Raw genomic sequence first — 72089 nt, 5'->3', positions numbered from 1 at the left:
TAGGATTACATGTTGAGGGCACAAGCCAAGAAAGCAGCCCACTTGCATTACATTTCACATGTACTAAAACACACTAGCTTACCATATGTTGCTGTGAAGCCTAGCTGCTGTTGCAATGTTCTTTGAAGATATCGTCAGCATCCCGTGGTTGCAAATCTAGTTGTTGTAGTTTATTCTACACCATCTATTTAGGTAAAATTAATTTTAATCGCATGCACTGGTCTGAATTGATCATCAATGGTTCATCTAAACTAATGGAAGAAGGGTGTGTGCATACACGACAATACTCCCTCTGATTCTTTTTACTTTGCGCATAACTTTTTCTTAGTTTTCTCGTATTAGTCTGCGCGTTGCCGATTCCTAGCGCCGGTTTCCTTTTGTGCCCCGCCCCATCCGCCTCTGCCCTAATTAATTGGCAAATTAGTCTAGAAAAATTAAACCAGTGCCCTCCTTGGTATGCGGGTCAAGAGTTATGCGCAGAGTAAATAGAATCGGAGGGAGTATATCTGCTTCCCTCTATTTTTATGCTTGTTCGAGGTGCCAGCCCCAAAAGAACAAATAATTTGCTTGATGGGGTTGGCAGATCCATAATTAATAGAAGCATCAAATTAGTCATGCAACTTGGGAAGATCAAGAACACACAAACAAGTAATGAACAGAGGCTCGGAGAAGTGATGTAATAGCTAGCATCAGAAAATGTAGGGTAAAACGAACAAAAAGCAGCGGAACCACATGCTAGTTTGCTGATGTGTAATTAAGCATAGAGAACATTAAGCAGTCTGATGGAACCAACAGGTGGCATCAAAATAAAACTAAAGCATATTAACTATATGTGCACTGGTATGTAATTTAGCACATGTAACATGTTCACTGCCAGAAGTATGGCCCTACATGTGCAAGCGGAATAACGCGTCTCATGAAAAACTAAATGATGCCCTGAAGAAATTCAAAGGTGTGGTGCTTATGCTAGGAAAGTGAACGTAGGCGCCGGCCGTTGGATAATAGTACCTGATTCTCAGTGGCATATGGGTATCGTTGTCATACTTGATAGCTAAGGATCGTCGATGGTGCTCGTGTTGCGGTTGAGTTTGGGCCGGCTGTCGCCGTCGTTGAAGCGGCTCCGGTGCTATGGTTGCGGCGCCTATCGACATAGAAGAAAGCTCATCTGTGGTAAGTGAACAGTTGCACGATAAAGAGAAAAACCGAAGGAGTACAAATCAAAATAACCTGATGAGGTTGCGGCGTCGGTAAATCAGGGCCGGTGGAGTTGAATATGGCGTCCATGGAGCGGGTCCGATGCAGTGGACGAAGGCTTCGGCGGGCGCGTTGTACAGTGCTTTCGGTGAGGCGGATCTGTTGCGGCGGACGCGGGCTTGTATGAAGGGCCAGCGAAGGGGCGGACGAGGGAGTCAGTGAAGGGCCTACGATGTGGTGGACGAGGGCGCCGGTTAAGCAGATCCGGTGCGGTGGACCATGATGGCGGTCAAGGAGATCTAGAGCGGTGGACAAGCCAGTCACTGAAGCGGCTCCGGTGAAGTGGTGAGTTGGCAGTTGGGGGTTCCAAGGTGCGGAAGGTAGATCCGGTGGGGTGTGAGGTCCACCGCTGCGGCGGAGGACTAGATTCGGCGGCTTGCCCTGGTTTGGGGGGGGGGTCGGGGAGGGGAAGGGGAGGGGCTCTGGGGAAGAATGTTGGGGGAAAAGAGGGGAAAACAATGGAGTTACCAAAGCAGCCCTTTTCCGTTCATGTGGCAGGGGTAAAACAGGAATATCGCAGGGCTAAACTTTCGGGCGCGTGATATTTCGATGTGAGCGGGAAGTTTGAAAGCTTTTGGCGCCTAAAATTATAAGTATTCTGCTCTCGTACGGCCGACTATGATATCATGACCGACAATTTGTTTGTTTTGCACGCAAAAAAATGTGCAAGTTTTGAAAATCAATGTCTCCAACTCGAAACTTAGATTGTCCATTCAATTCAAATATGGATCATTGAGCTACTACAAGCAAATACCATCATATGGTCCAATTCAAATGAAATTCCAAATGTGTTTATCCTAAATATGATGACAAAAGCAAAAATGTGTATGTTTATGAATAAAGTGGATGATTATAAAGTTTGAACATGCCCGTATGCGTATATCTCTAGGTTTGATATATGAATTTGAAATCACGAAATCCCGGCTTAAAAAATGTACCTCCGTTTAAATGAATTACAAAAGCTAATGATGGAGTCGAATTCCAAAATTCCAATCTTAGGTTTGTAATTCTGGTACATCAAGGTATATCACGCATGTTCAAAAGTATCGTTATCTCATAGTACAAACTGTGAAACAAATTGTTCAACCATGAGTGCACAATATCTCAATTACGCTAATGTCCCTCAAATATAGACACATCACTCTTTATCTGAAGTCACCCCCCACCACACACACACACACACAGAGAGAGAGAAGTCGTTCTCTCCCCCAAACACCAACACACGAGCACATTAACACCCCTCTCTCTTGTAAAGTCCGAACCCCAACATAGGTCTCTATCACTTTGTCTCTCGGGCATGCACACATCTCTTCCCTCACTCTCTAGGTCTCCCGCTATCTCTCTTACCCAAGCACACGCACTATGTAGAGTGTATATTTCCCATACACACAAAACGTCGCCCCCAAACGTCTATCTCCCTAGTTATGTGGTTCTCGCGCACTCACCTCACACACCACCCCCACTGCAAACAAGCACACTTTGTCTCCTTGTGCACCACTCTCCTCTTTCTATCTCTCGCACATGCGGACCCGCCCCAGCTCCTTCCCTGTATACATATATGTTGTGACTCTTTGCATAGCTCCCTAATGTATAATATTTCTCGATTTCACACATTGTTCTCTACACCATCTATTCTAGCTCTCTCATGAAGTACCTATCACACACACGATGACTCGCTTCCCTTGCGTCTCCGTTCATAGGCCAATTTCGGACAACAACAACATTGTCTCCCTATCTATACGCCATTTATGGACACAAACGACCCCTCTCGCCCCCTCTCTTCCTCTCTCTCTCTCTCTCTCTCTCTCTCTCTCTCTCTCTCCAGCGCTAGCTCTCTCTTTCTCTTGCTCTCACACCCCTCTCCCCACACACACTCGATGTCTCTTCCAAATAGTCTGCTCCCCCTGCTCGCACCCGTGCTATCTCACTACTACACATGTCACACCATCCCCCCTTCCCTTATACTAGGTTTACATCATCAGTGGTCTCTCTACTCCACATACACTCTCTCCCTCTCACACACAAACACGTGCACAAACACACACAGACACGCACAAACACCCATTTACCTGGATCCTCATCTCTCCTCATGTCTGCATGTGTATCTCACAGACTCACTCTCTAATTATGTATATGTGTCTCCACATTACACAACACGAAGCCCCATGTACATGCCTTTCTCTATCCTCCACACACATAGACACAAAGAATCTGTTATCATTTCCTCAGTCTCTAACATATCACACACGCTCTCTCTCTCTCTCTCTCTCTCTCGCAAACACGCTCAACAAGGGTTTCCCCGTGAATAACTTACCGTCTATTCATGAACAGTCGTGGCAGTACGGCGAACACGAGACGTGAAAAAGAATAAATCTACACATGCTCAGACCACCTAGTATGACTACTAGGACTAGAGCAAGCCAAAAAGCGCGCCGCCGTCACCCCCTCCTTGTCGGCGACGGGAAAATCTTCGTTTTACAGAGTCGAGAAGTCATTGTGCTAAGGGCCCACATGCCGAGGCATTGAATAGAATGTAGATGCTAGTTTACGGAAGCAAGTATCGATAATACGTTTGTATCTCCATACTTATATTTATTCTCTTATAAAAAAACCGAGTTGGTGATGATGGTACGTGTGCCATCTTGCAATATAGACCGTCCGATCTATATCTGATGGATGGAAATTAAACTAAAAGATACCCGCACCCCTCTCCACATTTGCAGACAGGGCCTTCCCTCGTTCATCCTTATCTCCAACAATCCTCATTGTTGAACAATTAATAAAGGAAGCCTCTCGAACAAACTAGCCTGGTGGCCGCTGCCGGCGTCGTCAATCCCCATGCCTCCGCTCCGTTCGACCACCAACCACCATCACACCCCACTCCTCTTCACCTTATCTCATATTTCTCGAGATATCATTAGTTTTTACACATGGGATTACTCCCGCAAGGGTCAATCACAACAAGTGTTTTATAAAAAAATGCATCTTGATGTTCCGTGCAATGCACGGATCTTGCTAGTACTCCTACACAAGACTAAGTTGGTGATGCTAGTGTGTCTGCCATCCGTTGTTTCTGACCATTGGATCTACATCTAACGATTGTGAGGTAAGTTGTTGCCTTTTCTCACCAACATCCCACTTGTCTACCAATTTGCAGAAAAACCCATAATTAGTATCTTAAAACCAACCACATCCATCCTGACCTCACCAAAACAGCCCAAGGAATATATTCTAATTGAAACATAATATATCTCTAGTGACATATGTATATCAAAATTAGAGTGTTTTGTACCAAGTTTGTGAATAAGTATTATTCTAATTATGATTCGTTGCAACGGATATGAACATTGCTAGTATTTCCAACCATGCATTTTTTTCCTAGTATTCCATAGTTTCGAGTTTTCCATCAAGATATTAGTCACTCATGGTTGATATTTACTTTCAATCATGTACACATATGCACTATGTAACTATCCTTGCTTATTGGCTTCCAAAGCTTAACTTTCACTCCTACTTACAATATGTAGAGTATTTAACAAAAAACTACCACTTTCAACCAGCCCTAGGAGGAATCTATTGTACAAAAAATAGCAAAAACATACCCAAAATTTCTTAATCCACGCCAAAAACTACCTAGTACTCCTACCGATTAGGTTCGTTTAAACCCATTTATGACAGGGTTGACCCACATGTCCCTGCTGACGAGGCAGCTTAAACCAACACATTTTGTTTGACCGTTGACACGAGGGACCCACATCTGACCTTCTATCCTGTTATTCCCCCTCAAATCATTATTTTTCCTGAACATTACTTCAAACAGTACTGATGCGTGTTCGTCGGTGGCGCCGGTGATGAGCGAGTTGGCCGCCGCTCCGCCGGACGGGCCGGACGCCGCGCTGGCCTCCGCACGGGTTGGCAGGCTAGCCCGAGCATGACTCATGAGCAAGCAAGCCACCGCGCTGGCCGTCGCTCGAGCCAGATGGCTGGCCTTAGCGCGGCGCACGCGAGCAAGCCGCCGCGCTGCCTTGCCAATCTAGCTAGCAAACCTTGCAGACAAGCAGCTGGACGGAGCTATCTTGGCTAGCTAGCGGCCGTGAGCGCCGGACGGAGCTGGCATCCGGGCAGACGCAACATGGGCTCCGCACCGCCGGCGGTTTTGACCTCGCCTTCTGCCGGCGGCGTAGCTGCGTCCCATGGCCGACGATGACTAGGTGGACGGGCCGGAGGTAGGAGGTCACTCGAGGATTTTTGTTGGTAAGAGCATGTACAATGGTTGATAAGATAGTCTTATCTTAAGTCTGCCACGTATGCAAGTGGTAGTAGTTTCTTGGCATTTTAGTGGTTTCTTGCATTATTAGAGCTAGTACAATAGAGCTGAGTCAGATGGCTATAAGAAATAAACTACTACTACATGTTGGCTATAAGATGGGCTGTAGATGACATGGCACTGGCTTATAGCCAGCAGCTGGCTATACTATTAACATGCTCTTAGGGGTTTCTTGTAAGGAACAATGTACGTACTACTAGCGACAAAAGGCGATTCTAGGTTGCGTTGTACTCCAACGAGTACTACTAGTGGTCGCGGGAGTGTATACCTCGTTTTGTGGGCTCGATCCTGGCCGAACGCGCGGCGGCCTTTTTTTTTAAATAGTACTACTACACTTCGCTGCGAGCCAATATTTTACACGGGTAGTTTGAGTTTTGAAGTCAAACGGACGTGCGGCCCCACAATCTGGGTGCACTGGACAGCCTAGCCACGTGAACGGGTTTTCCTTCCCAGCATCCCGTGGCTCGCGTGCTCGCCCTAGCCGCACCTCGCTTGCAGCTTCCAGCTAGTAGCATATTTAAACTAGCGCCTCCCAATTAAGCCCGAGGAGCCGGAAAAGCCTGGCGGGGCATTGGGAACTGTGCAATATGGCTCTGTACGTAAAGTGCTCTACTACTACTCTATAGCTTGTGGCGTTGCATGCATGGACTTCACTCCATTATCGGCTCTACTATAAAAGAAATTCCTCTTGCCGTGTTTTTTTTGAAACGGAGGCAAAAGCTTTGCTTCATCTCATTCATAAAGAAGGAACTACTAACAAAGTTCGACAAGATCCATTACACCTCCACAAATGGAAGCGAAAAGCCTAGTCTCGCTGTATCAAATAACTCAAATGTTCTGCCCCCACAGTAACCGTCGCTGATAAACAGGCTGCTAGTGTGTGCGTGAGAGGAGCGGCTGAGTAGGCCAGCTACGTGAGAGGAGCGGCTGAATAGAGCACCGAGAGTACCCACTAGGCCACTATGCAGGTGTACTTCCCCTGCATTGATAGTACAGCGATGGTTCTAGAGAACAGTAGTACCCTCCACTTCCAACTGTAGCTCCTTGGCCCTGAGATTCAAGAGTTCAAAACTGGTGCACTAGACTAGACTAGACTAGAAGTATAGTACATCGCACTACTAGTTGAGAAAAGTAGTACTAGTACTGCTACAGTACGAGTACGTACTCCTCCGTCACATAATGTAAGACGTTTTTTGACACTAGTTGGCGTGTACAAAAAATGGCAAAAACATACCCAAAATTTCTTAATCCACGCCAAAAACTACTACCTAGTGCCAAAAATTTCTTACTAGTGCTATTATTTATAGTATAATGTAATCCCATAACGTTCCATAATCCATTTCTTTCAAAAAAATCACTTCTGGAGAGAAGATTGCTATGTCCACGCGTGCTTCTCATAGGCCAGCGCCACCGCATGCAGTCATGTGAGAGAGAGGGAGACATCCATGCAGCATGCAGAGAGAGGAGAACGCGGGCGAACATCCAATGGGCTGCACGGGGCATTTATAGCTGCTAACTCCTCCCATCCATGCGCCAGGGGTATTTCCGTCCAGAAAGCATGCAGCGAGCCCCTTCCTTGGTATCCGGGTCTGCTCTTATGCGCAGAGTAAAAAGAATCGGAGGGAGTACTAGTAGTAAATAATAGCCTCACCCCTTTGCTGAGGAATGATCTATAGTTGGAAGGGACGAGGCCCTGCGGTTACTACGCTCTTATCTCCTCCTCGCCAGTTCCCCTCCCCCCGAGGAGAAGGCAGTTCGTCGCTGCTCCCATGGATTCGCCAGGCGGTTCTCCTCCTCGTCGGGGCTGGGAGACCTTGGACGACGATCCTGTGGGAGAAATCGCACGCCGCTCCGACGTCCTCACCGCCGCAAGACTCAGTGCTTCCTGCACCAACTTTTTCAAGACGCTGCTTAAACATGCCATGGTTGTTGGTCTTTCATGCATCCTCGAGGAGAAGGTTCTTCTATGGGACAATCCTTCGAATAGTCCACCGCTCCCTGGCCATGGTTGCACGTTGACGCCGCTAGAGTTGCCGACATTGAGAGGTAGTCGGATTTTGTCCGATGGGCAGGTCAGTAATGGAGTTTGATCATGTAGTACATAGTTATTCCATTTCCATCCCATAATTTCTCCGCTACCCACCGTCTTATATATAGGTCTGGTTCGGTGCCAACGAAGATTGGATTGCATACCTCCGGCCGGATACCACCATCATTTTGCACAACATCCACAGCAGTGCGGCCGTTCCGGTAGACCCCTTCTCCACCATTGGAATCGGCCTTCCGGACTGGCTGGGCAAGAATACGTATGATGATGCCTACATGAGATTGAAGAAGATAGCAATTGTGGACCCGCCGACAAAGCGACGCGGCTACGACGATTACTATCTCATCGCGGTGTTTGACATAAGGATTGCCATCAATGCAGGAGGCAGTAACGGCAGAGGCTGGCGCATGTTGGCGGCGGCAGATTTGTACCCCTACATGTTCGAAGACGCCGTGCGCCATCTAGGCTGCATCTTCGCGGTGACAAGCCAGGGGACTTGTTTCATCTGGTTGACATCCTACGGTACGGGAGATTACAAACGGAATGCACAAACCATCATTTGCATCCCTAACGGTACTCCATTATTTTGCAGGGACCAGTCATCCCCCGATCAAAATAAGATCGCCGATCCTGGATGTGCATTTGCATCTCTGATTCGGTCTAACCTGGAACCTTGTAGCTGACTTTGGCATATTGGGATCAACTATCTTAGCAGTCGTTACCCATGGTACCACTGATGTGCAACATGGTCACATAATCTACCACGATCGGACCGTCACCATCTACCCAAGTATTCCATTTTTTAACCCTCTCGCCTTCTCTTTCATTGTTGTACTAGTAGTATACTTTGTAGTACTAGTAGGAGTACTTTTTACCTTGGAGGACGCATATAGCTAGCTAGGCCCTTGAAGACTTGAACCCACTAGCTGCCACCATTTTTGTTTTTCCATGTCTTACTATCTCATCCATGTAGCCAAGAGTGGCTATATATAATAAGCCGGTTATTTTACTTCCTCTATACCGGAGTAGTACTATTTGCTGCACAGTATTACTGACCGCAAAATTTGAGCACAACATTATTATGCATGGACCTTGACTATGTACGTCACCACGTGTCCAGATCTGGGATGCTGCGTGTACCAGATGAACGGCGCCGAGTTCGACCCCCGTGATGCTACGTGGGTGCCGAGGAACACTCTTGGAGAGTACTCGCTTTTCATCGGGGACAGCTACCCCATTGTGAAGCGGATGCCACCTTCCGTGCACGAAACGGAAGGCCTGCCGTTCATGAAGCATGGTTGTGTCTTCAGTGCGCACCGCCGGATGAACGATATGCTGGGACACGCTATCCCTGATTTATGCCGCTTCAGCTTGGATGAGTCTCCATCGTGTGGAACCGGACTAGAAAGCTGCGACAATGATTCCCTTTGCCCACCACTATGGATCGTGCCATCCATGAAGAACACCTGGGACTGGAACCTGGAGGAGGACATGTAGCCCATCTATAACGTGTAAGTGGAGTACGGTAATTGTGAACGGTAGCGCTGTGAATATATGTAGACTAGTTGTGCACAAATTTATCACATGAGTTGGAGATGAACTTGTGTGGCATACTGGCATTTGTCCTTTAGAATCTATTACTAGTAAATTTGTTATGTGTACGTCCAACTTGTGTGGTTGTTGCACGGGCTCCAACACGCTCTTTAAGAAAAAAAAGGTGGCACAGCTTTGGATATACGTGACGTGGCGGCATCATACAGTAGCATCGTTCTCTATAGTTGTACTAGTACACTCCTACTAGGACGACAACTCCTATAAAACCTTGCGCTTGGCTCTTTGGCCCTGTTTGGATCATGGGGTTAGAGCTAGTTTGGGTTAGTTGGAGGCTAAAATAACCCAAAAGTATCCAAATAGGGAGGGTTAGAGTGGGTTAGTTTCATCTAACCCAACTATCCCGGTGGAGAGGTGCTTATTTGGGTTACAGTGGGTTAGAAAATAACTCTAACTCTAACTGTGTTAGAGTATCCAAACAGGGCCTTTGCCTCTTCGGGAGGTTCAACAGTTCGTACTCGTGTGAACCTTGCACTTGGCTCTTCGCCTCTTCGGAAGGTCCAACAATGATGATACTATAGTACAATATGCTTCTGGAAATCTGACACCGATTGAACTGCTGCGCGCCCACCGCGAGGGCGAGGGCGAGGGAGAGGGAGAGGGAGAGGGCGCTGTAGTCAAAACCCTCTCCTTGTCCTGCGAACCACCGCGCGCGTGGGCGAGGGAGAGGCGTAGTAAGCAAGCTTCTCCTCGTTCGGCGAGTTGACGGGACACATCAAAGCAGTACTAGTACTAGTAGTAGTAGTCCATACTGCGTCCTTTCCGATTAATATGGCTTAATTTGAAACGAGAAAAATACACTGGCGGTCAATGTATGTTACAGTACGCTCTTTACGGTCATTATATATAGTTTTGCGGCGATTATGCGATCACTAGCTCATCGTAGAGCACCGTATTGCACCCTACTGACTGGCCACATAGTCGATGTGGCACTTTGTTGACTGGTTAAATTGTCACTTGGTTTCTGGATCCCACCTGTCAGTTGGCGGAGCAAAGAAATCAGTTAAATAAAACTTTACGCAGGCGTGACACGAGTCCAACCCTTGCGCGCGAACCGCCCTGGCTGTGTATGTGAGTGCATGCATGTGTCCTCCCTCGGTCTTCCAACAAATAGTGTACTACATGATGTAAATCTACACTTCCAATGTGTTTAGCCTTTAATCTAAATCGATATTGATTGAATAATGCACCAACTTGTGCTGTAGGTATAGGCTACATGTCTATCCTTAATTACAGCATGCAACGGCCTTCATTTAATCTTGTTATCTCAATGGTCGCATGCACACATAAGTCTGCTACTTTTGGGTGTTAATTATGCCCTGGTCAATGTGTAAATCTCTAAATGTACAGTCTTTCACGGACGTAGGGAGTAGGTTGAGCACTTGAGCGTGAGCGTGTGTGTTGCGTCGTGTGCTGTGTGCCACATGGGTGCGTGAGTGTTGCGTGCGTCCATGTGTACGTGTGAGTGTTGCATGTTGCATGCATGCATGGGGCTTACTCCCTCCCATTGACATGTCCATTTGGCTATAGATTTCAACAAGTGACTAGGTACGGAGCAAAATGAGTGAAGTGAGCGTAGATGCATAGGGATACTGTAGAAAGGAAGTCCTCGCGGTCCATTTATTCCCCATCTCGGTCAGAGAGAACTATTCAACTAGTCTTCACAGTGAAGTGACAATACACACTGCTGCAGATGGGACACATAATTAATAAGCTGAACCAGCGTGTTGGTGTTACTAAATCAGTCGGTTATGTCTGGTAGTCTCAAGTCATTGAAAGCATGCACAGCCCACATATCTTATTGGTTGATATGCCACAAAACAAAAAACGAGAAGGGAGTTAATGTACGGTGCCTAAGTGTTTTGGGATTATTTGGTTTTCGTAAGGTGAATTACACACCTAGACGGAGGGAGTAGTAGAATTGAGATTGAATGCACTTTCTTCCCCGTCTTCCACTATTCTTCCTCCTCTCTTCCCCATCGTCGGCGGCACACCATTTACCCCCGCTCACTGCTCGCCCGCCCGCGCCATCTTCCTTGGTAGCTCACGCGTACCATATCCCCCCGCTCACTGCTTGGCCACACGAGGAGAAGCTTCTTCGCTCGCCCGCCCGAATCCACTTCCCCGCCGGCTCGCAGGCACCGAAAACCCCAATGGCAGAACCGACTGATACGCAGAGCCGCGATTGGAATTCCCTCCCCGATGTTCTCTTGGAGCAGATCTGTAGCCGTATGGACCTACTCAGCACCGTCCGTCTGGCCTCATGCTCGGTGTCTTTGTACCGTCTACTCGTCTGCAACCGGCCGGCTCTTTTTAAGACACCCTGCTTGCTGATGCCCGATCCTCGCAGGTGGCCCAGACACCAACTTGACGATCCTACGGAGGTTGCTGTGGTGCCCCTCGACATGCTACCACTACCCGTCCACATGTCCTTCATGCGCGGCCACTACTGGGCGGGCATGAAGGCCAACTGGATCGTCCTCATCCACCACACCGGTAGTCCGTGGCGTCTCATGGATATCTACACCCAGCGAGAGATCACCCTTCCATCGTTGGATACCGCCGCCATCGAGCCTCGCGGCCCACCGGACACTCCTGCCTACTACGCACGAGACGCGTCAAGCTTTTGGCTCGACCTCTATTTGCAGAAAGTTGTAATCTCCGAAGTGCCCACACCATCAGAAGACTACATGGACTACAAGCTCATTGCCTTGTTCAACAAGGGATTAGTCTATCTGGAATCCGGTCGCCATACAAGGTTATGGCTCATCATCAATCCTGTTGAGGAAACATTTCTGTCTGATGCTATAGTGCACGATGGCATTGTTTACGCGGTCGACGCACAGATTGGCTACCTATATTGGTGGAATCTATCGTCGTGTAATTGTTCTATCTCATCTCATCTTTACCTTATGAATACGACTGCCTATTCATTTGTTACAAATTTAGAATGCATAGCATGTCTATAACCACATCATTGCTATATGTTCCTCACATTTCCTAGATTTTTATGACCACACATGTTATTGTTAGAGTTGATATGAGAACAATTGGCATCTAATGATTGTTAGAATACATATTATGAGCATAACATCATGATTGCTATATGTTACTCTTGTTTACAAGATTTTTATAACAACACATGTTATTGCTTAGAGTTGATATGAGAACAGTAGTAGTAAGTGCTATGGTAGAATATGAGTAGGCGATGTCATTGTTGTTTTCCTCTCATTGTTACATGATGTTTGAACCATGACATATTGCTACAATATGAAAGCCATTGGCTTATTTTTTTAACTTGGGGTATGATTATGACCACGGCATTGCAATTCTCTGTCTATGATATGTGTCACTATTATAATAATCTTAATTCCACACATACTCTGAACATGATTGTTTATTTTTGTCCTTTTGGTCTCCAATCTGAATTGTTACAGCAGACGCAAATGCGCTGGCCTTCATGATTCCAGGACCTGGAATCATACCAGCCGATGGGTGGTGGTTTATCACTTGTTCAGCTGACGGTGGTCATTTGATGCTCATTCGCATGTACCAAATTGACCAAACCATTACATCAAACCACATGCAGTACAATGCGTGGGGCGTTCGTGACATTGATGGCTATGGCTGCTTCGTGTTCGAGAAAGATCCCAGCTCCGTTGGGCCAGGCGTATTCAACTGGAGGCGAGTTTACAGCCTCGACAACCACTCCTTGTTCCTCGGGCTCAATTATCCGATCATCCAACCAATCATCGATCATATCACCGGCGATGATTACTGTGCTATGCAACTTCCATTCACGAGGGGGGGGGCTGTGTTTACACATCATACCATGGGTTTCATGAATCACCATATCCAGAGATTCGTCGACACAGCTTGTTGCTAGATAATCTTCAGTGTGTGAAAGGCATCAAGCTTCCATGCGATGGATGGATTTTGCAAACCCGACATGCGGCGATGTGGTTCATGCCAATAGCAAATATGCACAACTTGATTCATGCTGATATCTAGACTGAGCCATGTATTCTCCTGCTGTAGCACGACCCTCTTTTGTTGGATATTATGTACTGTTGTTAGTTTGAAGCACTCCTCTGGTTTGAAGGATAGATACCTTCCTGGGATCAAGTGCATCCTAACTCACCTGCGTAGGATGTACTGATAATGATGATGGAGATGCTGTGCAGAAGCCATATATATACATACATATATATATATCAGTTAGGCTTCAAGTGCGTACTTGTTAGTTAAACCTATGTATAAATTGTGACACTAAATACGACTAGTAAGTAGTACAGTAGCTGTACTAGTATACGTCGGTCAAATTATTCATCATGTCCACACATTGAATTGACGTGACAACACGCTGCGCGTGAGGTGACACAAGAATCCCGGCGGCGTGTTCGGGTATTCTGGACTTCAGATTTGGAGTACCACTTATCTGTCGAAATCTTTCATCATTCACTTAAAACAGTCGATTGATCATACATTGAGTACCATATAACTGGAATTACCGATGCAAGTCGAAGAAGGATTGGCCCGTGCTGCCGGCTGGTGACAAGTTCGATCCCACGGATCAGGAGCTGATCGAGCACCTTGAGGCCAAAGTGAGTGCTGACAGCGCGATATTTCAGTCTCTCATCGATTTGTTCATACCAACCATCGACAGCGACCACGGCATATGTTACACCCAACCTGAGAAACTTCCAGGTAAGACACCGATCGGCCGTCTACTTGCACAAACATATTCCTTCATTTATAGCTCTATTTTTCTTTTTAGACGCAGACCTGGTGAAGCAATTACAATTTGACAGTTAATAAAAAGTGAAACAAGTGACTGCAACATGCCAAAGATGTTACGAAAATGCCAACTAGGTACACTAAAACTTGTATTCCACAATACTGCAGGTATCACACTGAGTGATCTAAGGAAGCATTTCTTCCAGCGCAATTCCAGGGTGTTCAAAAGGGGCACGTGGACGCGTCGCAAGATACAGTCGGAGTGCGGCATGCACGCGATGTGGCACAAGACCGGCAATACCTTGCCGGTGATGGTCAACGGCCGGCAGACGGGCAGCAAAAAAGGTTCTGGTGCTGCACACCAACAAGAACTTCGACCAGCAGAGGACCAACTAGGTGATGCACCAGTACCACCTCGGGGACCTGGAGCAAGAGAAGGAGCGGGAGCTGGTCCTCTGCAAGATTTTCTACCAGACGAACACTAGGGCCAGGAGTAAAAAGATTATAAGTTAGTTTGGTATTGGTAGTTGTACTAGCTTGTCGTCCGCAAGTTGGTATTGTTGTTAACGATCTTTTGGTATGAACTTGCATTTGCTTCCAACCATCATGCGAGGGTCGATGTGGATATAAAGCTGAATCATTTGTTTCGAAACGAATTTTCAGGCACCTGATTTTTATTTGATGGGTAGCATAAGCACCCGTCGTTTGAATTCCTAGTTCTTCAATTTTTCTGAAACATGTGCATGCACTTATTATCACGATAAAAAACAATATCCGTGCTGCATCCCAGTTATCAGTGTGTACTTGCAGAATTCTCTCGTTTATTGAGCACGTATATTGTTTTTTCGGGTTGAGCAAGTTTCAACTGGGCTGTAGATTGCCCAGGGTTGTTTTGTTTTTAACAGGCCCAGCCCATGACGACAACGGGGCACAAAGATCCAGCAGGTATCTACTGGCCTCTGGCCCGCCAGCGTTAATTATATTTTGTCTTACAACATCCGCAGGCAGTTTTTTTACTGAATCAAACACACAGCCCAATTCTATTTTCCTCTTGAAACGCATGTCCTACATCCGTTTTGTAATCTCTACCTATAGTTTTACTAGTTCATATACGCATATCATTATATTGAAAACACAGAAAATTCCCTTTTCATATTTACATCCTTATTTTTGTTGTTTTTTCCCACCCAGCGCTGATTTTTTACCACTGGTTTTCCCTTAAACCAACTAAATTGTCCCATGTCTTATTTGGTTACAAAAACAAAACGATTTTTTTGGCAAATCAATAAGTTCTTAAAAAATGTTTATCATTTCGGGATTACAACAGTTCGGACTCCACTGAAATATGCAAAATAAGGTTGGACTTTTTAACCGTGGTCCTGGGCAGAAAATGGGCTGTAATAAATTACTTAAGAATTAGCAAATGGGCTGCAAATTATAAAAAATAGCAAATGGGCTTTATGTTGTCTGCCACATATTTGGAGGCTGACTTGTGGGCCTACTAAGTTCATGCGTACACAAGGTTTCTCAAAAAAGAAACTTAGTCAACAATCGACTCTACCAGCGTCAGACCGTTAGATGTCAATCTAACGGCAATCGTGCTTCTTCAGTCTCTGATCTTCCTGCCTCAACCGCCCAAACCAGCGCCGTCGGAACCACCTGCTCCCGCCTCCCGTGGCCGGCAGTGCTGCCGGGAAGGCCTCACGGCCCCATCATACTCGCATCCCTGGCCTGTCTATCCCTCTACTCACCCACACCTCCTGTTATTTTCCGGCGACGGCAGCCAAACCAGTCAACCCTCGTACTCTCCACCGCGTGGGCAGCCACTGCCGTGTCTTCCCCGGCTCCATGTCGTTCCCTTCGTAGGCCTCGCCGTCGTCCACCGCCCTGGTGCTCTCGGCGCGGCGTGGTCAACGATGTCCATCCAACGGCCGTAGTGCTTCTTCAACCTCTGGTCTTCTTGCCCTAGCCGCCCAAAGCAGCGCCGGTCGTGTCGCAGGCTCCTGCCTCCCGTGGCCGGCTGTGCTGCCGCGGAGACCTCACCGTCCCCATACTACTCCCACCGCTGGCCAGGCCATCCCTCCACTCATCCACTCCCCCTGTTATTTTGCGGCGACGACAGCCTCACACCGCAGCCGAACTAGTGAACCCTCGTACTCCTCTACGCGTGGGCATCCACTGTCGCGTCTTCCCCGGCTCCACGTCGTCCCCTTCCTAGGCCTTGCCGTGGTGCTCTCGGTGCGGCGTGGTCAATGTGGTCAACGACCAACTTCCATCAGAAGAGTACTGTGCATGGAGAGGCTGACAGCTGGGTCCACGGCAGCCGCAAGGAAGTGCCTCCTTATTATGCGCAAAATAATTATTCCTCCACCTGACAGCAGGGACCCACCGGACGGGCCACCAGTATTTTGCGAAAAAAACATTTCCCCCCTGACTGTTGGGACCCACCAGACGGGCCACCATATTTCACGAAAAAAACGTTTGCCCCTGACTGCTGGGACCCACCGGACGGACCATCGTATTTCGCGAAAAAAACGTCCCCCCCCCCCCCGCTGTCAGCTCAGACCCACCGGAAGTGCCTCCTTATTACGCACAGAAAAATGTATACTCCCCCAGCTAGCTGGGACCCAACCTGGTGGGAGGCTGACTTGAGGGCCTACTAAGTTGACGAGGATGGAGGGCTTTGCCAACTTAGTCAATATGAACGATTCTAGCTCAAGTGACCGTATGATGTCCATCCAACGGCCGTAGTGCTTCTTCAACCTCTGGTCTTCTTGCTCCAGCCGCCCAAAGCTGCGCCGGTCGTGCCGCGTGCTCCTGCCTCTCGTGGCCGGCTGTGATGCCGCGGAGGCCTCACCACCCCCTACTACTCCCACCGCTGGCCCATGCTATCCCTCTACTCACCCACACCCCCCGTTATTCTACGGCGACGGCAGCCTCACGCCGCAGCCGAACCAGTGAACCCTCGTACTCCTCTCCGCATGGGCATCCACTTCCGCGTCTTCCCCGGCTCCGCGTCGTCCCCTACCTAAGCCTCGTCGTCGTCCACCGCCTTGGTGCTCTCGACGCGGCATGGTCAATGTGGTCAATGACCGACTTCCATCGGAAGAGTACTATACGTGGAGAGGCTGACAGCTGGGTCCACGGCCACAGCCTAGTTTTTTTGTGATTTTCCAAGTAAGTCGCTTTGTCAGGCCTATTGGGCTGTAAATCTTTCAAGACGAGGAGAGCTTCATTTGGCTGGCCGAGAAAATAGCCCATCGGTAATGAGAAATGGGCTGCACATTTTTAAAACACATCAAACCGACAATTAGTTTAAAATATCTTTTTTTTCATTTCGAAATTCTAAATTACATTAATTTTTATGCGTGGAGAATTTGTTGGATTTTATATTGATATACATTTATTTTTAAAATCAGTTTGAATGTGAGTCGAAATTTCGGTATTAAAAACAGTTCGGACCACACCGAAATATGCAAAATTTGGTTAATTTTTTAACCGTGGCCACAATATGGGCTGTAATGCTAACAAAAAGAATATGGGCTCCAAAAAAAACCTTAAGAATTAGCAAATGTGCTGTAAATTATTAGAAATAATGGCAGATGGGTTGTATGCTGTTTTCCACAGATTTGAGGCTTTCCTAAAAAAAGGTTGACGCACAAGCAGTGACTGTTGGATGTCCATCGAACGGCCGTCATGCTTCTTCAATCTCTGCTCTTCCTGCTCCAGCCGCACAAACAAGCGCCGGCGGGACTGCCTGCTCCCTCCTCCCCGCGGCCGGCTGTGCTGCCGCGCAGGCCTCACCTCCCCACCGTACTCCCATCGCTGGCCTAGCCATCCTTCTACTGACCCACACCTGCTTTTATTCTCCGGCGATGGCAGACGAACCAGTAAACCCTCGTACAGTCGTACTTCCCTCCGCGTGGGAAACAACTGCCGAGTCTTCCCTGCCTCCGTGTCGTTCCCTTCCTAGGCCCCATCGTCGTCCACCGCCCTGGTGCTCTCGGCGCGGCCTGGTCAACGTGGTCAACGACCGACATGCATCTGAAGTGGACTGTACGTGGAGAGGCCGACAGATGGGTCCACAGCCGCACGCAAGGAAATGCCTCCTTATTACGCGCAAAATAATGATTCCTCCACCTAACATCAGGGACCCACCGAAAGGGCCTCTGTATTTCACGAAAAAAACGTTACTGCCACTGACAGCTCGGATCCACTAGCTATATCTTCGCACGCAAGGAAGTGCCTCCTTATTACGCTAAAAAAAATAAATACCCCCCTGCTAGCTGGGACCCACCTTGGTGGGAGGCTGACTTGTGGGCCTACTAAGTTGACGGGGATGGAGGGCTTTGTCAACTTAGTCAATATGCACGATTCTAGCTCCAGTGACCGTACCATGTCCATCCAACGGCCGTAGTGCTTCTTCAACCTCTGGTCTTCTTGCTCCAGCCGCCCAAACCAGCGCTGGTCGTGCCTCGTGCTCCTGCCTCCCATGGCCGGCTGCGATGTGGCGGAGGCCTCACCGCCCCCTACTACTCCCACCGCTAGCCAGGCCATCCCTCTACTCACCCACACCCCCTGTTATTCTGCGGCGATGGTAGCCTCACACCGCAGCGAAACCAGTGAACCCTCGTACTCCTCTACGCACGGGCATCCACTGTCGCGTCTTCCCCGGCTCCGCGTCGTCCCCTTCCTAGGCCTCGCCGTCGTCCACCGCCCTGGTGCTCTCGGCGCGGCATGGTCAACGTGATCAAGGAACGGCTTCCATCGGACGTGGACTGTACGTGGAGAGGCTGACAGCTGGGTCCACGGGCGCAGCAAGGAAGTGCCTCCTTATTACGTGCAAAATAATTATTCCTCCACCTGACAACGGGGACCCACCGGACGGGCCACCGTATTTCTCCCCCCTGACTGCTGGGACCCACCAGCTACATCTTCGCACGCAAGGAAGTGCTTGACAGTCGGGACCCACCTGGTCGAAGCGTACGTAGCGTTGTCATTCTGGTCGCGAACGTGTACGTACATATATATTGGTCGATGTAGAGGCGCGCACGTGTTGTAGTAGAGGCGCGCACGTAGCATGTACATGTACGTACAGCGGCCAGGGTGCAAGAAAGAAAATACGGCCACGTATGTGTACATACGGGCGGGGTCTCGAACGCCTACTCGCGCATACGTACGGCCAGGGCTCGTGTACATGGCTGGGTCGGAACGGAGAAACAGCGTCGTCGTCGTGTTCATGGGGAGGCAACAGAATGCATCGTGTTCATGGGGAGGCAACAAAATGTGTCGTGTTCATCGGGAGGGCTTGGACGGAACAGGCGAAACGAGGCCTGGCGTACCACAGAACGGAGGAAACAGCCTTGTGTTCGACCGGCCACATTCGAAACGGGATCCTGTTCATCGGGAGGGGTCTGGCGTACCGCAAAATGGAGGAAACGGGCCTCCTACGGTCGAAACGGGGGTCCTGTTGATCGGTAGGGGTGTGGCGTACCGCAAAACGGAGGAAACGGACTTGTGTTGGAGTGCTACGGTCGAAACGGGGGTCCTGTTCATTGGGAGGGGTGTGGCGTACCGCAAAACGGGACTCCACGAGATACTGTTCATCTCCACTGTCGACCTCCTCCAGCCTCCACGGGCTCCTGTTCATCCAGCCTCCACGGGCTCCTGTTCATCCAGCCTCCACGGGCTCCTGTTCATCCAGCCTCCACGGGCTCCTGTTCATCCAGCCTCCACCGCGCGCTACTCCACCGGCTACTGTTCAACCACCCCTCCACCGTCTACTGTTCATCCAGCCCTCCACACCACGGGGTCCTGTTCAACCACCCCTCCACGGGCACCCCTCCACCGTCTACTGTTCATCCATCCCTCCACACCACGGGGTCCTGTTCATCCACCCCTCCATGGGTACCCCTCCATCGTCTACTGTTCATCCAGCCCTCCACCACACCACGGGGTCCTGTTCATCTAGAGGCAACGCCACCGCTCACTGTTCATCCAAATACCCCGCAACGCTCACTGTTCATCCCATTGATCGGCTTCAGTTAACAGTAGTAGCGAATGAATCGCTCGATCGGGTTCAGTTAACAGCCATCGATCGATCGCTCGGGTTCAGTAATGCGTAGCCTGCAGTGCAATCACTCGGGTTCAGTTTGAGCCCAACGCCTCGCTCAGGTTCAGTTAGAGCCAACGCCTCGCACACACGCATGTACGTGTACGAGAGAAACGCGCATCGCTCGGCCCCCGACCTCCCACCGTAACCGGCAAGTCCCCGAAATTTTCCTCCCCCTCGCTTCTACCACGGTTTTTTCCATCATGGACGGCCCAACGAATGTCATGCAGCTGCGTCTCCGGCCCGCCCAGGACGAAAAGCCCATTTTCTGTCATGATTTTTTGTCATAGAAGTAGGAGCCCACCACATCTATGATGATACTGGGTTTTGTCACAATTATCGTCATAGAAGTGTCATATGTATGACAGAAAAAAATTTCGTTCGGCCCAAAATGTCACGGATGTGTCTTTTTTTGTAGTGTAGGTGACTTGGGTGTTACCTCCTACTGGATTGATACCTTGGTTCTCAAAAACTGACGGAAATTCTTACGCTACTATGCTGCATCACCCTTTCCTCTTCAAGGGAAAACCAACGCATGCTCAAGAGGTAGCAAGAAGGATTTCTGGTGCCGTTGCCGGTGAGGTTGCATCAAGTCAAGACATACCAAGTACCCATCACAAACTCTTATCCCTCGCATTACATTATTTGCCATTTGCCTCTCGTTTTCCTCACCCCCACTTCACCCTTTCCGTTTTACTCGCCCTCTTTTTCCGCTCGCCTCTTTTTGTTCGCCTCTTTTTGTTTGCCCTCTTGCTTGCTTGTGTGTTGGTTTGTTTGTCGCGATGGCTCAAGATAATACTAAATTGTGTGACTTTTCCAATACCAACAATAATTATTTTATTAGCACTCCGATTGCTCCTCTTACCAATGCTGAATCTTGTGAAATTAATACTGCTTTGCTGAATCTTGTCATGAAAGATCCATTTTCTGGCCTTCCTTGTGAAGATGCCGCTACCCATCTAAACAACGTTTTGATTTGTGTGATATGCAAAAGAAGAAAGATGTGGATAATGATATTGTTAAATTGAAGCTATTCCCGTTTTCGCTTAGAGATCATGCTAAAACTTGGTTTTCCTCTTTGCCTAAAAATAGCATTGATTCATGGAATAAGTGCAAAGATGCTTTTATCTCTAAGTATTTTCCTCCCGCTAAGATCATCTCTCTTAGAAACGATATTATGAATTTTAAGCAACTTGATCATGAGCATGTTGCACAAGCCTGGGAGAGGATGAAATTAATGATATGTAATTGCCCTACACGTGGTTTGAATTTATGGATGATCATACAAATTTTTTATGCTGGATTGAATTTTGCTTCTAGAAATCTTTTAGATTCGGCCGTGGGAGGCACTTTGTAGCGATCCGACCTCAAACGGTCAAATCTCTGTGTATAAGTGTCATCCCTGGATCGGTAATGCTGACACACACAGTACTTGAAGGATTTATAACAGAGTGGCAATCACACACTTATTACATCGAATGTCTAAAAAGAGAATTTATTACAATAAATATGGCTTAAGGCCATCTAATTAAGATAACAGCGGAAGGCTTGGAAGATAAAGTGAGTCCATCAACTCCAACGGCATAGCGGAGTGCACGACAATGACCTAGCGCACCTTACTCTTCATCTAAAAAGTCTGCAACATGATATGTTGCATCCCGAAACGGGTCAGCACATGGAATATGCTGCCAAGATAACACAGTAGAGCAAATGAACAAGTAAAGGCTATCACTACATGCATATATGGCTAGTGGAGGCTCTATGGTTATAATGTTTTTGCGAAAAGCCAAATTTTTCCTACAACAAAGGAATATATTTTATTTAACTATCATGGTAGTTGATAGACATTGATAATGGTAAGCCCATCTTAGTCCCAATTAAACAGTAATTAATAACCCAACAAATTAATATAGAGTGATGAGATCGACATGATAATCCAAGAACCAGATACTCAAGATGTCCATAACCTGGGACACGGCTAACCATGATTAGTTTGTACACTCTGCAGAGGTTTGCGCACTTTTCCCCACAAGACTCGATCTCCTCCGTTGGATTTCTCGCACTACATGGTGTTTGAGAAACAGATGACCGAGACACAGTCTTTCACAAAAATAAACTCTTTACTCTAGGTGGACAATTAAACCTACTTTCCCCTACATCTGCTAGCCCACCACTGAAAGAGGTCATGCAACATACTCAACTATGCTAGAGCCCATAATATCTTGTGGCTGCACACGGAAGTTTCTAGCATGAATAATCCTATGATCCCTTTGAGCCTGGGTGGCGGACCAAAGTACATCACTGGTATATCCCCAGGTTCCCGCAACCAATCCACCCAGATGTGTATTTAAGTAGCCACCTTAAGTTAACCATTAATAATAATCTCACATCTGTCATGGATACTCTCAAACCCAATCCACGTCTACGAGCATAGCATGGCAATATAAGCATCACGTAGAAGTAACTCCCAAGGTTTGATAATAAAAGGGTAGTAGGTTCTACCTCATCATCTACTTCCCAAACCCACATGTTAAGATATCCTACTCATGCAATTTTTGAGGATTGTTGCTAATGCATAAAACTGGGTAATGAAGGGGTATGATCAATGTGTTACTTGCCTTGCTGATGATCCGCAAAACCTAGAGACTCGTAGTAGCATGCTTTGAACTCCGGGAATTCTATCGCAAACAAACAGTGGCATACATTAGCACTCAAGCATAGATGCAAGGGTAAAACTCAAATAAGAATATCCAAACTAAAAGTTCAACTGAAGAGGTTCGATTTGCAAAAAGAATCGGTCAAAACGGAGCTACGGAACTGAAACTACGATCAAAATAACTTCGTATTCAAATCTGCTTGAAACCAAATTTTAATTTGTCAAAACCATGTTCAAGTTGATTAACTGGAAAGAGGGCTTCCAGGCGAAGATTTTGGCGTTGGTTTCACTAGATTTGGACAAACGGTTGAAAATTTGCGAGGGTTTGAAGATCAGGGGCTAATCTGTGGTAAAAATAATAGCACATAGGTCCATGGCGGAAAATAAAACAAAAAGAAAAATCTATCGGACGGACATCCGCTAACAGAGGCAAACGAATGAAAAGTGTTCGTTAAAATGGTCTAACGAACGAACGTTCGCGGAATAAGCTAAACCGTGAAAAACCGAGAAAACTGAACCGATATAAATAAACAAAACGAACCTAGGGTTTAAAATAAAACCGAACGTTTTTTTACCTAAACCAAAAAAACCGGGGCGGCGAGGTCAACGGCGGCGGCTCGGGTCCTGCGTGACGGAGCGGCGGGGCGAGGTGACGACGCCGCGCTAGCGGCGGCGGGGCTGCGGCAGCGGCGCGGGGCGGCGGGCTGCGGCGCCGAGCTGCGCAGGCGGCGGCGGTGTGTGGCGCAGGCTGCGGGGCGGCTCGGGGTGGCGAGAGGGGCCCAGGGCGGCGGCTTATAAAGCCCCCCCGGTGGTCTCCTACTTGTGAGAGGGGGCAGAGGCGGCGGCGGCGACCCGTACTCCAGCCGTAGTCCGGTGCAGACACGAAGCGCGGCGGCGGCGGCCGAACGGGCCGGCTGGGCTGCGGCCCAGTGCAGTCCGGGAATTTTTTTAAACAATTCCGCCGAAAGGAAAAATCCTAAATAAATATAAAAAATCTAAAGATGCCAAACACAATTTTCACCATCTAAATAAAATATTTAGAACATAGTGAACATTTTCTTGGCCTAAAATGCAATTTCGAAAAATGCATATTTTTCTAATTCAAATAAAATAGCAATAAAAATCCATATAAAATAATTATTTGATTTTAATATTTTTCCTCCAATATTTATTTTATTTTGGAGAAGTCATTATTTCCACTCTTTATTTTGATATCGAAAATATTTTGGAGAGAAAAATAATTAAAACCAAATTGATCCTCTTTTCAATATTTGAGAAAAATTCAAATATGAAAATAAATGAAATCCTCAACTATCTCCGTGGGTCCTTGAGTTGCTTAGAATTTTTAGGATCAAAACCAAAATGCAAACAAAATATGATATGCAAATGATGACCTATATATAACATTCCAAATTGAAAATTTGGGATGTTACAAACCTACCCCCCTTAAGGTGAATCTCGCCCTCGAGATTCGGGTTGGCTAGAAAATAGGTGTGGGTGGTCTTTCCATAGATCATCCTCTCGTTCCCAGGTGGCTTCATCCTCGGTATGGTGGCTCCAATGAACTTTGCAAAACTTGATAACCTTGCTGCGGGTGACTCTGCTGGCATACTCGAGAATCTTGATAGGTTTCTCCTCGTATGTCAAATCGCTATCCAACTGTATGGCTTCCAGGGGCACTGTATATCTCAGAGGAATATCGGCCATCTCAGCATGGCACTTCTTTAGCTAAGAAACGTGAAACACATCGTGAACTCCTGACAGTCCTTCGGGTAACTCCAACTTGTAGGCCACTTCTCCCATATGCTCCAAAACTCGGTATGGTCCTACAAATCTCGGGGCTAACTTTCCCTTAACTACAAAACGTTTAACTCCGCGCAGAGGTGACACTCGAAGATATGCTCTATCTCCGATTTCATAGACTACCTCCTTGCATTTTGAGTCTGCATAACTCTTCTTCCAGGACTGGGCTACCTTCAGTCTATCTCGAATCAACTTAACCTTCTCTTTGGACTCTTTAATCAAGTCTGGTCCAAACGACTGACGGTCTCTAACTTCATCCCACATCAACGGTGTCCTGCACCTCCTTCCATACAAAGCTTCGAACAGGGCCATCTTCAAACCGGCTTGATAACTGTTGTTATAGGAGAACTCCGTGTAGGGCAAATTATCATCCCAACTAGACCCATAGTCTGGCGCACAAAAAATCTGATTGACTCTCTCGGTCTGTCCATCTGTCTGCGAATGAAAAGCTGTACTGAACTCTAGCCTGGTACTCAAAGTCTGTGCAGCTGATTCCAAAACTTTGAAGTAAACTGGGTCCCTCTATCTGATACGATGGTCCTCGGAACTCCATGCAGACATACGATCCTGGTCATATATATCTTGGCCAACTTCGCACTTGTATAAGTGGTTTTCACTAGGATAAAGTGAGCCACTTTGGTCAAACGATCCACTACTACCCAGATAGAATCGTATCCCGATCGGGTCCTGGGCAACCCGGCGATGAAATCCATGCCAAGCTTATCCCACTTCCATTTGGGTATCGGCATAGGCTGCAGTAATCCTACTGGCTTCTGATGTTCTGCCTTCACTCTCTGACATACATCACATACAACTACATACTCGGCAATATCTTTCTTCATACCAGTCCACCAGAAACTTTTCTTCAAATCCAAATACATCTTGGTGTTTCCGAGGTGTATCGAGTATGGCGAGTCATGAGCTTCTTGAAGTATTAACTTCCCGATCTCTGCATTATTGGGTACATAAACACGATCCTCAAACCATAAGGCGTCGTAAACATCCTCATGAAACCCTTTGGCTTTTCCTTTTCTCATCCTCTCCTTTATCTCAGAAAATCCTTCTGAGCTTCTTGAATCTTTCCCAATAATGTTGAATGAACTTCCAATGCCGCAACAAAACCTCTAGGGACTATCTCCAAACGTAGCTCCCTGAGATCTTCGGCCAACTCCTTTGGTAATCCTCCGCTTACGAGGGTATTGGCGTAACTCTTCCGGCTCAAAGCGTCTGCTATGACATTGGCCATGCCTGGATGATAGTGCAACTTCATATCATAATCTTTTATAAGCTCCAACCATCTCCTTTGCCTAATATTCAACTCCTTCTACGTGAAAATGTACTTCAAAACTCTTATGATCCGTGTACACATCACAACGTTTTCCAATAAGAAAATGTCTCCAGGTCTTGAGTGCATGAACTACAGCTGCTAACTCCAAATCATTCGTGGCATAATTCAACTCATGCGGTTGAAGCTGACATGAGGCATATGAAACAACTCTTCCATCCTGCATAAGTACACCTCCAAGTCCTAAGCGAGAAGCGTCGCAATACACTTGGAAATCTTTGCGTATATCCGGCAGAATCAACACTGGGGCTGTAACCAAACGTTTCTTCAACTCCTAAAAACTTGCCTTACATTCTTCTGTCCATTTGAACTTGGTGTCCTTCTTCAACAACTCTGCCATGGGCTTCGCAATCTTAGAAAAATTCTCAATGAATCTCCGGTAATACCCTCCAAGTCTAAGAAAACTGCGGATCTCTCCTACCGAGGTGGGTGCTAGCCAATTTGTGACAGACTGAACCTTGGTAGGATCTTCTGCTATACCTTCTCCTGATATAACATGTCCAAGAAATCCAACTTCCTTCAACCAAAACTCACATTTGCTGAACTTGTCATACAACTGATGTTCCCTGAGCTTCTCGAGAACTAGACGCAAATGCTCCTTGTGCCCCTCTTCATTTTTCGAGTATACCAAGATATCATCAATGAACACCATGACAAACTTATCCAAGAACTCCATGAACACCTTATTCATCATACTCATGAAATAGGAAGGGGCATTAGTCAATCCAAATGACATAACCGTGTACTCGTATAACCCGTACCTTGTGGTGAAGGCTGTCTTAGGTATATCCTGTTCTCGGATATTCAACTGGTGGTATCCTGATCGTAGGTCGATCTTGGAGAATACTTTAGCTCCTTGCAGCTGGTCAAACAAGTCATTGATCATCGGCAGTGGGTACTTGTTCTTGATCGTCACTTCATTCAATGTGTGATAATCAACAACCATTCTCAGTGATCCATCCTTCTTCTCAACCAAGAGCACTGGTGCTCCCCATGGTGACGAACTTCGTTGAATGTAACCCTTCTCCAATAGCTCCTTAATATGTTTCTCAATCTCCTCTAGATCATTTGCGGGCATCCGATATGGTCTCTTCGATATCGGTCCGGTGCCTGGCAACAGCTCTATCAAAAACTCAATGTCTCGATCCGGCGGCATGCCTGGTAACTCCTGTGGAAATACATCCGGATAATCCTTCACTACAGGCACTTCCTCCTGAACAACTCCTGAGAGGGAATTTACTTGGGTCCTCCTAGGCGCATGCCTAGATACATACTTAATCCTTTTTCCCTCCGGGGTGGTGAGCAGAATTGACTTACTGGCGCAATCGATGTTTCCTCCATACATCGATAGCCAATCCATTCCTGGTATCACTTCCAATCCTTGTGACTCAAAAATTATTAAGTCTGAGGGGAAAACATGTCTACCTATGGTCAATGGCATCTGAAAACATCCTTGGCTTGCCATATACTCAGCTCCTGGCGAGCTTACTAACATAGGTGTCCTCAGAACTTTGGTGGGCAATTTATACTTATCCACGAACCCCCTTGAAATGTATGAATGCGATGCACTAGTATCAAAAAGAAGGATTGCAGTAAATGACTTAACCAAAAACTTACCTATAATTGCATCTGGCTGCTCTTCAACCTCCTCCACGTTAATGTGGTTCACTTGTCCCCTGTTGAAAGGGTTGGGCTTCTTCCCAGAGCTTCCATTGCCATTTCCATTCTTTGCTTCAGGGCACTCATTGGCATAGTGTCCAGTCTTCCAGCACTTGAAATAAGTAATTTGACTTTGATCCTTCTTGGTGGGTGTGGCTGGGTTAGAGCGGTTCTGGTTGCTGCCTGCTCCATTTCCATTTCCATTCTTGGGGCCACTATGGTTATGCGAACTTCCTCCATTGTGCGTGTGGCCTCCATGGTTATGGGTATATCCTCCCGAGTTCGGGGTAAAACGAGGTTTCTACTGAGCTCCTGAATTGTACTTCCCTTTTCCATACTTCCTTTTGCGGCTCTCAATCTGCCGCTGCTTCCCTTCAATCATAAGAGCCTTTTCTACCAACTCCTGGTAGTTCTTAAATGTTGCCACCATTAACTACATACTCATCTCATCATTCAGCCCTTCCATAAAATTCTGCTGCTTCGCGACATCTATGGCCACATCATTTGGGGCATAGCGGCCTAACTTACTAAACTCATCCACGTACTGCCCCACAGTACGGTTTCCCTGGCGTAAGTTGCGAAACTCACGCTTCTTCATGCTCAAGCTCCAGTTGAGACATGTGCAGTGCGGAATGCTTGCTGAAACTGCTCCCAATTGACATTGGGTATGGGGAAAGTGGCTGTGTAATTCTCCCACCATGAGGTTGCAGGTCCATCCAATTGATGTGCGGCAAAACGCACCTTCTCAGCATCTGTGCAACCTGCGGTGGTCAACTCCCTTCCTATCATGTGTAGCCAGTCATCAGCAACTATCGGCTCGGTGCTACTGGAAAGCACCGGCGGCTGCAACCTCAGAAAACGGGCTAAGTTGTCAACTAGAGGTGGTGGAGGTGGGTTGTTGTTGTTGCCTTGGTTCTGGACTAACAACTGCATCAAGGCATTCTGCTGTTGAATCATCTGAGTGAGCTCCGGTGGGAAGACAAATCCGGGGTCATGTCTCGGAGGCATCTGATGGGTTTAGAGGGGAGAGATTCGAATAGAAATGAGGTATAGTGAGAAAACACTACCCATATGCACATGAGACAAACACATTCGTATCACACCAAATCAATTCAAGCAAGGGCATACAATCGATCTATTTATCGTTACAGTAATCGGACTACTACTACTATATACATGGGGGAAATACTACTAATAATATGGTGGTCGACTAGAAATTTCGATTGGTGGAAGACTCCATGATATCCGCTCCAGCTTTGTCTTCATAATCATCATCACTACTGTCGGGGTCGGAGTCGGTGTCGTCGATGATGATGTAGTCTTTAGAACGGATGTCATCAGGGTGGTCGTCATCTCCTCCTAGCGCAGGGTCTCCCATGAACACTCCTAGCTCCTTGTCATGTCATCATTCCTCTCCACTAGTATTGTGATTTCCTCCTCATATCCGTCGCGTGTAGACTTGAGTTCCTCTTCAAGCTCCATGTTCCTGGGCATCAACTTCTTCAGATCTATCATGCTTCCGCACATTTGGTTCTCCTGGCGATGAATGTGCTGGTTTAACTCCTGGATGAAGGCTGCAATGGACCAGTCCTTCCTGATACTGATCATTTCCCATTGCTCATCTCGGCGCCCACATATCTGGTAGATGGTGTCCTTAAGTTCCTTGTGATAAACTTCGCTGATGCATCCTATGGCGATGTGGGCTGCCATGCTCTTTCCTAGACTCCAGGTTGGTGCATCAAAGGAAAATTCTATGGGCTCAGTAACTGGCGTGAATGTCCTTCCTGGAACTTGAAATCGAATCATCCAATGCTCCTCTTCTGGTAAAGTGGCGGTGTAGGTCCGGGTGGAGCTTGGTATTCCGATGTTCAGGTACCTAGTGACTTCCTTCAAGTGTCTCCCAAAAGGTGTGTCTTCATCCAGTTGTGCAAACTTGTTCCTTGAGTTCACCATCCTATAGAGTAGAAAATGGAGAGGAGTCAGAAATGAGTAGAGAAGGGTGACCTATGGCTCATCTTAGTGGTCGTGTCCTACAGTCAACGTGTGCTCTAATACCATCCTGTAGCGATCCAACCTCAAACGGTCAAATCTTTGTGTATAAGTGTCATCCCTGGATCGGTAATGCTGACACACACAGTACTTAAAGGATTTATAACAGAGTGGCAATCACACACTTATTACATTGAATGCCTCAAAAGAGAACTTATTACAATAAATATGGCTTAAGGCCATCAAATTAAGATAACAGCGGAAGGCTTGGAAGATAAAGTGAGTCCATCAACTCCAACGGCATAGCTGAATGCATGAAAACGACCTAACGCACCTTACTCTTCGTCTACATAGTCTGCAACATGATATGTTGCAGCCCGAAACGGATCAGCACATGGAATATGCTGGCAATATAACACAATAGAGCAAATGAACAAGTAAAGGCTATCACTACGTGCATATATGGCTGATGGAGGCTCTATGGTTATAATGTTTTGGCGAAAAGCCAATTTTTCCCTAAAACAAATGAATATATTTTATTTAACTATCATGGTGGTTGATAAACATTGAGAATGGTAACCCCATCTTAGTCCCAATTAAACAGTAACTAATAACCCAACAAATTAATTTAGAGTGATGAGATCAACATGATAATCCAAGAACCAGATACTCAAGATGTCCATAACCGGGGACACGGCTAACCATGATTAGTTTGTACACTCTACAGAGGTTTGCGCACTTTTCCCCACAAGACTCGACCTTCTCCGTTGGATTTCTCACACTACATGGTCTTTTAGAAATGGATGACCGAGACACAGTCTTTCAGAAACATTAACTCTTTACTCTGGGTGGACAGTTACACCTACTTTCCCCTACATCTACTAGCCAACCACTGAAAGAGGTCATGCAACATACTCAACTATGCTAGAGCCCATAATAGCTTGTGGCCGCACACGGAAGTTTCTAGCATGAATAATCTTATGATCCCTTTGAGCCTGGGTGGCGAACCAAAGGATAACACTGGTATATCCCCAGGTTCCCGCAACCAATCCACCCAGATGTGTATTTAAGTAGCCACCTTAAGTTAACCATTAATAATAATCTCACATCTGTCATGGATACTCTCAAACCCAATCCACGTCTACGAGCATAGCATGGCAATATAAGCATCACATAGAAGTAACTCCCAAGGTTTGATAATAAAAGGGAAATAGGTTCTACCTCATTATCTACTTCCCAAACCCACATGTTAAGAGATCCTACTTATGCAATGTTTGAGGATTGTAGCTAATGCATAAAAACTGGGTAATAAAGGGGTATGATCAATGTGTTACTTGCCTTGCTGATGATCCGCAAAACCTAGAGACTCGTAGTAGCATGCTTCGCACTTCGGGAATTATATCGCAAACAAACAATGGCATACATAAGCACTCAAGCATAGATGCAAGGGTAAAACTCAAATAAGAATATCCAAACTTAAAATTCAACTGAAGAGGTTCGATTTGCAAAAAGAATCGGTCAAAACGGAGCTACGGAACTGAAACTACGATCAAAAGAACTTTGAATTCAAATCTGCTTTAAACCAAATTTTAGTTTATCAAAACCATGTTAAAGTTGATTAACTGGAAAGAGGGCTTCGAGACAAAAAATTTGGCGTTCGTTTCACTGGATTTGGACAAACGGTTGAAAAGTTGCGAGGGTTTGAAGATCAGGGGCTAATCTGCGATAAAAATAATCATGGATAGGTCCCTGGCAGAAAATAAGACAAAAAGAAAAATCTATCGGACAAACGTCGGCTAACAGAGGCAAACAAACGAAAAGTGTTCGTTAAAATGGTCTAACGAATGAACGTTCACGGAATAAGCTAAACCGAGAAAAACCAAGAAAACTGAACCGATCTAAATAAAAAAATGAACCTAGGTTTTAAAATAAAACCGAATGTTTTTTTACCTAAAACAGAAAAAACCGGGGCGGCGAGGTGAACGGCGGCGGCGGCGAGGTGGGGCGACGGGGCGAGGCGACGGCAGGGCCGCGGCAGCGGTGCAGGCGGCGGGGCGGCTCGGGGTGGTGAGAGGGGCCCGGGGCCGCGGCTTATAAAACCCCCCACCCCCCTGTGGTCTCTGACTTGGGAGAGGGGGCAGAGGCGGTGGCGACGACCCGGACACCAGCTGGAGTCCGGCGCGGACACGAAGCGCGGCGGCGGCCGAATGGGCCGGCTGGGCTGCGGCCCAAGACGGTCTGGGAAAGTTTTTTTTAAAACAATTCCGCCGAAAGGAAAAATCCTAAAAAAAATAAAAAAAATATAAAAATGCCAAAAACAATTTTCACCATCTAAATAAAATATTTAGAACATAGTGAACATTTTATTGGCCTAAAAATGCAATTTTGTAAAATGCATATTTTTCTAATTCGAATAAAATAGCCATAAAAATCCAAATAAAATAATTATTTTATTTTAATATTTTTCCTCCAATATTTCCTTTATTTTGGAGAAGTCATATTATGTCTACTCTTTATTTTGGTATCGAAAATATTTTGGAGAGAAAAATAATTAAAACCAAATTGATCCTCTTTTCAATATTTGAGAAAAATTCAAATATGAAAATAAATGAAATCCCCAACTCTCTCCATGGGTCCTTGAGTTGCTTAGAATTTCTAGTATCAAAACTTAAATGCAAACAAAATATGATATGCAAATGATGACCTATGTATAACATTCCTAATTGAAAATTTGGGATGTTACACACTTTTATGTAAATCAATTTAGGAGAAGCTACTAAACTCCTAGACAATATTATGGTTAATTATTCTCAATGGCACACCGAAAGATCTACTAGTAAAAAGGTCCATGCTATAGAAGAAATTAATGTTTTGAGTGGAAAGATGGATTAACTTATGAATTTGTTTGCTAATAAGAATGTTTCTTCTCATCCTAATGATACGTCTTTGTCTACTTTGATTGAGAATAATAATGAATCTATGGATGTGAATTTTCTTGGTAGGAACAATTTTGGTAACAACGCGTATAGAGGAAACTTTAATCCTAGACCGTTTCCTAGTAATTCCTCTAATAATTATGAGTGCAAAGAAAGAACTGCTAGGATGCGTGCTAAAAAGGTTGCTTTGTGAAAGTGTGTTCTTCTAGTTTTCATGATAATAATGCTGAAGAATTAGAAGTGATTGATGTGACTCCTATTAAATCTATGTTTTCCAATATGAATCTTGATAAAGATGGGACTGGAGATGAGTCAACTTTAGTTAAAAGGCGTCCCAATAATTCAGAGTTTTTAGATCTTGATGCAAAAATTAATAAAAGTGGGATTGAATAAGTCAAAACTTTACATAGCAATGAACTCACTATTTTGGATTTCAAGAAATTTAATTATGATAATTGCTCTTTGATAGATTGTATTTCCTTGCTGCAATCCGTGTTAAATCCTCCTCATGCTTATAATCAAAATAAAGCTTTTACTAAACATATCATTGATGCTTTAATGCAATCCTATGAAGAAAAGCTTGAACTAGAAGTTTCTATCCCTAGAAAACTTTATGATGAGTGGGAACCTAACATTAAAATTAAGATTAAAGATTATGAATGCTATGCTTTATGTGATTTGGGTGTTAGTGTTTCCATGATTCCAAAAACTTTGTGTGATGTGCTAGGTTTCCGTGAATTTGATGATTGTTCTTTAAATTTGCATCTTGCGGATTCCACCATTAACAAACCTATGGGAAGGATTAATGATGTTCTTATTGTTGCAAATAGGAATTATGTGCCCGTAGATTTCATTGTTCTTGATATAGATTGCAATCCCACATGTCCTATTATTCTTGGTGGACCTTTCCTTAGAACGATTGGTGCAATTATTGATATGAAAGAAGGAAATATTAGATTCCAATTTCCGTTAACGAAAGGCATGGAACACTTTCCTAGGAAGAAAATTAAATTAAATTATGAATCTATTATGAGAGCCACTTATGGATTGCATAGCAAAGATGACAATACCAAGATCTATTCTTGTTTTTATGCCTAGCTAGGGGCGTTAAACGATAGCGCTTGTTGGGAGGCAACCCAATTTTATTTTTGTTTCTTGTTTTTGTTCCTGTTTAGTAATAAATAATTCATCTAGCTTATGTTTATATGTGTTTTTATGTTTTTAATTAGTGTTTGTGCCAAGTAGAACCTTTGGGAAGACTTGGGGGAAGTCTTTGCGATCTTGCTGTAAAAAACAGAAACTTTAGCGCTCACGAGATTAGCTGCCGTTTTTTTACTGGAGAGTGCAATTAGGTTAATTGTTTTTGCATATGATTAATAGAAAAATTCCTCACGTCCACAAATTTATTTCTGAATTTTTGGGGTTACAGAAGTATTCAAAACCTACAGATTACTACAGACTATTCTATTTTTGACAGATACTGTTTTTCGTGTGTTGTTTGCTTATTTTGATGAATCTATGGCTAGTATCGGGGGTATGAACCATACATAAGTTGGAATAAAATAGGTTTAACACCAATATAAGTAAATAATGAGTTCATTACAGTGCCTTGAAGTGGTGGTTTGTTTTCTTATACTAACGGAGCTCATGAGATTTTCTGTTGAGTTTTGTGTTGTGAAGTTTTCAGGTTTTGGGTAAAGATTTGATGGACTTTGGAATAAGGAGTGGCAAGAGCCTAAGCTTGGGGATGCCCAAGGCAACTCAAGGTAAAATTCAAGGACAATCAAAATCCTAAGCTTGGGGATGCCCTGGAAGGCATCCCCTCTTTCTTCTTCGTCTATCGGTAACTTTACTTGAGGCTATATTTTTATTCACCACATGATATGTGTTTTGCTTGGAGCGTCTTGTATGATTTGAGTCCTTGATTTTTAGTTTAACACAATCATCCTTGCTATACACTCCTTTTGGAGAGACACACATGAATCGAAATTTGTTAGAATACTCTATGTGCGTCACTTATATCTTTTGAGCTAGATAATTTTGCTCTAGTGCTTCACTTATATATTTTTAGAGCACGCTGGTGATTTTATTTTATAGAAATTACTGATCTCTCATGCTTCACTTATATTATTTCGAGAGTCTTATATAACAGCATGGTAATTTGCTTTGGCTATAAAATTAGTCCTAATATGATAGGCATCCAAGATGGGTATAATAAAAACTATCATAGAAAGTGCATTGAATACTATGAGAAGTTTTATACTTGATGATTGTTTTGAGATATGAAGATGGTGATATTAGAGTCATGCTATTTGAATAGTTGTGAATTTGAGAAATACTTGTTCTAAAGTTTGTGATTCCCGTAGCATGCACGTATGGTGAACCATTATGTGACGAAGTCGGAGCATGATTTATTTATTGATTGTCTTGCTTATGAGTGGCGGCCGGGGACGAGCGATGGTCTTTTCCTACCAATCTATCCCACTAGGAGCATGCGCGTAGTACTTTGTTTCGATAACTAATAGATTTTTGCAATAAGTATGTGAGTTCTTATGACTAATGTTGAGTCCATGGATTATACGCACTCTCAGCCTTCCACCATTGCTAGCCTCTCTAGTACCGCGCAACTTTCGCCGGTACCAAACACCCACCATACCTTCCTCAGAACAGCCACCATACCTCTCTATTATGGCATTTCCATAGCCATTCCGAGATATATTGCCATGCAACTTACCACCGTTCCATTTATTATGACACGCTTCAGCATTATCATATGGCTTTGCATGATCATGTAGTTGACATCGTATTTGTGGCAAAGCCAGGTTCATAATAATTTCATACATTTCACTCTTGATTCATTGCACATCTCGGTACACCGCCGGAGGCATTCACATAGTCATATTTTGTTCTAGTATCGAGTTGTAAGTAAATAAAAGTGTGATGATCATCATTATTAGAGCATTGTCCCAACTGAGGAAAGGATGATGGAGACTATGATTCCCCCACAAGTCGGGATGAGACTACGGACGAAAAATAAAAAAGGGAAAGGCCATAAAAAAGAGAAGGCCCAAAAAAATGAGAGAAAAAGAGAGAAAGGACAATGCTACTATCCTTTTACCACACTGGTGCTTCAAAGTAGCACCATGATCTTCATGATAGAGAGTCTCCTATGTTGTCACTTTTATATACTAGTGGGAATTTTACATTATAGAACTTGGCTTGTATATTCCAATGATGGGCTTCCACAAAATGCCCTAGGTCTTCGTGAGCAAGCAAGTTGGATGCACACCCACTTAGTTTCTTTTTGAGCTTTCGTACACTTATAGCTCTAGTGCATCTGTCGCATGGCAGTCCCTACTCACTCACATTGATATCTATTGATGGGCATCTCCATAGCCCGTTTATATGCCTAGTTGATGTGAGACTATCTTCTCCTTTTGTCTTCTCCACAACCACCATTCTATTCCACCTATAGTGCTATGTCCATGGCTCACGCTCATATATTGCGTGAAGATTGAAAAAGTTTGAGAACACCGAAAGTATGAAACAATTGCTTGGCTTGTCATCGGGGTTGTGCATGATTTAAATACTTTGTGTGGTGAAGATGGAGCATAGCCAGACTATATGATTTTGTAGGGATAACTTTCTTTGGCCATGTTATTTTGAGAAGACATGATTTATTTGTTAGTATGCTTGAAGTATTATTATTTTTATGTCAATATTAAACTTTTGTCTTGAATCTTTCGGATCTGAACATTCATGCCATAATAAATAAAATTACATTGAGAATTATGCTAGGTAGCATTCCACATCAAAAATTATGTTTTTATCATTTACCTACTTGAGGACGAGCAGGAATTAAGCTTGGGGATGCTTGATACGTCTCCAACGTATCTATAATTTTTGATTGTTCCATGCTATTATATTATCTGTTTTGGATGTTTAATGGGCTTTAATTTACCTTTTTTATATTATTTTTGGGACTAAGGTACTAACCAAAGGCCCAGTACAAATTGTTTTTTTGCCTATTTCGGTGTTTCACAGAAAAGGAATATCAAACAGAATCCAAACGGAATGAAACCTTCGGGAGAGTTATTTTTGGAACAAACTTGATCTAGGAGACTTGGAGTGGAAGTCAAGAAAGAAGCAAGGAGGCCACGAGGCAGGAGGGTGCGCCTAGGGGGTAGGCCCGCCCCCACCCTCGTGGGCCCCTCGCAGCTCCACCGACGTACTTCTTCCTCCTATATATACCCATATACCTCGAAAACATCCAGGAGCATTACAAAACCCTATTTCCACCGTCGCAACCTTCTGTACCCATGAGATCCCATCTTGGGGCCTTTTTCGGCGCTCCACCAGAGAGGGAATCGGTCACGGAGGGCTTCTACATCAACACCATAACCTCTCCGATGATGTGTGAGTAGTTTACAAAAGACCTTCGGGTCCATAGTTATTAGCTAGATGGTTTCTTCTCTCTCTTTGGATCTCAATACAGAGTTCTCCTCGATTCTCTTGGAGATCTATTCAATGTAATTCTTTTTGCGGCGTGTTTGTCGAGATCCGATGAATTGTGGGTTTATGATCAAGATTATCTATGAACAATATTTGATTCTGAAATCTTTTATGCATGATTTAAATATCTGTGCAAGTCTCTTTGAATTATCAGTTTGGTTTGGCCTACTAGATTGATCGTTCTTGCAATGGGAGAAGTGCTTAGCTCTGGGTTCAATCTTGCGGTGTCCTTTCCCAGTGACAGTAGGGGCAGCAAGGCACGTATTGTATTGTTGCCATCGAGGATAAAAAGATGGGGTTTACATCATATTGCTTGAGTTTATCCCTCTATCTACATCATGTCATCTTGCCTAATGCGTTACTCTTTTCTTATGAACTTAATACTCTAGATGCATGCTGGATAGCGGTCGATGTGTGGAGTAATAGTAGTAGATGTAGTATCGTTTCGGTCTACTTGTCGCGGACGTGATGCCTATATAAATGATCATGCCTAGATATTCTCATAAGTATTCTCTTTTCTATCAATTGCTCGATAGTAATTTGTTCACCCACCATAGAATTTGCTACATTGAGAGAAGCCACTAGTGAAACCAATGGCCCCCAGGTCTATCTTCCATCATATTATTTTCATATCAACTTGCTATTTCTATTATCGTTTATTTTGCAATCTTTATTTTCCAATCTATAGCATAAAAATACCAAAAATATTTATCTTATTATCTCTATCAGATCTCACTTTCGCAAGTGACCATGAAGGGATTGACAACCCCTTTATCGCATTGGTTGTGAAGTTCTTGTTTGTTTGTGCAGGTACTAGGTGACTTGTGTGTTACCTCCTACTAGATTCATACCTTGGTTCTCAAAAACTAAGGGAAATACTTACGCTGCTGTGCTGCATCACCCTTTCCTCTTCAAGGGAAAACCAACGCATGCTCAAGAGGTAGCAGTCTACGAGGGTACGTAGGCACACTCTCCCGCTCGTTGCTATGCATCTCCATGGATAGATCATTGCGTGTGCGTAGAAAAGTGTTTTCCATGCAATGTTTCCCAATAGTGGCATCATGAGCCAGGTCTATGCGTAGATGATATGCACAAGTAGACCACAAAGAGTTGTGGGCGGTGATAGTCATACTGCTTACCACCAACGTCTTATTTTGATTCGGCGGTATTGTGGGATGAAGTAGCCCGGACCAAACTTACATGTCCACGCATATGAGACCGGTTCCACTGACAGACATGCAACTAGTTTTGCATAAAGGTGGCTCGCGGGTGTCTGTTTCTCCTACTTTAGTTGAATCGAATTTGACCGCGGTCGGTCCTTGAAGAAGGTTAAAACAACAAACTTGACGAAAAACCATTGTGGTTTGATGCGTAGGTAAGAACGGTTCTTGCTACAAGCCCATAGCAGCCACATAAAACTTGCAACAACAAAGTAGAGGACGTCTAACTTGTTTTTGCAGGGCATGCTGTGATGTGATATGGTCAAGACATGACGTGATATACATTATTGTATTTGATGATCATGTTTTGTAAAAGTTATCGGCAACCGGAAGGAGCCTTATGGTTGTATCTTTATTATAGGAAATGCAAAAACCATGTAATTGTTTTACTTTATCACTATGTGTTAGCGATAGTTGTAGATGCAGTAGTTGGCTAGATGACCACGACGCAGCGATGGCGATCAAGGTGTCGAGACGGTGATGATGGAGATCATGACGATGCTTTGGAGATGGAGATCAAAAGCACAAGATGATGATGGCCATATCATGTCACATATTTTGATAGCATGTGATGTTTATCTTTTATGCATCTTATTTTGCTTAGTACGGCGGTAGCATTATAAGATGATCCCTTAACTAAATTTCAAGGTAAGTTCTCCCTGAGTATGCACCGTTGCTACAGTTCGTCGTGTTGGGACACCACGTGATGACCGGGTGTGATAGACTCTACATTCACATACAACGGGTGCAAGACATTTTTGCACATGCAGAATACTTGGGTTAAACTTGACGAGCCTAGCATGTACAGACATGGCCTCGGTACACTGGAGACCGAAAGGTCGAACGTGAATCATATAGTAGATATGATCAACATATAGATGTTCACCATTGATGAATACTCCATCTCATGTGATGATCGGACATGGATTAGTTGATTTGGATCACGTATCATTTACATGACTTGAGGGATGCCTATCTAAGTGGGAGTTCTTAAGTAACTAGATTAATTGAACTTAATTTATCATGAACTTAGTCCTGATAGTATTTGCATATCTATGTTGTAGATCAATGGCCTGTGCTACCGTTCCCCTGAATTTTAATGCATTCCTAGAGAAAGGTAAGTTGAAAGATGATGGTAGCAACTACACAGATAGGGTCCGTAACTTGAGGATTATCCTCATTGATGCACAGAATAATTATGTCCTTGATGCACCGCTAGGTGAAAGGCCTGCTGTAGGAGTAGATGCTAATGTTTTGAACGTCTGGCAAGCTCAATCTGATGACTACTTGATAGTTCAGTGTGCCACGCTTTACGGCTTAGAATCAGGACTTCAAAGACATTTTGAATGTCATGGAGCATATGAGATGTTCCAGGAGTTGAAGTTAATATTTTAAGCAAATGCCCGAGTTGAGAGATATGAAGTCTCCATCAAGTTCTATAACTGCAAGATGGAGGAGAACAGTTCTGTCATTGAACACATACTCAAAATGTCTGGTTATCATAATCACTTGGCTTAGCTGGGAGTTAATCTTCCATATGATAGGGTTATTGACAGAGTTCTTGAATAACTACCACCAAGCTACAAAGGCTTCGTGATGAACTATAATATGCAAGGGATGGAGAAGACGATTCCCGAGCTCTTCGCAATGCTCAAAGCTGCAGAGGTAGAACAAGAAGGAGCATCAAGTGTTGATGGTTAACAAGACCACTAGTTTCAAGAAAAAGGGCAAGGGAAAGAAAGGGAACTTCAAGAAGAATGGCAAGCAAGTTGCCACTCCCGGGAAGAAGCCCAAAGTTGGACCCAAGCTTGAAACTGAGTGCTTCCACTGCAAAGGGACTGGTCACTGGAAGCGAAACTGCCCCAAGTATTTGGCGGATAAGAAGGATGGCAAAGTGAACAAAGGTATATTTGATATGCATGCTATTGATGTGTACCTTACTAATGCTCATAGTAGCGCCTGGGTATTTGATACTGGTTCGGTTGCTCATATTTGTAACTCAAAAAGGAGCTACGGATTAAATGAAGATTGACTAAGGATGAGGTGACGATGCACGTCGGGAATGGTTCCAAGGTCGATGTGATCGCCGTTGGCACGCTACCTCTACATATACCTTTGGGATTTGTTTTAGACCTGAATAATTGTTATTTGGTGCCAGTGTTGAGCATGAACATTATATCTGGATCTTGTTTAGTGCGAGACGGTTATTCATTTAAATCAGAGAATAATGGTTGTTCTATTTATATGAGTAATATCTTTTATGGTCATGCACCCTTGAAGAGTGGTCTATTTTTGTTGAATCTCGATTATGGTGATACACATATTCATAATATTGATGCCAAAAGATGCAAAGTTAATAATGATAGTGCAACATATTTGTGGCACTGCCTTTTAGGTCATATTGGTGTAAAGCGCATGCAGAAACTCCATGCAGATGGGTTTTTGGAATCACTTGATTATGAATCATTTGATACTTGTGAACCATGGCTCATGGGAAAAATGACTAAGACTCCCTTCTCCGAAACAATGGAGTGAGCCAATGACTTGTTGTAAATAATACATACCGATGTATGCGGTCCAATGAGTGTTGAGGCACGTGGCGAGTATCGTTATTTTCTAACCTTCACAGATGATTTAAGCAGACATGGGTATATCTACTTAATGAAACACACGTTTGAAACATTTGATAAGTTCAAAGAATTTCAGAGTGAAGTAGGAAATCATCGTAATAAGAAAATGAAGTTTCTATGATCTAATCATGGAGGAAAATATTTGAGTTACGAATTTGGCATTTATTTAAAACAATGTGGAATAGTTTAACAAATCACACCACCTAGAACACCACAGCGTAATGGTGTGTCTGAACGTCGTAACCGTACTTTATTAGATATGGTGCGATCCATGATGTCTCTTACTAATTTTCCACTATAATTTTGGGGTTATGCATTAGATACATTTGCAATCACGTTAAATAGGTCACTGTCTAAATCCATTGAGATGACACCGTATGAACTTTGGTTTGGCAAGAAATCTAAGTTGTCGTTTCTTAAAGTTTGGGGTTGCGACACTTATGTCAAAAGGCTTCATCCTGATAAGCTCGAACCCAAATCGGAGAAGTGCGTCTTCATAGGATACCCTAAGGAAACAATTGGGTACACTTCTACCACATATCCGAAGGCAAGATCTTTGTTGCCAAGAATGAAACATTTCTAGAGAAGGAGTTTCTCTCGAAAGAAGTGAGTGGGAGGAAAGTAGAATTTGATGAGGTAATTGTACCTTCTCTCAATTTGGAAAATAGCACATCCGTTCCCGTGATGCCTACACCAACTAGAGAGGAAGCTAATGATGATGATCATGAAACTTCAAATCAAGTTACTACTGGATCTGGTAGGTCAAACAGAGCATGTTCCGCACCAGAGTGGTATGGTAATCCTGTTCTGGAAGTCATGTTACTAGACCATTACGAACCTATGAACTATGAAGAAGCTATGATGATCTCAGATTCCAATAAATGGCTTGAGGCCATGAAATCTGAGATAGGATCCATGTATGAGAACAAAGTGTGGACTTTGGTGGACTTGCTCGATGATTGGCGAGGCATAGAGAACAAATGGATCTTCAAGAAGAAGACTAACGCTGATGGTAATGTTACTGTCTACAAAGCTCGACTTTGTCGCGAAAGATTTTCGACAAGTTTAAGGAGTTGACTACAATGAGACTTTCTCACCCGTAGTGATGCTCAAGTCTGTCCAATCATGTTAGCAATTGCCGCATTTTATGATTATAAAATCTAGAAAATGGACGTCAAAACTGCATTCCTTAATGGATTTCTTAAAGAAGAGTTGTATATGATGCAACCAGAAGGTTTTGTCAATCCTAAAGGTGCTAACAAAGTGTGCAAGCTCCAGCGATCCATCTATGGACTGGTGCAAGTATCTCGGAGTTGGAATATACACTTTGATGAGGTGATCAAAGCATATGGTTTTATACAGACTTTCGGAGAAGCCTGTATTTTATAAGAAAGTGAGTCGGAGCTTTGTAGCATTTCTAATATTATATGTGGATGACATATTGTTGATTGGAAATGATGTAGAATTTCTGGATAGCATAACAGGATACTTGAATAAAAGTTTTTCAATGAAAGACCTCGGAGAAGCTGCTTATATATTGGGCATCAAGATCTACAGAGATAGATCAAGACGCTTAATAGGACTTTCACAAAGCACATACCTTGACAAAGTTTTGAAGAAGTTCAAAATGGATCAGTCAAAGAAAGGGTTCTTGCCTATGTTGCAAGGTGTGAAGTTGAGTCAGACTCAAAGCCCGACCACTACAGAAGATAGAGAGAAAACAAAATTCACTCCCTATGCCTCAGCCATAGGTTCTATCATGTATGCTATGCTGTGTACCAGACCTGATGTGTGCCTTGCCATAAGTCTGGTAGGGAGATACCAAAGTAATCCAAGAGTGGATCACCGGACAGCGGTCCAGAACATCCTGAAGTACCTAAAAAGGACCAAGAATATGTTTCTTGTTTATGCAGGTGACAAAGATCTCATCGTAACTGGTTACGTCGATGCTATCTTTGGCACTGATCCGGATGACTCTAAGTCACAAACCTAATACGTATTTGTATTGAATGGTGGAGTTGTCAGTTGGTGCAGTTCCAAGCAGAGCGTCGTGGTAGGATCTACATGTGAAGCGGAGTACATAGCTGCGTCGGAAGCAACAAATGAAGGAGTCTGGATGAAGGAGTTCATATCCAATCTAGGTGTAATACCTAATGCATCGGGTCCAATTAAAATCTTTTGTGACAATACTGGAGTAATTGCCTTAGGGAAGGAATCCAGATTTCAAAAAGAACCAAACACATAAAGGGATGCTTCAAATCCATCCATTATCAGGTCAAGGAGGGAGACATAGAAATTTGCAAAATACATACGATCTAAATGTAGCAGACCTGTTGACTAAGCCTCTTCCATGAGCAAAGCATGATCGGCACCAAGACTCCATGTGTGTTAGATTCATTACAATGTAATCTAGATTATTGACTCTAGTGCAAGTGGGAGACTGAAGGAAATATGCCCTAGAAGCAATAATAAAGTTGTTATTTTATATTTCCTTATTCATGATAAAGGTTTATTATGCATGCTAGAATTGTATTGATCGAAAACCTAAATACATGTCTGAATATATAGACAAACACAGTGTCCCTAGTGAGCCTCTACTTGACTAGCTCGTTGATCAAAGATGGTTAAGGTTTCCTAATCATGGACATGAGTTGTCATTTGATAACGGGATCACATCATTAAGAGAATGATGTGATGAACAAGACCCATCCGTTAGCTTAGCATAATGATCGTTCAGTTTTATTGATATTGCTTTCTTCATGTCAAACACATATTCCTTCGACTATGAGATTATGCAACTCTCGGATACCGGAGGAATGCCTTGTGTGCTATCAAACATTGCAACGTTACTGGGTGATTATAAATATGCTCTACAGGTATCTCCGAAGGTGTTTGTTGAGTTGGTATTGATCGAGATTAGGATTTGTCACTCCGAGTATCAGAGAGGTATCTCTGGTCCCTCTCGGTAATCCACATCATAAGCTTGCAAGAAAATGACTAAGGAGTTAGTCACGAGGTGATGTATTGTGGAATGAGTAAAGAGACTTGCCGGTAACGAGATTGAACTAGGTATGAAGATACCGACGATCGAATCTCGGGCAAGTAACATACCGACAGACAAAGGGAATAACGTATGTTGTCATAACGGTCCGACCGATAAAGATCTTTGTAGAATATGTAGGAGCCAATATGGGCATCCAGGTTCAGCTATTGGTTATTGACTGGAGAGGTGTCTCGGTCATGTCTACATAGTTCTTGAACATGTAGGGTCCGCACGCTTAATGTTCGATGACAATATTGTATTATATGAGTTATGTGATTTGGTGACCGAATGTTGATCAGAGTCCCGGATGAGATCACGAACATGACAAGGAGTCTCTAAACTGTCGAGAGATAAAGATTGATATATAGGACAATAGTATTCGGATATCAGAAGTGTTCTGGAGGGTACCAGGTACATATCGGGTCATCGGAGGGGGTTCCGGGCACCCCCGACAAAAATATATGGGCCTTATGGGCCAAAAGGAGAAACGCACCAACCACCAGGGGCTAATGTGCCCCCCATATGGGCCGAACCAAAGGGAGAAGGAAATGGGGAAGAGAAAGGAAAGGGGGATTCTGAAGGAAATATGCCCTAGAGGCAATAATAAAGTTATTATTTATTTCCTTATAATCATGATAAATGTTTATTATTCATGCTAGAATTGTATTAACCGGAAACATAATACATGTGTGAATACATAGACAAACAAAGTGTCACTAGTATGCCTCTACTTGACTAGCTCGTTAATCAAAGATGGTTATGTTTCCTAACCATGAACAATGAGTTGTTATTTGATTAACGAGGTCACATCATTAGTTGAATGATCTGATTGACATGACCCATTCCATTAGCTTAGCACACGATCGTTTAGTATGTTGCTACTGCTTTCTTCATGACTTATACATGTTCCTATGACTATGAGATTATGCAACTCCCATTTGCCTGAGGAACACTTTGGGTGCTACCAAACGTCACAACGTAACTGAGTGATTATAAAGGAGCATTACAGGTGTCTCCAAAGGTAGATGTTGGGTTGGCGTATTTCGAGATTAGGATTTGTCACTCCGATTGTCGGAGAGGTATCTCTGGGCCCTCTCGGTAATACACATCACATAAGCCTTGCAAGCATTGCAACTAATATGTTAGTTGTGAGATGATGTATTACAGAACGAGTAAAGAGACTTGCCGGTAATGAGATTGAACTAGGTATTGGATACCAACGATCAAATCTCGGGCAAGTAACATACCGATGACAAAGGGAACAACGTATGTTGTTATGCGGTCTGACCGATAAAGATCTTCGTAGAATATGTAGGAGCCAATATGGGCATCCAGTTCCCGCTATTGGTTATTGACCGGAGACGTGTCTCGGTCATGTCTACATTGTTCTCGAACCCGTAGGGTCCGCACGCTTAAGGTTACGATGACAGTTATATTATGAGTTTATGCATTTTGATGTACCGAAGGTTGTTCGGAGTCCCGGGTGTGATCACGGACATGACGAGGAGTCTCGAAATGGTCGAGACGTAAAGATTGATATATTGGAAGCCTATGTTTGGACATCGGAAGTGTTCCGGGTGAAATCGGGATTTTACCGGGTTACCGGGAGGGTTACCCGAACCCCCCGGGAGCCATATGGGCCTTCATGGGCCTTAGTGGAAAGGAGAAAGGGGCAGCCCAAGGTGGCTGCGCCTCTTTCCCCTCCCCTAGTCCTATTAGGACTAGGAGAAGGTGGCCGGCCCCCCTCTCTCCCTTCCCCTCCGAGGAATCCTAGTTGGACTAGGATTGGAGGGGGAATCCTACTCCCAGAGGGAGTAGGACTCTCCTGCGCCTCCTCCCTTGGCCGGCCAGCCTCCCCTCCTCTCCTCCTTTATATACGGAGGCAGGGGACACCTCTAGACACACAAGTTGATCCACGTGATCGTCCCTTAGCCGTGTGCGGTGCCCCCTGCCACCATATTCCACCTCGGTCATACCGTTGTAGTGCTTAGGCGAAGCCCTGCGCCGGTAGAACATCATCATCGTCACCACGCCGTCGTGCTGACGGAACTCATCCCCGAAGCTTTGCTGGATGGGAGCCCGGGGAGCGTCATCGAGCTGTACGTGTGCTAAGAACTCGGAGGTGCCGGAGTAACGGTGCTTGGATCGGTCGGATCGGGAAGACGTACGACTACATCCTCTACGTTGTGTCAACGCTTCCGCAGTCGGTCTGCGTGGGTACGTAGACAACACTCTCCCCTCTCGTTGCTATGCATCACATGATCTTGCGTGAGCGTAGGAAATTTTTTTGAAATTACTGCGAAACCCAACAGTGGCATCCGAGCCTAGGTTTTATGGTTTGATGTTATATGCACGAGTAGAACACAAGTGAGTTGTGGGCGATATAAGTCATACTGCCTACCAGCATGTCATACTTTGGTTCAGCGGTATTGTTGGACGAGATGACCCGGACCAACATTATGCGTACGCTTACGCGAGACCGGTTCTCCCGTCGTGCTTTGCACATAGGTGGCTTGCGGGCGACTGTCTCTCCAACTTTAGTTGAACCAAGTGTGGCTACGCCCGGTCCTTGCGAAGGTTAAAACGGAGTCTATTTGACAAACTATCGTTGTGGTTTTGATGCGTAGGTGAGATGAGTTCTTGCTTAAGCCCGTAGCAGCCACGTAAAACTTGCAACAACAAATTAGAGACGTCTAACTTGTTTTTGCAGGGCATGTTGTGATGTGATATGGTCAAGACATGATGCTAAATTTTATTGTATGAGATGATCATGTTTTGTAACCGAGTTATCGGCAACTGGCAGGAGCCATATGGTTGTCGCTTTATTGTATGCAATGCAATCGCGATGTAATGCTTTACTTTATCACTAAGCGGTAGCGATAGTCGTGGAAGCATAAGATTGGCGAGATGACAACGATGCTACGATGGAGATCAAGGTGTCGCGCCGGTGATGATGGTGATCATGACGGTGCTTCGGAGATGGAGATCACAAGCACAAGATGATGATGGCCATATCATATCACTTATATTGATTACATGTGATGTTTATCTTTTTATGCATCTTATCTTGCTTTGATTGACGGTAGCATTATAAGATGATCTCTCACTAAATTATCAAGAAGTGTTCTCCCTGAGTATGCACCGTTGCCAAAGTTCGTCGTGCCCAGACACCACGTGATGATCGGGTGTGATAAGCTCTACGTCCATCTACAACGGGTGCAAGCCAGTTTTTGCACACGCAGAATACTCAGGTTAAACTTGACGAGCCTAGCATATGCAGATATGGCCTCGGAACACGGAGACCGAAAGGTCGAGCGTGAATCATATAGTAGATATGATCAACATAATGATGTTCACCACTGAAAACTACTCCATCTCACGTGATGATCGGTTATGGTTTAGTTGATTTGGATCACGTGATCACTTAGAGGATTAGAGGGATGTCTATATAAGTGGGAGTTCTTTAAGTAATTTGATTAATTGAACTTAAATTTATCATGAACTTAGTCCTGGAAGTATTAGCATATCTATGTTATAGATCAATAGCTCGCGTTGTTGCTTTCATATGTTTATTTTGATATGTTCCTAGAGAAAATTGTGTTGAAAGATGATGGTAGCAATTACACGGACTGGGTCCGTAACTTGAGGATTATCCTCATTGCTGCTCAGAAGAATTACGTCCTGGAAGCACCGCTGGGTGCCAGGCCTGCTGCTGGAGCAACGCCAGATGTTATGAACGTCTGGCAGAGCAAAGCTGATGACTACTCGATAGTTCAGTGTGCCATGCTTTACGGCTTAGAATCGGGACTTCAACGACGTTTTGAACGTCATGGAGCATATGAGATGTTCCAGGAGTTGAAGTTAATATTTCAAGCAAATGCCCGGATTGAGAGATATGAAGTCTCCAATAAGTTCTATAGCTGCAAGATGGAGGAGAACAGTTCTGTCAGTGAGCATATACTCAAAATGTCTGGGTATAATAATCACTTGATTCAATTGGGAGTTAATCTTCCGGATGATTGCGTCATCGACAGAATTCTCCAATCACTGCCACCAAGCTACAAGAGCTTCGTGATGAACTATAATATGCAAGGGATGAACAAGACTATTCCCGAGCTCTTCGCAATGCTGAAAGCTGCGGAGGTAGAAATCAAGAAGGAGCATCAAGTGTTGATGGTTAACAAAACCACTAGTTTCAAGAAAAAGGGCAAAGGGAAGAAGAAGGGGAACTTCAAGAAGAACGGCAAGCAAGTTGCTGCTCAAGAGAAGAAACCCAAGTCTAGACCTAAGCCTGAAACTGAGTGCTTCTACTGCAAGCAGACTGGTCACTGGAAGCGGAACTGCCCCAAGTATTTGGCGGATAAGAAGGATGGCAAGGTGAACAAAGGTATATGTGATATACATGTTATTGATGTGTACCTTACTAGAGCTCGCAGTAGCACCTGGGTATTTGATACTGGTTCTGTTGCTAATATTTGCAACTCGAAACAGGGACTACGGAATAAGCGGGCACTGGCAAAGGACGAGGTGACGATGCGCGTGGGAAACGGTTCCAAAGTCGATGTGATCGCAGTCGGCACGCTACCTCTACATCTACCTTCGGGATTAATATTAGACCTAAATAATTGTTATTTGGTGCCAGCGTTGAGCATGAACATTATATCTGGATCTTGTTTAATGCGAGACGGTTATTCATTTAAATCAGAGAATAATGGTTGTTCTATTTATATGAGTAATATCTTTTATGGTCATGCACCCTTGAAGAGTGGTCTATTCTTATTGGATCTCGATAGTAGTAATACACATATTCATAATGTTGAAACCAAAAGATGCAGAGTTGATAATGAAAGTGCAACTTATTTGTGGCACTGTCGTTTAGGTCATATCGGTGTAAAGCGCATGAAGAAACTCCATACTGATGGACTTTTGGAACCACTTGATTATGAATCGCTTGGTACTTGCGAACCGTGCCTCATGGGCAAGATGACCAAAACACCGTTCTCCGGGACTATGAAGAGAGCAACAGATTTGTTGGAAATCATACATACCGATGTGTGCGGTCTGATGAATATTGAGGCTCGTGGCGGATATCGTTATTTTCTCACCTTCACAGATGATTTAAGCAGATATGGGTATGTCTACTTAATGAAACATAAGTCTGAAACATTTGAAAAGTTCAAAGAATTTCAGAGTGAAGTTGAAAATCATCGTAACAAGAAAATAAAGTTTCTACGATCTGATCGTGGAGGAGAATATTTGAGTTACGAGTTTGGTGTACATTTGAAAAACTGTGGAATAGTTCCGCAACTCACGCCACCCGGAACACCACAGCGTAATGGTGTGTCCGAACGTCGTAATCGTACTTTACTAGATATGGTGCGATCTATGATGTCTCTTACTGATTTACCGCTATCGTTTTGGGGTTATGCTCTAGAGACGGCCGCATTCACGTTAAATAGGGCACCATCAAAATCCGTTGAGACGACGCCTTATGAACTGTGGTTTGGCAAGAAACCAAAGTTGTCGTTTCTTAAAGTTTGGGGCTGCGATGCTTATGTGAAAAAGCTTCAACCTGATAAGCTCGAACCCAAATCGGAGAAATGTGTCTTCATAGGATACCCAAAGGAAACTGTTGGGTACACCTTCTATCACAGATCCGAAGGCAAGACATTCGTTGCTAAGAATGGATCCTTTCTAGAGAAGGAGTTTCTCTCGAAAGAAGTGAGTGGGAGGAAAGTAGAACTTGACGAGGTAACTGTACCTGCTCCCTTACTGGAAAGTAGTTCATCACAGAAAACTGTTTCAGTGACACCTACACCAGTCAGTGAGGAAGCCAGTGATAATGATCATGAAACTTCAGATCAAGAAACTACTGAACCTCGTAGATCAACCAGAGTAAGATCCGCACCAGAGTGGTACGGTAATCCTATTCTGGAAGTCATGCTACTAGATCATGATGAACCTACGAACTATGAAGAAGCGATGGTGAGCCCAGATTCCGCAAAGTGGCTTGAAGCCATGAAATCTGAGATGGGATCCATGTATGAGAACAAAGTATGGACTTTGGTTGACTTGCCCGATGATCGGCAAGCAATTGAAAATAAATGGATCTTTAAGAAGAAGACTGACGCTGATGGTAATGTTACTGTCTACAAAGCTCGACTTGTCGCAAAAGGTTTTCGGCAAGTTCAAGGGATTGACTACGATGAGACCTTCTCACCCGTAGCGATGCTTAAGTCCGTCCGAATCATGTTAGCGATTGCCGCATTTTATGATTATGAAATTTGGCAGATGGATGTCAAAACTGCATTCCTGAATGGATTTCTGGAGGAAGAGTTGTATATGATGCAACTGGAAGGTTTTGTCGATCCAAAGGGAGCTAACAAAGTGTGCAAGCTCCAGCGATCCATTTATGGACTGGTGCAAGCCTCTCGGAGTTGGAATAAACGCTTTGATAGTGTGATCAAAGCATTTGGTTTTATACAGACTTTCGGAGAAGCCTGTATTTACAAGAAAGTGAGTGGGAGCTCTGTAGCATTTCTGATATTATATGTGGATGACATATTGCTGATTGGAAATGATATAGAATTTCTGGATAGCATAAAGGGATACTTGAATAAAAGTTTTTCAATGAAAGACCTCGGTGAAGCTGCTTACATATTAGGCATTAAGATCTATAGAGATAGATCAAGACGCTTAATTGGACTTTCACAAAGCACATACCTTGACAAAATTTTGAAGAAGTTCAAAATGGATCAAGCAAAGAAAGGGTTCTTGCCTGTGTTACAAGGTGTGAAGTTGAGTAAGACTCAATGCCCGACCACTGCAGAAGATAGAGAGAATATGAAAGATGTTCCCTATGCATCAGCCATAGGATCTATCATGTATGCGATGCTGTGTACCAGACCTGATGTGTGCCTTGCTATAAGTTTAGCAGGGAGGTACCAAAGTAATCCAGGAGTGGATCACTGGACAGCGGTCAAGAACATCCTTAGATACCTGAAAAGGACTAAGGATATGTTTCTCGTATATGGAGGTGACAAAGAGCTCACCGTAAAAGGTTACATTGATGCAAGCTTTGACACTGATCCGGACGATTCTAAATCGCAAACCGGATACGTGTTTACATTAAACGGTGGAGCTGTCAGTTGGTGCAGTTCTAAACACAGCGTCGTAGCGGGATCTACATGTGAAGCGGAGTACATAGCTGCTTCGGAAGCAGCAAACGAAGGAGTCTGGATGAAGGAGTTCATATCCGATCTAGGTGTCATACCTAATGCATCGGGTCCGATGAAAATCTTTTGTGACAATACTGGTGCAATTGCCTTGGCAAAGGAATCCAGATTTCACAAAAGGACCAAACACATCAAGAGACGCTTCAACTCCATCCGGGATCTAGTCCAGGTGGGAGACATAGAGATTTGCAAGATACATACGGATCTGAATGTTGCAGACCCGTTGACTAAGCCTCTTCCACGAGCAAAACATGATCAACACCAAAGCTCCATGGGTGTTAGAATCATTACAGTGTAATCTAGATTATTGACTCTAGTGCAAGTGGGAGACTGAAGGAAATATGCCCTAGAGGCAATAATAAAGTTATTATTTATTTCCTTATAATCATGATAAATGTTTATTATTCATGCTAGAATTGTATTAACCGGAAACATAATACATGTGTGAATACATAGACAAACAAAGTGTCACTAGTATGCCTCTACTTGACTAGCTCGTTAATCAAAGATGGTTATGTTTCCTAACCATGAACAATGAGTTGTTATTTGATTAACGAGGTCACATCATTAGTTGAATGATCTGATTGACATGACCCATTCCATTAGCTTAGCACACGATCGTTTAGTATGTTGCTACTGCTTTCTTCATGACTTATACATGTTCCTATGGACTATGAGATTATGCAACTCCCGTTTGCCTGAGGAACACTTTGGGTGCTACCAAACGTCACAACGTAACTGAGTGATTATAAAGGAGCATTACAGGTGTCTCCAAAGGTAGATGTTGGGTTGGCGTATTTCGAGATTAGGATTTGTCACTCCGATTGTCGGAGAGGTATCTCTGGGCCCTCTCGGTAATAACACATCACATAAGCCTTGCAAGCATTGCAACTAATGAGTTAGTTGCGAGATGATGTATTACGAACGAGAAAAGAGACTTGCCGGTAACGAGATTGAACTAGGTATTGGATACCGACGATCGAATCTCGGGCAAGTAACATACCGATGACAAAGGGAACAACGTATGTTGTTATGCGGTCTGACCGATAAAGATCTTCGTAGAATATGTAGGAGCCAATATGAGCATCCAGGTTCCGCTATTGGTTATTGACCGGAGACGTGTCTCGGTCATGTCTACATTGTCTCGAACCCGTAGGGTCCGCACGCTTAAGGTTACGATGACAGTTATATTATGAGTTTATGCATTTTGATGTACCGAAGGTTGTTCGGAGTCCCGGATGTGATCACGGACATGACGAGGAGTCTCGAAATGGTCGAGACGTAAAGATTGATATATTGGAAGCCTATGTTTTGGACATCGGAAGTGTTCCGGGTGAAATCGGGATTTTACCGGAGTACCGGGAGGTTACCGGAACCCCCCGGGAGCATATGGGCCTTCATATGGGCCTTAGTGGAAAGGAGAAAGGGGCAGCCCAAGGTGGCTGCGCCTCTTCCCCCTCCCCTAGTCCTATTAGGACTAGGAGAAGGTGGCCGGCCCCCTCTCTCCCTTCCCCTCCGAGGAATCCTAGTTGGACTAGGATTGGGGGGAATCCTACTCCCAGAGGGAGTAGGACTCTCCTGCGCCTCCCCCTTGGCCGGCCAGCCTCCCCTCCTCTCCTTTATATACGGAGGCAGGGGGCACCTCTAGACACACAAGTTGATCCACGTGATCGTCCCTTAGCCGTGTGCGGTGCCCCCTGCCACCATATTCCACCTCGGTCATACCATTGTAGTGCTTAGGCGAAGCCCTGCGCCGGTAGAACATCATCATCGTCACCACGCCGTCGTGCTGACGGAACTCATCCCCGAAGCTTTGCTGGATCGGAGCCCGGGGAGTGTCATCGAGTTGTACGTGTGCTAAGAACTCGGAGGTGCCGGAGTAACGGTGCTTGGATCGGTCGGATCGGGAAGACGTACGACTACATCCTCTACGTTGTGTCAACGCTTCCGCAGTCGGTCTGCGTGGGTACGTAGACAACACTCTCCCCTCTCGTTGCTATGCATCACATGATCTTGCGTGAGCGTAGGAAATTTTTTTGAAATTACTGCGAAACACAACAGATTCGGCCTCCCCCTTCCCTTTCTCCTCCCTCCTCTTTCCTACCCCCTCCGATAAATAAGGAAGGGGAGCCGGCCGGCCAAGGAGCAACCTAAGTAGGATTCGGTCCTACTTGGGGCGCCTCCTGGCCTCTCCCCTCTCCCTCCCACCAATATACATATATATATATATGTATATATATGTATATATATGTGGGGGGGGGGGCTAGCACACCCCAGACAATTGTTAGCCGTGTGCGGCGCCCCCTCCACCATTTACTCCCACGGTCATATCTTCGTAGTTCTTAGGCGAAGCCCTGCGAGGATCACTTCACCATCACCATCACCACGCCGTCATGCTGACGGAACTCATCTACTACCTCGACGTCTTGCTAGATCAAGAAGGGGAGGGACGTCACCGAGCTGAACGTGTGCAGAACGCGGACATGCCGTGCGTTCGGTACTTGATCGGTTGAAGAGCGAAAAAGTTTGACTACATCAACCATGTACGGTCTACGAGGGTACATAGACACACTCCCCCCTCGTTTCTATGCATCTCCATGGATAGATCATTGCTTGTGCGTAGAATTATCTTTATTTTCTATGAAACATTTCCCAACATAAAGTTGTTATTTTACATTTCCTTATTAACGATAAAGGTTTATTATTCATGCTAGAAGTGTAATGATTGGAAACTTAAATACATGTGTGAATACATAAATGAATACCGTGTCCGTAGTAAGCCTCTACTAGACTAGCTCATTGATCAAAGATGGTTAACATTTCCTAACCATAGACATGTGTTGTCATTTGATAATGGGATCACATCATTAGGAGAATGATGTGATGGAAAAGACTCATCTGTTAGCTTAGCATATTGCTTTCTTGATGTCAAATACACATTCCTTCGACTATGAGATTATGCAACTCCCGGATACCGGAGGAATAGCTTCTCTGCTATCAAACATCACAACGTAATTGGGTGATCATAAAGATGCTCTGCACGTATCTCCAAAGGTGTTTTTTGAGTTGGCATAGATCGAGATTAGGATTTGTCACTCCGAGTATCGGAGAGGTTTCTCTGGGCCCTCTCGGTAACACACATCATAAGAACCCTTGCAAGCAAAGTGACTAATCAGATAGTTGCAAGATGATGTATTATGGATCAAGTAAAGAGACTTGCTGGTAACGCTATTGTATTAGGTATGAAGATTCCGACGATCGAATCTCGGACAAGTAACATACAGATGGTCAAAGGGAATTACATATGTTGTCATAAGGATCGACCGATAAAGATCTTCGTAGAATATGTAGGAGCCAATATGGGCATCTAGGTACGCTATTGGTTTTTGACCGGAGAGGTGTCTCGGTCATGTCTACATAGTTCTCAAACCCGTTGGGTCCGCATGCTTAATGTTCGTTGACGATATAGTGTTATATGAGTTATATGGATTTGGTAACCGAATGTAGATCGGAGTCCCGGATGAGATCACAGACATGACGAGGATATTCAGAATGGTCCGGAGGTAAATATTGATATATAGGACGATGATTCAGACACCGGAAGAGTTTCGGAGTGCACCAGGTAGTCATCGGGTCACTGAGGGAGTCCTGGACTAAGGGGTCCTCGGGCGTCCGGCCTGTTAGCCATGGGCCGGACTGATGGGCTGTGAAGATACGAAGACCGAAGACTGCACCAGTGTCCGGATGGGACTCTCCCTGGCATGGAAGGAAAGCTTGGCAACCAAATATGTAGATTCCTTTCTTTGTAACCGACCTTGTGTAACCCTAGATCCTCCCGGTGTCTATATAAACCGGAGGACTTAGTCCGGAGGGAGGATATATTCATTATCATAGTCATACAGGCTAGACCTCTAGGGTTTAGCCATTACGATCTCGTGGTAGATCAACTCTTGTAATACTCATATTCATCAAGATCAATCAAGCATGACATAGGGTATTACCTCCATAGAGAGGGCCCGAACCTGGGTAAACATCGTATCCCCTATCTCTTATTACCATCGACCGTAGACGCACAGTTCGGGACCCCCTACCCAAGATCCCCTGGTTTTGACACCAACATTGGTGCTTTCATTGAGAGTTCCACTGTGCCATCCTCAAAAGGTTCGATGGCCCCTTCAATCATCAACAATGACGCTGTCCAAGGAGAAACCTTCCTCCCCAGACAGATTTTCTTGTTTGGCGGCTCGCACTGCGGGCCAACTCGTTTGGCCATTTGGAGCAGATCGATAGCTATGCCCCCGGCCATCATGTCAGATTTGGGAGCTTGAACTACGTTGTGGACATCCGTGGAGATTTGATCTTCACTGGATTCGAGACCGCGGCGATCGCTCCTGGTCACCTCGATGAACATGACCTAAATCTGTCATCGGACCACATTCAGGGGATAGCTCCTGTAACTGCTCTGGCCTTAGATCCGGAGCATACGGCGCCATCTAAGGACTGGAGGTTCAACCCCACCACGGAGGCCATAGATTCCCCGGTGTTGGAGCCGCACATGGACTTAAACTCACACAATATTTGTGTCACCGGAACCCGAGCCTCGTCTCTGGGTGTAAGTTGCGAACCATGTGAGTCCACAGATGCTGAACTCGATCATTTATCGATCTTCAAGTTCAGCGCTGCAGACATCTTCCAGCACTCACCCTTGGGCAATGTGCTAAGCTCATTAAAGAACCTGTCCTTGGCGGGGGACTCACAGCCGAACTATATACGGTTCGAACTAGAAGCTGATGATAGGGAATTTCGCTCCCCACCCGCCACCCACTTTATAGCCACTGTCGAAGACTTAACTGACATGCTCGATTACGACTCTGATGACATCGACGGTATGGATGATGATGCCGGAGAAGAAGAGGCCCAGGACCCACCGTTCACCGGATGTTGGACGGCTACTTCCTCGTACGATGTGTACATGGTGGATGCACCAAAGGAGAATAGCGGCGATGACAAAGAAAATCCAGTTGAGAATAAACCTCCTGAGACACAGCAAAAACACCGGCGTCCTCGGCGCCACTCTAAGTCACGTCGTTCAAAGGACAACAATACCGGCACCGGAGAAGACAATACTCCGGACGATGCCGAAAACAATGAAGACCTTGCTGAGGTAACATCCGAACAGGAGGAGGAAGAAAACGGGCAAGCCAGACCCGACGAACAGGCCAAGCCCAACGTCTCGGAGGACGGTATTTATCATCCGCTCTCTGAGGGTGAGGAAAGCCTCAGCAACGAAGATTTCATCATGCCTGAGTAACCTCTCGAGCAGGAGCACTTCAAGCGCCAGCTAATAGCCACCGCAAGGAGCCTGAAAAAGAAGCAGCAGCAGCTTCAAGCGGACCAAGATCTGCTCGTCGACAGGTGGACTGACATTTTGACAGCCGAAGAATATGGCCTCAGATGCCCAGCCAAGAGTTACCCAAAACAAAGATTGCTACCTCAGTTTGACGAAGAGGCGCCGGAGCCCATACTTCCCTCGCGTAATGCAGCCGACCGAATACTACGCGGTCGGGACAGTGCGGCGGACCGACCACCTCGTGGTCGGGATAGAGCGGCAACTCAAGCCGAACAGCAGCCCGCCTTGCCGCCATGAAAAAATAGAGACAAAATAGTTCAGGGTCATACACACGACCTTCGACAGACCCTGGATAGTAGAGCAGGATATACCCGATCGATTTACGGATCGTGAGGACGTTCCTCGACACGTGATGATGGCTACCTATTCGTACGTGACAAACCTAGTCACACCCGAGCCGACAACCACAAACGGACCCCATTGGAGCTACGTCGCGACGCAGCCCGATATAGAGGCGCCGCACACCCTCTTTGCTTCACCGATGAAGTAATGGATCACGAATTCTCCGAAGTGTTCAAACCCATTAACATTAAATCATACGACGGAACAACCGACCCCGCGGTATGGATCAAGGATTTTATTCTCCATATCCACATGCCCCACGGAGATGAACTCCACGCTATCAAATACCTCCCACTAACGCTCAAAGGGCCAGCTCGGCACTGGTTAAACAACCTGCCTGAAAACTCTATCGGCAGCTGGGAGGACTTGGAAGAAGCCTTCCTTGACAACTTCCAAGGTACATATGTCCAGTCACCAGACGCCGATGACTTAAGCCACATAGTCCAACAACCTGGAGAGTCAGCCAAGAAATTTTGGACTAGGTTCCTAACAAAAAATAACCAGATCGTCGACTGTCCGGATGCCGAAGCTCTAGCGGCCTTCAAACATAGCATCCACAACGAATGGCTCGCCGGCCTCCCCGGCCAAGAAAAGCCGAAATCCATGGAAGCCCTCACGGCACTTATGACCCGCTTTTGTGCGGGTGAGGATAGCTGGCTGCCTCGTAGTAAAAATACGGCCAGCGACGCAGGCCGCTCTGAGGCCAAAAATAGCAACGACAAGCTCCGACGTAATAGACACAAACGCCAAAGCAATGGTAATAATACCGATGACACTACAGTCAACGTCGGATTCAGCGGCTCCATGTCCAGCCAGTGGAAGAAACCGTACAAGAGAAACAATTAGGGACCATCTAGCCTGGACCGCATACTCGACCATCCGTGCCAAATCCATGGCACCCCAGACAAACTAGCCAACCATACCAACAGAGATTGCTGGGTTTTTAAGCAAGCTAGCAAGTTAAATGCCGAGAACAAGGAAAAGGGATCGCAGAGCGAGACGATGACGAGGAGCCCCTGCAACCAAACATAGTGGGACAGAAGAAGTTTCCCCCTCAGGTCAAAACAGTGAACATGATATATGCTACACACATCCCCAAGAGGGAGCGCAAACGCGCACTCAGGGACGCCTATGCGATAGAGCCAGTCGCCCCAAAATTTAATCCATGTTCGTCATGCCCGATCACTTTTGATCGTCGGGATCATCCGACCAGTATCTGTCACGGCAGTTCAGCCGCTCTGGTCCTGGACCCAATAATTGATGGGTTGCACCTGACGCGAGTCCTGATGGACAGTGGCAGCAGCCTCAACTTGCTCTATCAAGACACAATGCGCAAAATGGGCACTCATCCATCATGGATCAAACCCACAAAGACTACCTTCAAAGGAGTCATACCAGGTGTAGAGGCCCGTTGTACGGGCTCAATCACGCTCGAGGTTGTCTTCGGATCCCCGAACAATTTCTGAAGCGAGGAGTTAATCTTCGACATAGTCCCCTTTCGCAGCGGCTATCACCCACTTCTCGGACGGACCGCATTCGCCCGATTCAACGCAGTGCCGCACTATGCTTATCTCAAGCTCAAGATGCCCGGTCCACGTGGCGTCATAACACTCAATGGAAATACGGAATGCTCCCTCCACATCGAAGAGCACACAGCTGCCTCACAGCAGAAGTACAGAGCGGCCTTCTCAAGCAGAACCTTAATTCAGCTGCCGAGCCCTCGAAGACCATCAAGAGGGTCCGAACTACCCTGCAGCAGGACATCTTGGCTCGTCAGGAGCTAGACTAGCAATTCGGCCTCCGTCTCAGTCCTTGTCAACTAGTGGCATTTGCACCACACGTACATAACTACTCACTCAAAATACCATGGGCATCGACGGAGCATAGCTAGTTTACGATCCGCAATTCGGCTAGACCGCCCCGGACACTCATACGTTCACTATTCCCCCCCTTTTTTCCTTTTTTACAGGCCTTTTCTGGCGGCTTGACCATCGACTCTTTTCGAAGGATAAAAACACCAAGACAACAAGAAGCATGGACGTACTGGAAAACTCTTAGGTGGTCTCTTTAACGATCCCTTTACCTATCTTCAAGACCCATACGCAGCTCTCTCTTAGTGAAGGCATAGTAAATACCCTTTCTGCTTATTGCACTACCTATATAAATGCGCTTTAACGCACCAATGAAATTATAATAGAAACAGTTTGCGGCCCAAATTTTCACGGCTCTAGCTTACCACTGGTTCTTCTTCTTCTTTATTTTTGTCTTTTCCTTTCTGGTAATTCTATCAGGTAACACCTGTACACTCGGGTGCGTTTCAATTTGCCAGGGGCTTCATAGCACCCCACACTACGGCAACAAAAGTCCGAATACTTCTTATAAGTATAGTTCGGCACCCCGAATTTAGCATTATATGCATTGGCTCCAAATCATGTCTTTGGTCAATAGTTGGGTTGCCCGACTCCTGTGCTTGCTACCTTACATTCCACTATATCGGCTAAGGTAGTAAAGGGAGAACTACTGCGACTGTGCCTTGGTTTATCCAAAGGAGCACCTTAGTAGAGAAAGCCAAAAACTGACTCTCATGATGCGGCGAGAGCCGGTCAGCTGTTCGGGTGTTGCAAATCGTTGGAGATTTCTTCCGCGTCACGCGAAGGATCGGTACTTCCCGATTAGACGCTTACAGCACTCTAGCTCGGATACTAGGGGCTGCGCCCATCTTTTTATTGTCAAACTCCTATGGCTAAGTGAGGGCGTTAACGCCGTATAGTTTGATTGCCTGATTCGTTGCGCTAAACAACTCCTTCAAGGACCATATAATTGGATCAAGATTGTTTAGATTCCATCCCGAACACCTCCATGCTACCTACGTGAGGGCAGAAGCCGACGACTGGAAAACCCTCAGATTTCACATAACACGGCCGCACAAGAGGAAAAATTTAAAAACATAACAAGCATTATATTGCAAACCCGCTTTGTTCTATCATACAAGGTAGAAGGAACTTGAATACATTCATTCAAAGATAGTGTCCTGCGCACACTGCGTTGCTACAATGTGAGACCCCTCTAGGACATCTGCAAAATAGCGCTCGGGGTGTGCGGTACTCCTTGCCCTCCGGCGGCCCCTTGGTCAGCTCGACGGCGTCCATCTTCGCCCACCACATCTTGCAGCGGGAAAAGGCCGTGCGTGCACCTTCAATGCAGGCCGATCGCTTGACGACATCCAGTCGAGGACAGGCGTTCACCAGCCGCTTCACGAGCCCGAAGTAGCTGCCGGGAATAGCTTCGGCTGGCCATAGCCGGATTATCAAATCCTTCATGGCTAGCTGGGCCACCTTATGCAGTTTCACCAGCTGTTTCAGCTGATCGGTGAAGGGTACAGGATGCTCTGGCGCAAGATACTGTGACCAGAACAATTTCTCAATGGAGCTCCCTTCTTCGGCTCAGAAGAACTCTACGGCATCGGACACACTGCGCGACAAATCTGCGAAGGCCCCTGGAGAACTCCGAATCTGGGTTAGTAAGAAATACTTTTTGTTTATATATTTGCTTTGCATGCTAAACGCCTCACCCGCTGCGATCTTCCTGGCCTCTTGGATTTCTTGGAGGGCACCCTGGGCTTCAACCCGGGCCGCTTCCACGCTTTGACGAGCATTGGAGAGTTCGGTCTCTCGAGCCCAAACATCACCCTCCAGGGTCTCATACTTATTCACCGCATCCTGGAGCTCTTGCTGGACCTCGTTCAGCCGGGCCTTCAGCTTCTTGCGAGCGGACTGCTCCTTGACGACTCTCTCCTCGGCTTTGGCCAGGGCCGTTTTCAGGGCCTCGACCTCGGTCGTCGCCCCTACACATATAACGACACTATGGTCAGTATACATCATTTACTCTTTCCGAATATATCGTGAGCCATTGCATACCTTGCTGGTCTTCCAGCTGCTTCCTCGCATGGCCAAGCTCTTCTTCGGCTCGCTCCAGTTTCTGCTTTAGTCCGGAGACTTCGGCAGTATGAGAAGTCACGGCCAGCAGCAACACCTGCTTATTAACATCAGACGCACTTGGTTAGTTTCCTACAAAATTTAATTGATCCTCTGTCCGGCTTTGTCTTTCCGAACACCGGACAGTATCTTAGGGGCTACTATCTTTGTGGAGATTTTCTCGGTTAAACGCCGCTTACCTCAAAACCTGTCAGCAAGCCACTGCAGGCTTCGGTCAGTCCGCTCTTGACGGACTGAACCTTCTCAATCACCGTAACCATAAGGATACGGTGTTCTTACACAATGGAAGCGCCTGGTAGCATTTCCAACAGATTATCCGGCGCCTCTGATTGGACAGAGGTCGCTGGTGGGACGGGCGCGCCTCCTTCTCTTGATGGAGGCTGCTTGTCAGACTCCGAGGCCATATGGGTCTCCAGATCCGTTCCCAGAGGGGGGCCGAATCGAGTATGACCCTCATCGTCAGTCTCCATGGGGGCTTGTTCCCCAATGTGTCCGGCAGCCGAGGTATCGCCCTCCGGCGCCGCCTTCACGGCCTCCCGAACCTCTCCCTGGCCTGGGAAGGTCCTTTGGGACAGCACCTCGACGTCTCCCTGGGCCTCGGGAGAGTAAGCGGCCGGCGGTGTTTCGCTGGCCATCTCCTTTTAGTCCAATGAGCCTCTTGATGAGGATCGCCGGGAGCTATCATGGGCCGCACTGCAATAGCATAATTAATCATGTCAATACGAGAAAGAGGAGAGGTTAGATTTATGGGCATGTACGAGTCTTAGCACTTACGATGCGGCCCGAGGCTTAGTGCGGGGGCGTCGCTCCGGATTGCTGTCGACGTCCCATGCGGAGCTGCCCGCGAGCGGGCCTTTCCCCTTCTTGGGCGCCTTTGCCTACAGAATTGTGGAGGCCACCCTCTTCTTCCTCCTCCATCAGAGGGAGAGTCGCTCTTTTCCTCCTCATGGTTGTCATCTTCGGCGATGGAGGAATGGGTCTTGTCTTCGGACGTCGCGTCCGAAGTGCCCTTGCGGCGGGGGCCACTCCAGACCCCCGTTGCCTTCCCCGTGGCCTTCTTCGCCGGCGCCGTATAGGGCACCGGCACCAACATCTTTGCTAAACACGGAATGACTGGTTCTTCAGGCAGCAGAGCTAGACACCAGATCTGCTTCGCCCTCTCCATCCAGTCCTGAAGAAGCAATGATAATAATAGCTTAGATATCATCCTTGAAACAAGCTAGTAGGGGATGCGTTAAAAATAACATACCTCGTTGGCGAGGTGATTGATGTCATGCCCGTGGTCCGAATCCTTGGCCGGCGGTGTCTCGTTGCCCTTGAAGAGCAACTTCCATGCGTCTTCGTGAGAAGTTTCGAAGAGCCTCTTCAGGGTATGGTGCTTCTTCGGATTAAACTCCCATAGAGGGCGGCTTCGGCTTTGGCACGGGAGAATCCGGCAAACTAGCATCACCTAGATTATATTGACAAGCTTGATATCCCTGTCCACCATACTTTGAATGCGCGTCGGCAGCGCTATCAGCTCATCTGACGATGACCAATTCAGGCTCTTCTCAACCCAGGAGGTGAGCCGCATTGGAGCACCAGAGTTGAATTCGGCAGCAGCGGCCCAATTTGCGCCGCGGGGTTCTATGATGTAGAACCATTGTTTCTGCCACTCCTTGACAGTCTCCACGAAAGTGCCTTTCGGCCAGGAGACATTAGTCAGCTTGCTCACCATGGCACCTCCGCACTCCGCGTGTTGGCCATCCACCACCTTCAGCTTCACATTGAAGACCTTGAGCCACAGCCTGAAGTGGGGTTGGATGCGGAGGAAGGCCTCACACATGACCATGAACCTCGATATGTTGAGGAAGGAGATCGGGGATAGATCATGGAAGTCTATCCCGTAATAGTACATCAGCCCGCAGACGAAAGGGTGGAGTGGAAACCCTAGCTCGCGGAGGAAATGAGGGATGAATACCACCCTCTCATTGGGCTTCGGTGTGGGGACGACTTGCCCCTAGGCTGGACGACAGTGGGCAATTTCCTTCGCCAAGTACCTGGCCGCCCGAAGCTCAGTAATGTCCTTCTCCTTGATAGAGAAGACCATCCACTTTCCTTAGCCTCGGGATCCGGACATGGTTGAGTGCTAACTTGAGTGGGAAGAAGATGAGAACTTGGGCGCTGGAGCTCAAGAGTGGAAGGGCAGAGGAAGAGAGAAGGCGTGGGAGCAAAAGGGGGAATCATTATCCCCTTATAAAGGCAGTGAATATCGAATGCCTCCCCACTCGCCTTAAACCTCGCCTATTCCCAAGGGCTGTGTAAACATGCACGGTTGGGTTACCCATGCCCGAATTGATGAAAATCCCGCAATAAGGGGACACGATCTCTGCTTTGACAAGACGTGCCAATGGCAACCGCGTCTCGAAACATGGAGCGGCAGATGAAAAGCGGTTTGAAATTATGACCGGGCCAATGTGATGTCATATTACAAAAAGTTGTAAGCAGATTGGACTTGTGGAAAATTATATTCCCTCTGTGGTTGTGCGTGGTGCGTGTGTTATAGGTCCAGACACAATACATCCTAAGACTATCTTGGAGTTCGGAAGGAGGAACCCGCCTTGCAATGGAGAAGACAGATCTACGCGCCGGATACCTTGTCATTGAAGCCAGGTTCAGGGGCTACTGAGGGAGTCCTGGACTAAGGGGTCCTCGGGCGTCCGGCATGTTAGCCATGGGACGAACTGATGGGCTGTGAAGATACGAACACCGAAGACTGCACCAGTGTTCGGATGGGACTCTCCCTGGCGTGGAAGGCAAGCTTGGCGACCATATATGTAGATTCCTTTCTTTGTAACCGACCTTGTGTAACCCTAGATCCTTTCGGTGTCTATATAAACCAGAGGACTTAGTCCGGAGGGAGGATATATTCATTATCATAGTCATACAGGCTAGACCTCTAGGGTTTAGCCATTATGATCTCTTGGTAGATCAACTCTTGTAATACTCATATTCATCAAGAACAATCAAGAAGGACATAGGGTATTACTTCCATAGAGAGGGCCCGAACCTGGGTAAACATCGTGTCCCCTGTCTGCTGTTACCATTGGCCGTAGACACACAGTTCGGGACCCCCTACCCGAGATCCACCGGTTTTGACACAGACAGTCACAGGAAAGGGTTCCAGACACCCTCGGTAGGTGTACGGGCCTAATGGGCCAAGGAGGGGACAGACCAGCCCACAAGGGGGCTGGCGCGCCCCTCTCCTGGCCGCCGGCCCTAGGCAAGGAAAGCGGGAGGGCTAGCCCCTCCCGCCTTCCCCTTCTCATGGGAGAAAGGAAAGGGGGGAACCTCCCTCCCCTGCCTTTCCCCGCTCACCTAAAAAGGGAAGGGGGCGCGGCTTGGGGGAGACCCCAAGTAGGATTTGGACTACTTGGGGCGCCTCCTTGGCTGCTCCCTCCTCCCCCACCTATATATATATCTGTGGGAGGGTGCGCCACACAGAACCACGACAATCTCATAGCCGTGTACGGTGCCTGACGATGACATGTACCTAGGGTATGGTCATAGGCCTGAGCTAGACACCCAACCCAAGGACACTGCCCTAGGGTCAAAGGAATTCAAAGCACTAGAAGAGAAACCGACTGAGTTATCGAGGAGTGCGATCCACTCGACCTTCAACCTCACTCGGATGCCCCAATTCCATTCGACCAAGAGAATGAGTCACTCGACGATACAAGAAATCACTCGGAGTAGAGAAGGCCTAATGTCACTCAGGATGGCAATGGTCAGGCAATCACTCTGTAGACTTAAAGGTCATTTATACTCCTTTATTACTGGCATTATCAGTAACGCTGTGCCTTAATGTACATTGAACCCTTTGTAACGTGGGCTGGCTGGGGTCCTGGCGCACTCTATATAAGCCACCCCCTCCACTGGCACAAGGGTTCACACCCCCTGTAACTTTCACGCATAAACTAGTCGACCAAGCCCCTGGGCACCGAGACGTAGGGTTGTTACTTCCTCTAAGAAGGGCCTGAACTCATAAATCTTGCGTGCACAACCTTGCCGTAGCTAGGATCTTGCCTCCTCTTACGTACCCCCTATTCTACTGTCAGACTTACTCCCACGACAGTTAGCGCCCACTGTGGGGTAGGTGTCTTAGTGACTTCCGGAGAGATTGCAATTTCCTCGATCTCCATCATCATGGTTTCCGGCGGCGGTTTGGCTGAGGGCCACGGGATCCGTCTCGGCGCGCTCGTTTTCATCGCCGGCGACTCCGCCTGGCTTTAGGAGGCCCCCCTCGACACCGAGATGCTCCCCGTCCACGGGGCAACGGACTTTCGCACATGTGTCCATGGCGTCCTTCTGCGGCAGCCGTCGACCCAGTATCGGTCGGCTCCCACAGCATCTTCGCTCCCCGCCGCTCGCCATCGCAAGCGATCTGGTCGATCCCGGCTTCAGTGGTGGCTAAAGCATGCGGTGGCCCATCAGTCGGCCACTCATCAAGTCGTGGCAATCGAGCCTGACGAATCTCTCTATGGACTATTGAACCTGTCATCTGGTTCCGTCGAGACTCTGTCCAAGTGCAACATCAGCGACCCTGCGGTGGAAGTCCTGATGGTCGACATGTCGCGTAGCCCTCCAGGTTTCCATTGCGGCGACGGCGGCGATGGCGATGGCGGTTCATCGCACGGTCATGAGGAATATCGTCCTGAAGCCCTCACTTTAGAGCAGAGGGACTAGCTGCACCGTCACAATGTGGAGGCGCTCCACACTCCCATCATCGGAGAGACCTCCGAGGCTCGGGCCTTGGAGTCTGCGCGCCTGCCCACTTTGGCCAGGCGTGTGCGACTGGAGAACCTTCAACATTCACTCGACGAATGCGCTAGATGACAGATCCTCGAGTCCAGTCGACGGTAGCGACAGTTGTTTCCTCCTGCACCCCAGGTATACCGCACTCCGATCCAGAATCTTACAGCTGTAGCCCGTATAGCAGAGTCAATTCAGCCGTCCCAATCAGAGGCTGGAAGAGGTTTGATGCAGATCTAAGCGTTGCTCCGGGCAACAGGAGAACAAAACACAATCGTTTCTCAGTCCCGCAACAGGATCCATAGCAGGTCCGTGGTGGCGGACACGGTCCAGTCGGCTCATAGCCCAAGATCGCCTCTACGGCGTGAGGGTCGTGGACACCGTCAAGAGCAGTACCCAGGTCGGAACCACGAGCAGTATGATCACCGACTCGGTCGTGATAGCCACCGTCGAGTGCCTATGCCCCCTCTAAGGGGCGGATCGTACGTACCCCGGTAGTATGATGACAGGCGCCTGTATAGCGATGAGCGGATGGTTCCAGTCGACCTAATAGAGCCTGGATTTGATGCGAGGTCAATTCTTGTACAAGGTCTGGTCGACAGAAACCAAGCACACAGAGAAGGGCTGGACAGGGACCGTTCGACTGGCAGCAGAATACATGTCTCCGAACCTAAATGCTTCAGTAGAGCCATCCGAGCCGCTGAGATCCCTCCCAACTTCAGGTTGGCAACAGGAGTGAGAAAGTTCACCAGTGAGTCTAAGTTGGATAATTGGCTGGAAGATTACCAAGTGGCCGTGCAGATTGGCGGTGGCAATGCCGATGTAGCCATGAAACATCTCCCCTTGATGTTGGAGGGTTCGGCCAGAATTTGGTTGAATCAATTGGCCCCTAGTAGTATATTCAGTTGGGAAGAGTTGGCCCGAGTGTTTGTCAGGACATTTGAAGGCACTTGCAAATGCCCTGCAGGGCTGACTGAATAGCAGCATTGTGTGCAGAAACCAAATGGAACTTTGAGGGATTACATCCAGAGGTGGACCACTTTGCATCATATAGTGGAAAATGTGTCACCGCACCAGGCTGTTTGCGCCTTCAAGGAGGGCGTTCGGTATAGAGAGCTTAACCTGAAATTCGCTCAGATAGGAGATATGACTCTGACTCGAATGATGGAGATAGCCACTCGGTACGCTAACGGCAAAGAAGAAGACCGAGTCCACTGTGGCAAGAACAAACCAGTAGCCCAGGACACTGATACGTCTCCAACGTATCTATAATTTTTGATTGCTCCATGCTATATTATCTACTTTTTTGGATGTTTATGGGCTTTATTATACACTTTTATATTATTTTTGGGACTAACCTATTAACCCAGAGCCCAGTGCCAGTTTCTGTTTTTTCCTTGTTTTAGAGTATCGCAGAAAAGGAAAATCAAACGGAGTTCAATTGACCTGAAACTTCACGGAACTTATTTTTCGAAGGAAAGCAACCCGGGAGACTTGGAGTCCACGTCAAGGAAGCTTCGAGGAAGCCATGAGGTAGGGGGCGCGCCCACCCCCCTGGGCGCGCCCTCCACCCTCGTGGGCCCCTCGTGGCTCCCCTGGCGTACTTCTTCCGCCTATATATCTCCATATACCCTAAAACGATCGAAGAGCACAATAGATCGGGAGTTCCGCCGCCAGAAGCCTCCGTAGCCACCAAAAACCAATCTAGACCCGTTCCGGCACCCTGCCGGAGGGGGCAATCCCTCTCTGGTGGCCATCTTCATCATCCCGGTGCTCTCCATGACGAGGAGGGAGTAGTTCTCCCTCGGGGCTGAGGGTATGTACCAGTAGCTATGTGTTTGATCTCTCTCTCTCTCTCGTGTTCTTGAGGTGGCACGATCTTGATGTATCGCGAGCTTTGCTATTATAGTTGGATCTTATGTTTCTCCTCCCCCTCTACTCTCTTGTAGTGGATTGAGTTTCCCCTTTGAAGTTATCTTATTGGATTGAGTCTTTAAAGATTTGAGAACACTTGATGTATGTCTTGCCGTGCGTATCTGTGGTGACAATGGGATATCACGTGATTCACTTGAGGTATGTTTTGGTGATCAACTTGTGGGTTCCTCCCATGAACCTATGCATAGGGGTTGGCACACGTTTTCGTCGTGATTCTCCGGTAGAAACTTTGGGGCACTCTTTGAGGTTCTATGTGTTGGTTGAATAGATGAATCTGAGATTGTGTGATGCATATCGTATAATCATACCCACGGATACTTGAGGTGACATTGGAGTATCTAGGTGACATTAGGGTTTTGGTTGATTTGTGTCTTAATGTGATATTCTAGTACGAACTCTAGGGCTGTTTGTGACACTTATAGGAATAGCCCAACAGATTGATTGAAAAGAATAACTTTGAGGTGGTTTCGTACCCTACCATAATCTCTTCGTTCGTTCTCCTCTATTAGTGACTTTGGAGTGACTCTTTGTTGCATGTTGAGGGATAGTTATGTGATCCAATTATGTTATTATTGTTGAGAGAACTTGCACTAGTGAAAGTATGAACCCTAGGCCTTGTTTCAACGCATTGCAATACCGTTTACGCTCACTTTTATCATTAGTTACCTTGCTGTTTTTATATTTTCAGATTACAAAAACCTATATCTACCATCCATATACCATTTGTATCACCATCTCTTCACCAAACTAGTGCACATATACAATTTACCATTGTATTGGTTGTGTTGGGGACACAAGAGACTCTTTGTTATTTGGTTGCAGGGTTGCTTGAGAGAGACCATCTTCATCGTACGCCTCCTACGGATTGATAAATCTTAGGTCATCCACTTGAGGGAAATTTGCTACTGTCCTACAAACCTCTGCACTTGGAGGCCCAACAACGTCTACAAGAAGAAGGTTGTGTAGTAGACATCAGACATCGGAGGAGGGAATTCTAGTCGGAAGCAAAAGCGCAAAGCCGAACCCGCAGGCCCTGGTGAGGCCGCAGTTGTGACCCAAGGAAAGTTCAAAGGAAAACCTAAGGGGTCATGGATACCTAAGAAAGTGAAGGATCAAGCAAGAAATGATGTGCTATATTTGCCGTGTCATATACACACTAAGAAGGATGAAGAGGGAAACCTGATTTACCCCAAGCATACCACTCAACAGTGCCGACTCCTAATTCAGATCTTCCGAGAGGGTCAGCCCAGCGAGAAAGAAAAGGAATCTGATAAGGATGAGGACAAAGAGGGGGACGATGGTTACTGTAAAGTCAATGCAACTTTAGTGATTTTTGCTGACCTCGAGAGCAAAAGTCGACTGAAAGTTATCAACAGAGAAGTGAAAATGGTCGCTCTGGCGACAATGACATATCTAAAGTGGTCCAAGACTCCTATCACATTCGACCTGTCTGATCACCCAGCACACGTTGCTACCCCGGGTGGCAAGCGTTGGTGGTCGACCCAGTCATTGGAGGCACCCGATTGACCAAGGTTTTGATGGATGGTGGTAGTGGTCTGAACATTTTGTATGCTGAGACCCTCCGAGGGATGGGCATTCCAATGTCCAAACTCACCGAGAGCAACATGTGTTTCCATGGAGTCATTCTGGGAAGAAGGCTGATTCACTCGGCCAGATCACCCTGGATGTGGTTTTCGGTGATTCTAAGAATTACCGCAAGGAAAAGTTGACATTTGAGGTCGTGGACTTTCACAGTACCTACCATGCTATTCTGGGCAGGCCTGCATATGCTCGTTTCATGGTCGACCATGTTATGCGTACCTCAAATTGAAGATGCATGGTCCTAGAGATGTGATTACAGTCACTGGTAATTGGCAGAGAGCAGAAGAGTGCGTCCAGAAAGGTTCAAAATTTACCTATGAGCAGATGGCAGCAGTAGAAATGGAAGAGTACAAAAAGACTGCTGACCCGACTGATTTGTTGCGCGCTAAGAAGCCTGCTTGAGAGTCTGCATTTCAGTCGTCCGGTGAAACAAAACCCATACATATTCATCTGACTGACCCCAATGTTGCCCCGACTCATATATCAACAACACTCGACAGCAAATAGGAAGAAGCGCTCATCTAGTTCCTCCGTGAGAACTGGGACATCTTCGCATGGAAACCTTTTGACATGTCAGGTGTACCCAGGGAACTGGCTGAGTACCATTTGCGAGTCGACCCAAAAGTAAAACCGGTCAAGGATTATCTCCATTGGTTCTCCATGGAGAAAAGGAAGGCCATTGGCGAGGAAGTGGCTCAACTTCTGGCAGCTAAGTTCTTCCAAGAGATATACCACTCTGTGTGGCTCGCCAATGTCGTCATGGTCCCCCAAAAGGATGATTCACTTCGCATGTGCATCGACTTCGAACACATCAATCGGGCCTGCCCGAAAGATCATTTCCCTCTCCCCCAAATCGACCAGATTGTCGACTCAACTGCAGGGTGTGAGCGTTTATCCCTTTTGGATGCGTATTCTGGGTACCATCAGATCCGACTGTATGGACCCGACGAAATAAAAACCGCTTTCACCACCCCATTCGGGTGTTTTTGCTATGTTACCATGCCTTTTGGTATAAAAAATGTTGGCGCCACATTCATGCACATGATTCAGAAGTGCTTGCTCACTCAAATGAATCGAAATGTGGAAGCATCTATGGATGACATCATGGTCAAGTCACGTAAAGGTTCCGACCTGCTGACTGACCTCTCTGAAACCTTTGCCAACTTGACGAGATTTGATATCAAGCTTGATCCGTCGAAGTGCACATTCGCAGTCCCAGGTGGAACTTACTCGGTTTCCTTGTTTCCAAACGATGGATCGATGCAAACTGATACATCTCCGTCATACCTACTTTTCCAAACACTTTTGCCCTTGTTTTGGACTCTAACTTGCATGATTTGGATGGAACTAACCCGTACTGACGCTGTTTTCAGTAGAATTGTCATGGTGTTATTTTTGTGCAGAAATAAAAGTTCTCGGAATGACCTGAAAATCAACGGAGAATTATTCTGGAATATATAAAAAATACTGGAAGGAAGATCCATGTCAGGGGGCCTCCACCTGTCCACGAGGGTGGGGGCGCGCCCCCCTGCCTTGTGGGCCCCCTGACGCAACACCGACCTCAACCCTCACTCCATATATTCACTTTCAGGGAGAAAAAAATCAGGGAGAAGGATTCATCGCATTTTACGATATGGAGCCACCGCCAAGCCCTAAACTCTCTTGGCAGGGCTGATCTGGAGTCCGTTCGGGGCTCCGGAGTGGGGAATCCGTCGCCATTGTCATCATCAACCTTCCTCCATCACCAATTTCATGATGCTCACCACCGTGCGTGAGTAATTCCATCGTAGGCTTGCTGGATGGTGATGGGTTGGATGAGATTTATCATGTAACCGAGTTAGTTTTGTTAGGGTTTGATCCCTAGTATCCACTATGTTCTGAGATTGATGTTGGTATGACTTTGCTAGGCTTAATGCTTGTCACTAGGGCCCGAGTGCCATGATTTCAGATCTGAACCTATTATGTTTTCATCAATATATGAGAGTTCTTGATCCTATCTTGCAAGTATATAGTCACCTATTATGTGTTATGATCCGTTAACCCGGAAGTGACAATAATCGGGATACTTACCGATGGTGACCGTAGTTTGAGGAGTTCATGTATTCACTATGTGTTAATGCTTTGGTCCGGTACTCTATTAAAAGGAGGCCTTAATATCCCTTAGTTTCCGCTAGGACCCCGCTGCCACAGGAAGGTAGGACAAAAGATGCCATGCAAGTTCTTTTCCATAAGCACGTATGACTATATTCGGAATACATGCCTACATCACATTGATGAACTGGAGCTAGTTCTGTGTCACCCAAGGTTACGAATGTTACATGATGAACCGCATCCGGCATAATTATCCATCACCGATCCATTGCCTACAAGGTTTCCATATATTGTTCTTCGCTTATTTACTTTTCTGTTACTATTGTTATCATCACTATAAAACACCAAAAACATTACTTTTGCTACCATTACCTTTTACCATCCTTACCACTATTATCATATTACTTTGCTACTAAACACTTCGCTGCAGATATTAAGTTTCCCATGTGGTTTAATTGACAACTCAGCTGCTAATACTTGAGAATATTCTTTGGCTCCCCTTGTGTCGAATCAATAAATTTGGGTTGAATACTCTACCCTCGAAAACTGTTGCGATCCCCTATACTTGTGGGTTATCAAGACTATTTTCTGGCGCCGTTTCCGCGGAGCATAGCTCTATTCTTTGAGTCACTTGGGATTTATATCTGCTTATCATTATGAAGAACTTGAAAGATCCAAGAACCAAGATTTATCCCTTAACTACGAGGGGTGGTAAGGAACTGCCATCTAGCTCTGCACTTGATTCACCTTCTGTTTTGAGTAAGCTTTCGACACCTAGACATGCTTATCCTATTAATTCTGTTATGT

This window comes from Triticum urartu, chromosome 3 (genome assembly GCF_003073215.2).
Source record: "Triticum urartu cultivar G1812 chromosome 3, Tu2.1, whole genome shotgun sequence".
In the NCBI taxonomy this organism is placed as follows: Eukaryota; Viridiplantae; Streptophyta; class Magnoliopsida; order Poales; family Poaceae; genus Triticum; species Triticum urartu.
The sequence above is the reverse complement of the archived record's forward strand: the minus strand, read 5'-3'. Positions refer to the sequence as shown.